Source organism: Protomyctophum bolini, assembly GCF_963924005.1.
Source record: "Protomyctophum bolini genome assembly, chromosome: 23".
Taxonomy (NCBI): Eukaryota; Metazoa; Chordata; class Actinopteri; order Myctophiformes; family Myctophidae; genus Protomyctophum; species Protomyctophum bolini.
The window spans coordinates 17,995,753-18,065,338 of NC_137884.1; the positions used below are offsets into that span (position 1 = coordinate 17,995,753).

At 43.0% G+C, this 69,586-nt stretch overlaps 3 protein-coding genes across 4 annotated transcripts; 2 read left to right on the top strand and 1 right to left on the bottom strand.

Annotated features, from left to right (window-relative positions):
- The first annotated feature begins 23,566 nt into the window (after positions 1-23,566).
- On the top strand, positions 23,567-36,043 carry mest (mesoderm specific transcript). 2 transcript variants are annotated; one of them, XM_080757210.1, is made up of 13 exons: positions 23,567-23,710; positions 24,053-24,208; positions 24,903-24,982; positions 26,152-26,229; positions 26,998-27,134; positions 27,419-27,477; positions 27,760-27,800; positions 27,913-27,983; positions 28,850-28,951; positions 29,056-29,132; positions 30,203-30,266; positions 30,517-30,666; positions 35,839-36,043. In XM_080757210.1, the coding sequence occupies exons 2-12, from the start codon at positions 24,055-24,057 to the stop codon at positions 30,632-30,634; spliced, it is 981 nt and encodes a 326-aa protein (XP_080613336.1). In that variant the 5' UTR covers positions 23,567-23,710; positions 24,053-24,054; the 3' UTR covers positions 30,635-30,666; positions 35,839-36,043. The 2 variants fall into 2 exon arrangements, with proteins under 2 accessions (XP_080613336.1, XP_080613335.1); XM_080757209.1 differs by lacking the exon at positions 35,839-36,043 and having other exon boundaries at positions 30,517-32,365.
- A 4,464-nt stretch (positions 36,044-40,507) lies between these two features.
- On the bottom strand, positions 40,508-49,310 carry LOC308310688 (crystal protein; the record flags this gene model as incomplete). The annotated part of the gene is made up of 8 exons (XM_080757068.1): positions 40,508-40,960; positions 41,574-41,746; positions 42,239-42,379; positions 43,154-43,272; positions 43,709-43,836; positions 45,216-45,349; positions 46,545-46,746; positions 48,789-49,310. The coding sequence occupies 8 exons, from the start codon at positions 49,308-49,310 to the stop codon at positions 40,508-40,510; spliced, it is 1,872 nt and encodes a 623-aa protein (XP_080613194.1).
- Positions 49,311-54,565: 5,255 nt separating this feature from the next.
- On the top strand, positions 54,566-67,044 carry LOC308310689 (uncharacterized protein; the record flags this gene model as incomplete). Its single annotated transcript, XM_080757069.1, has 12 exons — positions 54,566-54,644; positions 55,310-55,603; positions 56,286-56,579; positions 57,982-58,242; positions 58,849-59,175; positions 59,855-59,979; positions 60,492-60,669; positions 62,153-62,337; positions 63,256-63,401; positions 64,288-64,542; positions 66,170-66,312; positions 66,986-67,044. 12 exons carry the CDS (start codon positions 54,566-54,568, stop codon positions 67,042-67,044), a joined length of 2,346 nt encoding a protein of 781 aa, XP_080613195.1.
- Between the last annotated feature and the right edge of the window lie 2,542 nt (positions 67,045-69,586).

The window sequence follows — 69,586 nt, forward strand, 5'->3', positions numbered from 1 at the left end:
CAGGAGACAACTCAGTAAGAGTTACTTGGTGTGTATATTGGACTGAAGGTTGGTGTGATATCAGCTTCTTATAGAATAAAGGTTACAGTTGAGTCGAATATGTTATTATAGGGTCCGATTTGTGGGGTGGGAAAAAGGGGATACATTTTATTAACCACTTAAAGCTGCTATAAGCAATATGTCAACATTTTAATTACATTTATTTTATTTTTTATTTTATTCAGACAGCCAGCCATGAGTAAAACTCTCCCCCCAAAAATGTAGTCTCTGTGACACATCTAATGTTCGTATAAGCTTTGTCATTGGTCGAAATTTTATATTGTAAAATAAGTTAATTTAACTCTGAGAGTGTACAAATGGAACCAAATGAACCCTAACAGGTCCATTTGGTTACACACTATCATTTAGCTGGGGACCCCCTGGAACTCCCTCAAGGACCCCACTTTGGGAACCACTGCCCAAAGTTAAGGATGTCGATGTCGGTCAGTTCTTGTTTATCCGAATGAGAGAGTGACGTTTATCGGAGGTTTCACAGCTTCATATTTACAGTAGCCTAAGGGATTTATTTTCTGCTAAATCATGTCTAACAGGTCCTGCTAACAAAATATTATAGCTTTAACCTCTCTTCATTATTTAGGTTGTGTTTTAAAATGCATACTGTACATTAATTATTCAGGTTGCCTACTGAAACGAAACAATAACTGAATGTGAAGCTTAAAGGACAACTTTAGTTTATTTCAACTAAGGTTTTTTGCCCTTTTTAAAATCCCTAAAACGAAAGAAAGCAGCAAATGAAAAAGAATTAAGACTCATCTTTTACTTTCTCTTATAACAACCTAAAACATGAACCTTGGTTGAAAAAAACTAAAGTTGTCCTTTAAATGTATTGATCTAGATTAGACTGTATATCTGACAAAGGGGTTGATAGAGTGGTTTACAGACGGACACGCTCTCTCTGCCCCCCCCTGGGAGAACAGGCCAGTGCTGTTGCAGAACGGACACAAGGTCAATGCTGTAATATCTGTTGACAGACTGCGGCGCTCCCATGAAGGCTTTCATTTCAACCCTCTAGAAAAGCTTTAGAGTTCTGTGTGAGACTGACATTATTATTCCATATAAAGGCGAAATGGCCTCATAAAAGCTACTTTCAGGCCTCATAAAAGCACTGGCCTGTGGGGCTGTACGTGCGTGATGAGCTCCACACTTATCCCATTCTGGACGGATTTACCCTCTTTGGTGTTTTTAAGCATCGTCGTTAGCATTCTGCTATTGAAAAATAGCAGGCTCATAGCGCTGCACCGAGTGCCGCGGTACGAGTTCTTTTTGAGAAACCTTGAAAATGCGGCGCAAATCTTTGAATATATATTCTTTCAGAGCGAGAACAAGTTTAACTCAAATCTTTGCTTCTGGGGGGGGGGGGGGGTCAACATATTTTCAGTCGGCGGGGCCAAATACAGATAATTCTGGTTGTCCTCTACATGACAAAGGTTGAGCACCACTGACATATAGAAACAGAGGTTTTTTCATAAAAGTGTTTTAGAATGGGCCTCAGGTCTAAATGGATTAAACTCAAGCAGTTGCATAATGCACCTTGAACTCTTCCCATTGCCATCAAAGCGGCTCAGGATGCTCGGGATAATGATCTGATTAATATTCCTACGGCTTTTCCACTGCCCCCCCCCCCCCCCCCCCCCCCACACACACACACACACACACATTCAGTGTGTGTGGTGTGACCGCGCGGCCCTCAGCTCTTGCACTGTGGTTTAATTAGCCGCTAATGACGGTTGAAGGAACATCTCCGATCTCTCAGGCGCCTCAGGCTGCGGCCCTGCCTTATTTCTTTCTTTTTTTTCTTTTAAAAATGTTTTATCCCACAATTTTGCAACCCCTTTTTTTCACCCAGTGTCAATTATCTAATGTAGTCCTGGGTGCTACTCTTCCTCTGCCAACCTTGGGGGTGGGGGGGCAGCAGACTGACCTCATGCTTCCTTCTATTCATGAGGAGTCCAAGCTGCTTATTTTCACCTGACAGGGGAGAGTTTCCTCCGGCCGGACGTAGCGCGTGGAAGGAACACGTTATTCCGACCAGTTCCTTTCCCCTCCATCAGGCTGGCCAGGGGGGAGGTAGTTTAGAGACCAGGATTACTGGATGTACTGCATGGAGATAAAGATTAATGGGGATACATCGTTCCAACTCTACGAGATCAGCATCCTCACCAGAATAGTGCTAGTATAGGGGGGGGAACCCCAGAATGTTGACAGCTTTGGGCAGCATATATGGGGCCCAAAACATATATGGGCAGCAGGTAGCAGGAGACATCAACAGATGTATAACGTCTTGGAAAGACAAGCATTAGATAGATGGAGAATACTGTACTGTATGTCCCGCCTTACATTGGGAAAGATCAGTGGTAGCCTACTAAAATTAAAGCTTAAATTACACACAGGTTTCAAATGTATAAATTAAAAATCACACCTGTGTGAACCAAGTGGTGCAATTCCCCCCCCCCCCCCCCCCCCCTCTCTCTCTCTCTCTCTCTCTCTCTCATTAGAGACACAGCACTACCCCTCTCTCTGTTTCTGGCGCCCCCTTCTGGTATAAATAAGTAACTACTCAGGCTCACGGACACAGGTACACACACAGGTATGTACACGGACAAAGCTGGATGTAGAAGTGGTTGCACCACTTAAAAAAATGTGGGAAATACTCCATACTCTACTAACTCCAGTAAAGTAAAAGTACCTCAAAATGGTATTTAAGTAAATAAATGTACTTTCCACCACTGGGTATAAGACCATGTCTGACTGGCACAGATTGAAGATGTGTGGACTCTAGCCAGTACCTCAAGGCACTCATCATCTGTTAACCCATTTAGACCTCACACAGATTGAAGATGTGTGGACTCTAGCCAGTACCTCAAGTCACTCATCATCTGTTAACCCATTTAGACCTCACACAGATTGAAGATGTGTGGACTCTAGCCAGTACCTCAAGTCACTCATCATCTGTTAACCCATTTAGACCTCACACAGATTGAAGATGTGTGGACTCTAGCCAGTACCTCAAGTCACTCATCATCTGTTAACCCATTTAGACCTCACACAGATTGAAGATGTGTGGACTCTAGCCAGTACCTCAAGTCACTCATCTGTTAACCCATTTAGACCTCACACAGATTGAAGATGTGTGGACTCTAGCCAGTACCTCAAGTCACTCATCTGTTAACCCATTTAGACCTCACACTAGATTCTACAAAAAGGCTTCTAAATCCTAACAGTTTTCTGAGAAACCTATACTGCGTGTTTCTATGTCAGTGGTGCTCAACCTTTTTCATGTCAAGGACATTTAGGAATGATCTGTATTTGGCCGCGGACCCCCATCTGAAAACATGTTGTTCCAGGGACCCGCAAGAAGCACAGATTTGAGTTCAAAACGTTCGCTCTGAAATAATATATATTCAAAGATCTGTGCCAAAACATTTTCACGAATTCTCAAAAATAGCAGATCTACAAGCTCGATCTACTATCTAAAGTGTAACATAATGCTTCAAACACCAAGAGGGGTTCCCGTTCAGAATGTGTTAAGCTGATAGAAAGATGTGCTTGCCTTGCCAGGCCTCTCCTAGTTGTCACCGTGGGACAGGGATGTATACAGATTGAATAGCATGCCCTTCAGGGCTGCATGCCTCTGGAGAGAATAGAGGAGAAGACATGGCTTTGTTCAGGGAGCGGAGCAAAGGAGGAACATTTCTTGCAGACATAATCACAAATTTGCAGATAATAAATACCTACAGAAAAGTGTACAAAAGTGCATATTAGGCAAAGTGCATATCGTTGCTGTCGGGAGGAAACCTCATAACTCCATTTTTGAGGTTTTTGGCAAAAATCATTGCTATTGCACCCAGGCAGTGTCAGTAGACACTGGCACACAGTGGCAGCACCCAGGCAGTGTCGGCAGACACTGGCACACAGTGGCAGCACCCAGGCAGTGTCAGTAGACACTGGCACACAGTGGCAGCACCCAGGGAGTGTCAGTAGACACTGGCACACAGTGGCAGCACCCAGGCAGTGTCAGTAGACACTGGCACACAGTGGCAGCACCCAGGCAGTGTCGGTAGACACTGGAACACAGTGGCAGCACCCAGGCAGTGTCAGTAGACACTGGCACACAGTGGCAGCACCCAGGCAGTGTCCGTAGACACTGGAACACAGTGGCAGCACCCAGGCAGTGTCGGCAGATACTGGCACACAGTGGCAGCACCCAGGCAGTGTCAGTAGACACTGGCACACAGTGGCAGCACCCAGGGAGTGTCAGTAGACACTGGCACACAGTGGCAGCACCCAGGCAGTGTCAGTAGACACTGGCACACAGTGGCAGCACCCAGGCAGTGTCGGCAGACACTGGCACACAGTGGCAGCACCCAGGCAGTGTCAGTAGACACTGGCACACAGTGGCAGCACCCAGGGAGTGTCAGTAGACACTGGCACACAGTGGCAGCACCCAGGCAGTGTCAGTAGACACTGGCACACAGTGGCAGCACCCAGGCAGTGTCGGTAGACACTGGAACACAGTGGCAGCACCCAGGCAGTGTCCGTAGACACTGGCACACAGTGGCAGCACCCAGGCAGTGTCAGTAGACACTGGCACACAGTGGCAGCACCCAGGCAGTGTCCGTAGACACTGGCACACAGTGGCAGCACCCAGGCAGTGTCAGTAGACACTGGCACACAGTGGCAGCACCCAGTGATATTTGAATTAAGTGAAATCACTAAATATACCTTTACCTGTCAAAAACATAATTGGAAGAGTTTTGGGTCTTGTTTGTCCTTTGCAAACACGGTAGCCGCGTAGCTCTGTCTGGCTGCACTGAAGATGTGGTTTCTATAAATGTGTGACTATATGTCTCACAGCCTCTCCCCCTCTGTGATTCAACATGCTAAAATGAACTGGTGGACAGTGACGATACATTGAGTATGTACTTTATTTTGGGGAGTTTTGGGGATATTTGTACGTTGCTGGTTATTTGTTTTTGCTTTTTGGAAGCTGACTTTCACTCCACATACTGTACATTTCAAAACAAATATTGCACTTTGACTTTTCACTCCACTACATTTCAAAACTAATATTGTACTTTTGACTCCACTACATTTCAAAACTAATATTATACTTTTGACTCCACTACATTTCAAAACAAATATTGCACTTTGACTTTTCACTCCACTACATTTCAAAATTAATATTGTACTTTTCACTCCACTACATTTCAAAATTAATATTGTACTTTTGACTCCACTACATTTCAAAATTAATATTGTACTTTTGACTCCACTACATTTCTAGGAAGGGACTCCTTCCTAACTAGTGAAAATTGCCAATCTACAAGTTCACAACACATGCTATTATTTTCACTATTTTGTATTCACATATTTAATGTTTGAAATGTATTACATTTTTTTAGGGAAATGTCTACATTTCAGTACAGAAATGCATTGATAATAAAAATAAATTTATTTATTTTTTAATTGGTACTTTGCACAAAACATATATGCACTTTTGAATAGTATTCAAAAGTATTTTTTTTTAAGTTAGTAGGCCTACTTCAGTAGGCTAGTAGCCTACTTTAACTAGGAGTAATATTTGGACCTGGAGTATCTATAATTTGCCTCAAGTAGCTACTGGTGGGGATGAGTGATTTTCCCACTCCTTTGTCCAACGTTGATGTGTGCACAAGGCTGCATTTCCCCCTGCAGTTCTAGTTCAACATTACAGCTTCTCCTGAGATTTATAAGGAAAACTGCCAGACCCACAGGAACGCACCCAGGGTGCCGGCCCGCGTCCGAAACGGTTGAGAAATGACAGAGTTACAGTGTGGCGGTCCCTCTACTGTACCCTCTAGTGTACTGTACTGTACTGGCACATCCGAAATCATCATATATACAGTTATGTGTGTTTGTGTGTGTGTCACAGGTGGTGAAAACCAACCATGCTCTTTTCGTGCTCATACCTACCCAGACACCTACCCAGCCAGCCACCCACCCAACCACACACAGCTCCGTAAGGGAGTGGTTGCACCACTCAAAAACTAGACTAAAATGTTAGGAAGGGACTAGTGGACAAGAGATCCAGTACGAGTCATTTTACAATTAGTTGCATGCTGAAAATAGCCGATCTACAAGCCCACAACACGTCGCACTGAGACACGTTGTGAGCTTGTAGATCGGCTATTTTCAGCAAGTGCAAAAACCAGTCATTACGATTTTGTTCGACTAAATCAACTGTAGATTTAGTCGACTAAAATCTTATGATATTTATTCGACTAAAACTAGACTAACACTAAAACATTCCAGGTAACTAAAATGTGTCTAAAACTAAATGAAAACTATTCAAGAGACTAAAACTAAAATCTAAATTTGCTTCCAAAAACACTGGTTGTGGTGTAGAGTGCTAATAAAGGCTGATTTCACACTTTTAATTGCCTCTAGAACTAAATGCCTTGAGGACCAATCGTATCTTTCGAGCTACAAGGAAGGCAAAGAGTGACCTTAACGAATAGCAAAAATAGTTTCATTTAAAAAAAAGACTATAATTCCAGGAAAGAATGAGCAGGGAGTTTTTTGGTACATGATTTGATTAGATTTTTGTGTTTATTTAAGTGTCATGCTTCCGAAGAAGCCCAGCCCATATGGACTTGAAGGACACTTTAAGTATAATTGGTATCCACAGGTCGCAGACACATCATGGCTGTATACAATTCTCTGTGGAATTTAAAATAGGCACTTAATAAAGACTGTGACTCGTGATAAGAAGTAAAATAACTCATGCGCAGGTGGGAGCGTGAAGCCAGTGCAGCTGCCTAGCTGGAACATCGCTCAGTAATGTGGATGTATTTACAATGCAGGCAGATTGAACAGCCACCCATAACATAATATAAAAACATTAGGCTGTGCTGCTACCGTATGTTCAGAGTGCAATATCTCGCTTGTCTTGAAACAGGAGCTCGTACTGCAATTATATAATCCCACAGCAGTGATTGCGCTTGGCAATATTCAGAAGACAATTTCAGCTGGAGGAGCTGTAACATATACTGTAGGCCGGTGTTTCCCAAACGTTTTCATGTCAAGGACCCCCAAATTGACACTAATTAGCCCCACGGACCCCCGTTTGAAAAGATATGCCAGCATCCCCCATAAGAGAAGATTTTTACGGCTCTAGCAGTGATTCTCAACCCGTTTAGTTTCAAGGACCCCCCAGTTTGACATGCATATTAGTCTACAGAGCTGGCATTTCTATCTCTGGGACCCCAATGTGTATATTGCAAAATCAAAGTTAATTTAACTCTGAGAGTGTACAAATGGAACCAAATGGACCCTAACGGGCAGAGTTACAGACCCATAAGGGTCAAAATAAGAAAAGGGCTGCACACTCGTAGCCACGACGCTATACATTTATTATACAGAAACCAACGTTTCGACCGGTGAGGTCTTCTTCAGGGAATGCATCCATTTGGTTCCTAATGACCATTTAGCTGCGGACCCCCCTAGAACTCTCTCTAGGACTCCTAGGGGTCCCCGGACCCCACTTTGGGAACCACTGCCCTACATAGCTGCAGCATCTTCTCTCTTGCCTATTATACAGTATTATACTGCCTATTATACTCAGATGAAAAGCCTGTTGTAAACAACAGCACTCCTCCCACCCTGTCTGCAGCAATCTGGCTTTAACTGACCGCCAGACTGGGCACTGTGAGGACCGTCATCTGATTTTTAATTGCATCTGCAGTGGCTATAATCAGGTCTTATTGGTGTGTGCCCAATGCAACATCAACACACAGACGCTTTAGATTCGAATCTCGTCCGTGAGTGACAACCAGACATCGATTCAACCCCCCACCCCACCCCACCCACACACACACAAATTATACAGGGAATTGATCCTGTGCCTCTCCGTCCCCATCAAAAGCAGAGGCGATACCCCGCTGTGATGTGAAAGTCGGCCTCCTGGTGGCGCTATAACAGGCCGTTCTGGAAAAGTTGGGGCAGGGGTTCATCGTTGGCATCCAGGGAGCGTGCGTGCAAAATGTTGCATCGACCGGGTTAACGGTGCCGGAGATTAGCTGTACACAGACGGACGGAGTGCAAAACATACTCTCTCCCCATGCCTTCGGCCTGGTGGAGACAATAACAGACAAACAGGACATGTTATCAGTTGTCACGCTAATGAGCCTGTAGGATTTGGGGGAAGGGAAGGGTCCCCCTAGCTCTCCGAGTCAGGCCGTGGGCTCAACCCTGTGATTAAGTGCCATTGATTAGTTGGCCAGCCGCCTCAGTCTGACAACTCACTTGCAGTGCATGCGCTTTGATAGTGGATGACAATGTCTGCAGAAATAATGAGGTTGACCCGGTTCTTCCTTTCGTCAGCAGCACCATCTCCCAATCAATGAGTTGGTAAACACACAGTAAAGAGAGTGTGTGCGTGCGTGCATGCGCGCGTGCGCGTTGCCTCTCGAGAAGAATAACGTGGCCTATATATCTCCAACAGAAAATAGTGCAGATGTTATTTTTTTCAACAAAGGATGCGGGAGAGAGAGGGATTGTTTTAATTATTTCACATTTGCTTTTCTCAATGTAAACATACATTCTCTTATGCCAATAAACCCCCTCTAGACAGAGAGATGCTAAATGAGAAGGCAGTAAAGGACACTTCAGATGATCTGTGAAGAAACTTTGCTGAACTTCTGTCATCTCTGTGTCCTGTATCCAAATCTCACGTCATTGTCAATATATATACCCTGTAATACCAGCTAATATTGGGGAAACGAAAACCATATCGCAAGCGGAAATGCTCTTTACATCATAGCAGTTTATTTCATATAGTTTCATTCCGTACTTCTAGTAATGACTATCTATGGTTTCAGCCAAACGGATTTGCATTTGAAGGCTTTTACAATTTGGGGATGGAAGTTAAATCTTCCGTTTGAAGTCTATGGGCTATACTTGGTATTGTTTTACCTTTACTTGAAAAAATATGCCAAGGAGGACCCCCCAATAAGAGAAGATTTTTACAGCTCTGGCAGTGATTTTTAACCATTTTCATGTCAAGGACCCCCAGTTTTGATTATGCAACAGGCTATGGACCCCCATTTAATGGCATTTCTATCTCTGAGACCCCAATTTATATTGTCCATTTGGTCCATTTGGTTCCAAACTATCAGGGTTACTATCAGGATTCTCCTTTCTTACGTCCATTACCTGGAAAACACGTCTGTCTTTTCAGCATTATGCAAGGACACACACACACACACACACACACACACACACACACACACACACACACACACACACACACACACACACACACACACACACTGAGGACCTTCACATCCTCTCCTATACTCCCACTAGATCCCCTCGGGGTGACCAGTGTTGTTTTTGGCAGCAAATTTAGATTTTAGTTTTAGTCATATAGTCTTTGGAATAGTTTTCATTTAGTCTTAGTCACATTTTAGTCACCTGGAATGTTTTAGTGTTAGTCTAGTTTTAGTCGACTACATCTACGGTTGAGTTAGTCGACTAAAATGTGTTTTGTCGGGCCTTGATGCTGTCGTAATGGCTCATTTTACACTTGTTGCTGCGACGCGTTGTGAGCTTGTGGATCGGCTATTTTCAGATCTCTTGTCCACTAATCCTCTTCCTAGCATTTTAGTCTATAGTTTTTATTTGTTGACGAAATTGTCAATACCTTTAGTCTTGGTTTTAGTCATCATAGCTTAGGTTTCATTTAGTTTCCATTTAGTTTTCGTCAGTGGAAAAAAGGTAGTCGACGAACATTTTTCGTCTTAGTATTAGTCGACGAAATCAACACTGGGGGGTGACTGAGGCACAATCCTTGGCTCTGTAATCCGACCGTCTGACCCTCCGTCTGTTCCCCCTGAGAGCTGGCCTTTGTGAAGGAAGGCCGGGCCACCGCAGGCCGCTCGCTCCTCCAGACTGACGACCACGCTGTGAACTGTGAATGAATACTAAAGACGTCTGCGACTGTCACCTCCTGCCCCTGCCGCAGCTCCCCGAGGCTCTCACCTTGCACTCTGCATTCTAAATACTCTGCCAGAGTCTGTGCCAATGCTGGCTCTATAACCCTGCTTATCGAAGCATTGGAAATGAGCCTATCTACACACACACACACACACACACACACACACACACACACACACACACACACACACACTTTCTCTAAATGATTGTTAATTTGCTAATCAAATAGTCAATTATCTTTTTTTTTTTAATGAAATAATTTAGCACAGGCCGGAGCTAATCTCGCAAACCCAAGTGGACTGATCAGCGGCTCTCTTGTGCACACTGCCATTAGAATGCACAGAAAGTACCTTTTTGGGTTCATGTGGGGCTGAAATGTGAGCATGCTGAAACCTTCAGATTTGGAGTCGTTCTGTGTCATACATTGGCCCCTTTTCCACCGGTTGGTTCCCAATGGGAACCGGTTCAGTTCTTTTTGGTTCTTAGTCCATGAGCCAGAGCTCCAAAATTGGAACTATTGGAATTATGAATTGAGTGTGCAAAACCATACCTATATTAGATTGTTATCACCTTCCCCAATTGATTACAGTACAGTACACTAACTAGTATTATTGTTTGTCCTTGTCTCCTTAGTGGCAGCATAATCTATATAATCTATAGGTGCAGTTTATGTAAAAACAATTGTATGACGAATAGCAAGATCCACAAGCTCAAAACGATGTAATGCGTTGCTAGCTTGTAGATCTGCCATTTTTGAAGGAAAGAAAAAAGTAAGACATTGAAAGTAAGGTTTTCTTTCAATGAGGGATTTTATTTTTTTATCAACACAGTATTGATTGTTCTTTTAGAATGTACTTTGATAATGGTGAAAGGTCCAGTTGTGCTGTAGTACTGACTATTAATTTAAAAAAAAAAATCTGCAATTGGAACAACTACGAGACAACCTTGCAAACACATTAGTGTGTGCTGCATAGTGTATTTGTTCAAGCGGTTTGCTAGTGTTAGAAACTACAAATCCTAACAGCTAGAATGATAGAATTTGTATTCTATAAAAGTGAATAAATTCTTGAAATCTGAACACTTGTACACAGGGAAGTAAATAAAGTGATTGACTAGTCTGGTCTGCTTTGGGGGCTTTATTTGACACCAACCAACAGTTCAAATACACCTATCTTAAACATATGTAACAGCATGCAATAATATATATAAAATGCAGCAGCAAAAATATTATATATATATAGAAGTAAAATGCAAATTGAGAACACAAGAAAAATACGTAAGATAAATAGACTCTTTAAAACCTTTCCGTGTAATTAACCACTTGAACACTATGAACTAACCTTCCCCAGGGCTCTATAGCCGATTTACGAGCTCAGCAAAACGTTGTTGATCGGTTATTTTTGGCGAACATTCCCCCCAGAATAGGGCCGTTGAGCTTCATGCGGTTAAATCAACTAAAGTTATGAAACATAAGAAATAAAGAAACATATCACAAATTCACAATACACAGAGGATCAGTCTTTGCGCCTCCTCCTCAGCATCAGGAGGATGTCGGCTATTTCCTGGATGGTTTCCACCTCCCCTAAGAGCACGCCATCTCCTCCCGCAGACCCTTCCCCACTTTCCCCGGCCTCTCCTCCAGCCAGATGAGGAGCCCTTTCCCCGGCCTCTCCTCCAGCCAGATGAGGAGCCCTTTCCCCGGCCTCTCCTCCAGCCAGATGAGGAGCCCTTTCCCCAGCCTCTCCTCCAGCCAGATGAGGAGCCCTTTCCCCGGCCTCTCCTCCAGCCAGATGAGGAGCCCTTTCCCCGGCCTCTCCTCCAGCCAGATGAGGAGCCCTTTCCCCGGCCTCTCCTCCAGCCAGATGAGGAGCCCTTTCCCCGGCCTCTCCTCCAGCCAGATGAGGAGCCCTTTCCCCGGCCTTTCCTCCAGCCAGATGAGGAGCCCTTTCCCCGGCCTCTCCTCCAGCCAGATGAGGAGCCCTTTCCCCGGCCTCTCCTCCAGCCAGATGAGGAGCATTGTCGCCGAGGTCTTCCCGTATCACCCTTTCATCTGAGGCCCCCGTTTCTGAAAAGAATAGAACAGTCACGGAAAGCATCCGTGTAATTTTAGATTTGAGCTATAACAACATATAGGGTTTTTCAGGAAAACTCTTAGCATTTAGAGCATTATTTAGTTTAGAACAGTGGCTAGCCGATCTACATCGACAGCTTGTAGATTGACTATTTTAGTTTTCAAAATAGTTGAAGTTGAAGTTGGGGTAAGATCTTGAGATAGTTTGCTCTGATTTCTCACCACTACCAAAACACGCAGCTATTTCAAAGTAAATGTCTTTTACCTAGATAGAGAAAGGGAGTTGTCTGTCTTTCTGGAGGTATTGTTTGCTTGTTTTGGAGCAGTTTTTTAAATCCGTTTAGTGACAGCAATGTAGCCATGGATTCCCTGCTCGGCTTCTGCTGGGATGCCAACGCTTCTCTTCCAGAGCCGTCTGTGGATGCTGCCTGGGTCTTTCCCTGCAATTAGAGTCGCTCATTTTAATACATATAGGTTTCACTGTTAATCAAAGTTCGTTAACGATTAGAAAATACACTGTTTAAGACACTGCACTGGTCTCTCGTGTGACCCATTCAAGTATCAGTGCAGCATATTTAGTTTTTATATAAGAAAGGGGGCTATTTTTTACATGCACACGTGTAGTATAAACGACATGAAAAACTAAAATACATCGCATGGATGCACCTGGGACGTATATCCATTCCTCAGTGATGTATCCTAAGGTCATCAGGGTTTCGGGTCTCGCAACATCATACCCCTCACTCAGGTGACCCAGCCGGGGGTGATCAAGTCCCGACTTACGGCCCAGTAGCTACCCTCGATCAGTCCCATTAGGGAAAGATAGGGCCACACAATCCGATGCTCCGGAACTACTCTGCCGGAACTGGGAATGAGAGGAACTGGTCCCAGGTGCCGTCTACATTCCGGCTGTCACCCGTCTCTCTGGTGGTCACCAGACTATTCCTGGTTGTCATGTAGTATATACTGTACATACCATGACTATTGTCTCTGTCGGGTGGAAACCTCACATGTCCAAATAAAATAAATAGCAAAAGTAGAAGATATACAAGCACAAAACACGTCGCTTGGCGCTACAGTACATTTCGAGCTTGTGGATCTGCTACTTTTGATGCTTTTTCTGTGACACTGTAGGGCGTTAATTTCAACAAAAAGCGAAAACAAAAAAAAAGGGTGGAATATGGAGATAAGAGGCTTCTGCCCGACAGCAACGATAATATAAGATAACCACTTACGGTCCTATTTTTGAACAATAGCAGCCAGACACAGCCGATATAATTTTGATACTGAAGGCTATTTTCCGCTATTGGTGAACATTGTGTGTTTTGCTTACGCTCAACAAGGGAGGGTGAAAGTCTTGTGGTGGCGAGTTGCACTGGGTGGAGGCTTCAGAGCCTTGTGGTGGCGAGCTGCACTGGGTGGAGGCTTCAGAGCCTTGTGGTGGCGAGGGCGAGCTGCACTGGGTGGAGGCGTCAGAGGTCTGCCGTACCGCACCGTCCATCGTCTGAGTTCCGGCGTCTCTGGTTTCACTTGTGGTCAATCAAATCACAGTGCAAATGTCCTTAGTTTTAGTCTTTTAGTCTTCGATATTTCAGTCTAATATTTTCACACATTTTGAAAAAAAAATTAAAATGGAAAATCGCATATGCACAATCATGATGCGTTGTGAGTTTGTAGCTCTGCTATTTTCACAATGTTTCGGTACTTATTGAATCTCACCCCCCTGACAAATACGCACATTTACAATAAATAAAATCTAAATCTAACATCAAAACATTATACAAAAAACTCAACCTTTTGACAAAATAAAATCTCATCTAAACTAGAAACCCATTTTCACACGATGTAAAAAAGAAAAACGAATGAAAACTCAAAACTATGATAATAACCTTGACCTGTACTGAGCCTGGCTGCTCACTGGCGCTCTGTCAAAGCCCAGCTCGCTGCCTTCAGCTCTCTGAGTGACTGGTTGAGGAGTGGTCCACACGCCTTGCTCTGCATAACAGGAGTCCGAATCAGACTGTCCGCCTTCGTCCTAACAGAGGCAAGAGAGTGTCGTGTAATTTGGAACCACAATACATTAATATAGCATAAATGTTTTAACTCAACTAAACGTGTAAACCTGAGTCTCTTGTCTCCCCTGGGTGAGAGACTACAGGACATACCTGAAAGTTTATTTGATACAATGTAATATTAAGACCTTTTTAAAATAATAAGTTTAAGACTAACAATTTTTAAGGGCCCACAGACACCCTGTACAATGGGAATACAAATATTTTCAATATCTTGTTTCCATTTCCATGGAAACAAGACTTTCCATTTCATTCACTCATATCAAATTAGATGACAATGCATCAGTTATGCCCTGGCATTTGGTGAAAGGTTAATCTAATTATCAAAGTAATTACGCCTGCTGAATGCAGAGCGATGAGACACAATCTTGCCATATAATAGATCAGATTGCTTTTTTATTGCACTATTACGGTAGTTGAACCTGCAGATGAAGGCTGTAGAACCCTGGTTTTCTGCGGGGACCCCCAGGGGTCCTTCAGGGGGTCCCCAGCAAAATGATTTATGCACAATCATCGCATCACAATCATCTTAACCATTAAAAACGTTAAAACGTTATTTTTATTTACGCTAAAGACGAGAGGCTGGTCTGCATTCATGCGAGTGGCGGAAGTCGAGAGTAACATAGCTCTAAATGCAACGCATTAGAGCTATGGACCAGAGCTAGGTTTACCTGTACACAGGCTATTTTCGGTGTGACACCTGCGTACAAATATATAAATCCAGCTTTATAGATCATTAACGTTAAATATTACGAAAGAAAATAGAAAAGACTTTTGTGGGGAGATGGGGTGGGCAGGCTGGTCCTTGAGGATTGTTAAAAAGCAAGGCTTTTGCACACCTACGGCGACAGGTGCGTAGGAGAGGTTACGGTGCCCAACAATGAAAAAGGAACAAACACCCGCACACTGTCTTCGAATGTAGTGAACCAACGGCAACGTTTCGGCCTATGCAGCCTTCATCAGGATACCTTTATGATAAAGATAAAGATGTTTGTTCCTTTTTCCTTGAGGATTGTTAAAATATCGTTGTCAGGCAGAAACCTTTTACTGTATGTCCATAAAACTTCAACTTGTTACGTTTTGTCGTAAATTAATCAAATCAAATCATATAAGAGTGTCACGCAAAAGTTGTGAAAATATCATATCTACAAACTTACAACGTGACGATATTTTCACTATTTTCAGTTTTTTACAAGCTGGTTTCTACCTGACTAGAGCTAAAGAAAAAGGTTGAGAACCACTGACTTACTTCATCTGAATCTGAACTTAAATAACCTTCTGCACTTGGAGAGTAACTTGGCAATGTTGCACAACACTCCAACTGCCCGGTGCATGCTGCGGGACAACCAAAACAAAAATAAACGTACATTAGCTATTTTCACTATTTCCATGTTGTGCAATTAAATATATACATTATATATAAACACACTTTTCTATTTTGTGATTAATCGGAAAAAGTATTAGAGGAAATAATGGATAGTCTAGTTGGATACTTACAAGGGCTGACGTTGATGCAGCTGGAGCACTGTCAGTGAAACATATCGGACATGTTAATGTTCTGTGTGCTCTCAAACAAGCCAAAAATGTGTGGTCGATATTTCTATTTAAATGAGCTATTTTTTGTTTTTGGAATGTTTTGCCTATGGTGACATACCCAGAATAGGGACGCCATGCAGGTTGAAAGTGAAAACAAAAACACAAAACAACTTGAGTAGAAGATCTACAGATCAATGTTGTTACGATGTGTTGTGAGCATGTAGATTGGCTGTTTTTGCTCTAATGACAATGTCATATAGTATAATTATTTTTATATATTATAAAGAAAGTATAAAAATAGGCATTCATTTGTGAAAAAAACTAAATAAAGGATGAAATATGTAGAAAAGTAACGATATCCATATTATACCTGTGTGAAGGAATTGCGTTCAGGGTCAACGTATGGTGAAACCGTAGCAGCTCTGATAGGACAGAAACTAAATGTCAATCACCCAAATTGACCAATCCAAAAGTGACATTCCCATAACATATTATCGTCCGTCGCGGTCGGGTGGAAACCATGTCCAAAACATTACTTTTCAGAAAATGGGGAAAAAATAACCTGATCTGACGGATCCAATATAGTTAATATTTAGTCACAAGCTCTTATTTATAAAACCCACTTAACCACTTTGCCTTGGCTTTAGAACGGAAAAAGAAATCACAAATAGCCCAAAACATCTCAAACCCTCACCCTAAACCTAACCTTAACCCATGTCTAACCACTGACTAGTCTAAACTAAGTATGCACCCCCATTGCCGATCTACGAGCTCCTTTTGTGTGACACTATGTTCATTTACGAAAAAAACCCATAAAAAGTTTAAACATGGAGAAGATACAAGGTTTCTGCCCGATAGCAACGATATTTAATTATTGTGATTGAGAAATTCATACTCTGTACTTGACGATGTGCCTGGGCTTTCCTGTGTGAGATACATCTTTGCTTTCTCTGTTTCAAACGGACCTGTTGAGATGAACGTTCATCAGAGTCAAGAGGACGGCACCCTGCTCATTGGACAGAATTTAGAGCCAGAACCGATGCTAGATGTTTGGGTCAGATGCAAATTATGGGCGAGAGAGAGAGAGAAGAAGTGAAACATTGTCAACAGTTGTCAAGCTCCACTACCAAACTCCTTGTTGCTGAAACACGGGAAAAGTCCCTCTTCAAACTGCTCCTCCGCATTTGACTGGTTAAGAGTGAAGGCTAGCACAGGCTCTTTGTCCTCGGATTGGTTAAGAGTGAAGGCTAGCACAGGCTCTTTGTCCCCGGATTGGTTGAGAGAGAAGCCGACTGCATCTCTGACTTCTGTGCTGCTGGAATGACAGAGACATATACTGGAGTTTAACTAGTTAATGAAAAATCACACCCGTGTGAAGTGAGGGGCGCTAATATATTAAAGTCTAACTCATGTTGCTATGATTAGGTGATGTAATGATGATGTAAAACAAATGGTTTTGAGCAGTGGGGAGGGAATGGGTCTTCTCTTAATTGTAGTGAGAATTAGAAGGTTAACAATTTCTGCTCCATTTCACGATATTTCCCCCTATATGTAGGCATGAAACAATGTAGTCTTTCTTTATGTGCACATGTAAAACATGTCACTGCACATCACGGACAAAGTCATAGACGTTTGAAAAAATTGCTTTAAATGGCCAATAATGTCTGAACTTCCATCCAATAGACTCTACCAATAGACTACACTCTGTTGAACAGAGATTCAATGTAAACTCAAACAAATCCATCACAGAGGGATTTTTTTTTTCATATAGTCTACCTCAGACACATCCCTGCGACATACTAGCGTATTCATTATTTAGTTTCAAACATTAACTTTCCTGCAGGAATTTACAGGTTATTTTAAGTTAGTAAACCAATATAACCAACCATTGTTTAGTTGAACAAGTGAACATTAGCACCCTCTGGTGGATAGAAATTACATATTGCCCCTTCATAGCTGCAATGCTTAAAAGACAACTTTGTTTTTTTTATCTATTAGAGAAAGTAAAAAATGAGTGTTAATTCTTTTCATTTGCTGCTTTCTTTCATTTTAGTCATTTCTGACAGGGGGGCGGGGGGATTCGAAGTGGCTAAATATGTATTTTTGAACCTTGGTTGAAAAATATCAGACAAAATATTCAGACAAAATTAAAGAATAAATTACGTTAATGAGTAAAAGTTAATGAGTAAAAGATAAAGGGAGATGGCGTGTAAATTATAAAAACTAAGTAACTAACAAACAAAAAAACAAACAAGTAAATGAATCATTCCCAAATTATAAATGGAACTCTCACTGGTGTTCTGAACTTCCAAACAGGACTCCAGCTACAGTTGGGGTGTCAGCCTGGAACTGGGGTGTGTTGGATCCTCCTGGCCAGGAACGGATAGAGTCATTCATACCTCTCGGCTGGGAGAACGGTCTGAACTATTAAAACAAGCAAAAAAATATATATATTATAAGACTGTAAATTGTCGCTGTCAGGCAGAAACCTTGTTCTCCACATTTAATCTTTCTATGTTTATTATTGTTTAATATGATGAATGAAGAAGAATGAAGAATGAAGTGTGTGTGTGTGTGTGTGTGTGTGTGTGTGTCTGTGTGTGTATGTGTGTGTGTGTGTGCGCTTATTAATACCATTTGGGAGCTCACACACACATGGACCATTGATATGCACGATTGCACAAGTTGCGTCGGCAGCTTTTGTAGGTAAAAGGTGCTAATGGGGCAGCCAATATCTATTGTTGTCGGAGGAGCAGATTTATTTTCTCACCTCCGCTTCGTGCTCTTTCAGCAGCCCTGCCTAGCCTGGGCAATTGGGCATCATTGAATGGGCTGGCCAACAGTGTAGCGTGCACAACGTACGTATCAGAAATTACATTAGAACTTTAGTTAAACTTTCAGAGTGACGCATTACTTTACCTGGGTTAGTGTACATCATGTTGTACTAATGATGACATTATAATCCCTTGGTGTTTCATTAGCGCGACGTGACGGAAATCGCTATCTGTGACGCTATTAAGTTTCATGCATGGGTAAATGGTGCATTTATATAGCGCCTTTATCCAAGGCGCTTTACATAGATTGTGCATCAATTCACCCAATTCACCCATTCACACATACACATTCATACACCAATGGCGGCGGAAACCATGCAAGGCACTAGCCAGCACATCAGGAGCAATTTGGGGTTCAGTGTCTTGCTCAAGGACACTAACTCTGGGGGAGCCCGGGTTCGAACAGGCAACCTTGCAGTTACCATCCAGCCACTCTACCCCTGAGCCACCGCCGCCCCTGGGTGGTGTGGTGGTGGGCGAGCATGGTGTCTGGTAGCCTAGAGACGAGCCAGCCAATGAGGACTAGGTTGCGCAAAGCCTTAAAGCCAAAAAGAATCCCAAGACTGAAAATGATTTTTTGCAAATCTACACTGATGCCATTAAATGACCCCTATGAAATCCTCAGGACTGAAATCAGTCCCGAGGACTGAGAACTTTAAGCCCTGCGGCAAAGGTCCTCATAGGGTCGTCATAGCCATACCGAGAGGACATTGACCAGCTGTGCTTCACAGCAGCTGGTAAAAAAGAGATGTACCTGGTGGTTATGCGCCGGTCCTGGGGTTTCCCAGGGTGGAGGGGAGCAGTGTGTCTGGGTTTGGCTTCTCTGCTGATTCTGCTCCGGTCCTGGGGTTTCCCAGGGTGGAGGGGAGCAGTGTGTCTGGGTTTGGCTCCAGGGTGGAGGGGAGCAGTGTGTCTGGGTTTGGCTCCAGGGTGGAGGGGAGCAGTGTGTCTGGGTTTGGCTCCAGGGTGGAGGGGAGCAGTGTGTCTGGGTTTGGCTTCTCTGCTGGAGTTGTGACTGCAACAGAAACGGTCCTGAGAAGAAGAACAATCCTCAATTCACCTTCATTTATTATGTCAAGTATTAGCTCTTTTCGACTATGAGGGATAACCTTCTAGAACCCGTGAAGTTCCTCTTCGTTTTTAATCTAGGCCTACTATGTTTTCCATTATAACCAGAACCACCCGTGAAGGGGGAGGTACATAATTTAAAAGAACTCAACTCAGCAAAACAGTGCCTTGAGCTTGTAGATTTTTCCCTATTTTAGAAACATTATGAAAGTGTAAATTTTGAGTACTTAGTAGTTAATACTACCTCCTGAACAGGACCCAAATTGGTTTCTGAGAACCTGAAACCGGATCATAGTGTGTGCCTGTGGACACAGACTGGCTGTATGCATACAACATTTGTTGCTGATACTACTGTAGGTCCAGTGGTTTGTGAGATTACACACACGAACCCTGGCACACGGCATAAACATGATACCATATACTGTAAAATATGAATGCTGCTGATGCAGTTGTTATAGTTAAGGGCTCGATGGGTGGGTGGATTATGCCCGAATATGGACATCAGCGCACATCATGGTTGTGAATTTATTTTTATTTGTATGTATTTTGGGGATATGAAACTTGCCAGTGCCAGTTGTAACTCTGTGAATATGCTTTTTTTTAATATACCATGATGTTTTGTTTATAACAAACAAAAAATCCTGACCTTCGTGAATTTTAACTAGCGACTGAAACTGAAATTTAAGACAAAAAGTTGAACCGGGAAAGAAAGAAAAATGCAAACCTTGATGTTGTTGTTGACCTGATGAGCCTGAACCTGAGGAGCAGGGACTGAGTTTGTCAGTTCGGTGTGGCCGGTAGTCAGACATGCTGTTGTCTGAAAAGCCTGACTCCTGCACAGGCGACAGCTGGGGGACAAAAAGAACACAGTACATTTAACTCTGAAAGTGAACAAAATGGAATCAAACAAAATCGAACAAAATACTTTTTTTTGTCACTCTTGGACAAAATTATTTGTTGCATAATTTCAGGCATTGTAAAGTATAAAACCTCTTGTAACAAAAACACACAGTATAAAATGGTTATTAACTAACCTGTTGGTACTGCTGTGGAACGCAGTGATTTCTCTGTCTCTTCTGAAAGCTGGTTACACGTCATTAAAATACAATACAATACGACATTACTGAAGCTAGCATAAAATACTAGAAAATAACTTTTTACAATGAACAAGCAGGTTTTGGTGAGCAACGACACCACCGTACAATGATATGTGAATGGAGCATAACTACCTGTAAAGAGGCTGACTCTCAACCAGGTTTAGCTGTGATGGAGGACCGGGGCTCATGGGAAGCTCCAATGGCTCATTTCTTGTGAACTGGAAGACTTTAGACTTACTAAGAGCAGTTGTCAATTTAGGAGGATCTGAAGATTCTGAAATAATCCAATGTTTATTATTTGCATGAGGACATTAAGTGTGTGTGTGTGTGTGTGTGTGTGTGTGTGTGTGTGTGTGTGTGTGTGTGTGTGTGTGTGTATATATATACTGTATATACATACACCTGTATAATATATATCACACCGTTTTGTAGTTTCTTGGATGAGATCTGGTTGACCATAAACAGTGTGACCAGGTCCATGCTGCAAGGAGGTGTAGCTTCTTTGGGGGTGTCCGGGGTGGACAGTGGAAGACCCAAACTCTGCATCTTCTGTTGCATTCTCTGCTTCTGAAAGAACTCCTGAACAGAATCACAACCAGAACACAGTAAAATCCTCAGTGTTACTTAATTATTTCTTGGTCTAGGCTCATTGGGGAAGATGCGTTTCATAAATAATGAACCAGAAAATAACTTCTCAAACCATACTCCTGCATGAACCAGAGACGCAACCAGTCCAGAACATAATCAAATCCAGAGTGTAAAGGTAATTGAACCAGCCATGCTGTATTTGAATGTTTAAATAAGTAATGACAAATATTGTAGTACTAGTCTACCATTGAATTATTCACGTTTCACCTTTTGCTTCTTGATGTCATTTCTCATCATATAACGCTTCCTGTGGACAGACACAACATTAATATTAACATATTAAAACACTATATTTGTTAATTAGCATAACAGTGTTTTGTTTTGTCTGCTTACCCGGAACCACCAACTGGTGGTACAGGTGACAGCTGGGGGACAAAAAGAACACAGTACATTTAAAGTACATTGAAAGTGAACAAAATGGAATCGAACTAAATACTTTTTTTTGTCTCTCTTGGGCAAAATTATTTGTTGCATAACTTCAGGCATTGTAAAGTAACAAAAACACACAGTATAAAATTGTTAAACTAACCTGTTGGTACTGCTGTGGAACGCAGTGATTTCTCTGTCTCTTCTGGAAGCTGGTTACACGTCATTAGAATACAATACAATACGACATTACTGAAGCTAGCATAAAATACTAGAAAATAAGTTTTTACAATGCACAAGCACGTTTTGGTGAGCAACGACACCACCGTACAATGATATGTGAATGGAGCATAACTACCTGTAAAGAGGCTGACTCTCAACCAGGTTTAGCTGTGATGGAGGACCGGGGCTCATGGGAAGCTCCAATGGCTCATTTCTTGTGAACTGGAGGACTTTAGACTTACTAAGAGCAGTTGTCGATTTAGGAGGATCTGAAGATTCTGAAATAATCCAATGTTTATTATTTGCACGAGGACATTAAGTGTGTGTGTGTGTGTGTGTGTGTGTGTGTGTGTGTGTGTGTGTGTGTGTGTATACTGTATATACATACACCTGTATATAATATACATCACACCTTTTTGTAGTTTCTTGGATGAGATCTGGTTGACCATAAACAGTGTGACCAGGTCCATGCTGCAAGGAGGTGTAGCTTCTTTGGGGGTGTCCGGGGTTGACAGTGGAAGACCCAAACTCTGCATCTTCTGTTGCATTCTCTGCTTCTGAAAGAACTCCTGAGCAGAATCACAACCAGAACACAGTAAAATTCTCAGTGTTACTTATTTATTTGTTTCTTGGTCCAGGCTCATGGGGGAAGATGCGTTTCATAAATAATGAACCAGAAAATAACTTCTCAAACCATACTACCAGCTAGACGAAACCAGTCCAGAACATAATCAAATCCAGAGTGTAAAGGTAATTGAACCAGCCATGCTCTATTTGAATGTTTAAATAAGTAATGACAAATATTGTAGTACTAGTACTAGTCTACTATTGAATTATTCACGTTTCACCTTTTGCTTCTTGATGTCATTTTTCACAATATAGCGCTTCCTGTGGACAGACACAACATTAATATTAACATATTAAAACACTATATTTGTTAATTAGCATAACAGTGTTTTGTCTGCTTACCTGGAACCACCAACCCAGTTCATTTTTCACTGTAGAAACGAAATGCACATATAATACTCATAAAACCACATTGATAATACACAAAGTTAAGTGTGTGTGTGTGTGTGTGTGTGTGTGTGTGTGACTGTGTGTGTGTGTGTGGTGTTGAGCTAGCACTGCAGCAATTATAGCCTCGCTTGAGTTGCAGCCGCGTAGCCTAGATGGAATTCTAATATTCTGCCTGTACAGACCATATAAGGTACACAGACCTTACCTTAGGCTTACAGTATAGTCTAAGGAGGTACAGAACCACAGACTGATCAACTCGCTTTTCCGTTTTCTGATCCGGTCTAGAGCGGATATATAATAATATATATAGCCAACCCAACCGCGGAAACCATGGCGGAAACGGGCGTCGTGCACCGTCAAAACGATTCCCCTCGTTTAAAACGTGTGTTTACTAGTTTTGTGCAAATCGTTTAGTTTCTTGTGCTATAAGAATCGTGTGGTGTATATATATATATATCCACATTGACCTTTTAATTCTAACTGTTGGCGAGACTAAACTAATTGATAATTTATTGACGACAATGCGAATCCGGAATCTTTTATTTTTGTTTCCTAAACCGGATCACACTGACGGCTCAGTTTGAGGTCTGGGACTGTCCTCCTCAATGTTGCTGGTTGAACGGTTGAACCCTAGGTGTTGCAGTGATAAGAATATCCACTTGAGGTTTTAATATTTACCACTAATAGTTTATGGTTAAAAGTCCTGAAATGCAGTGTAATGACGCGCATTGGCACAATAATTCAGTAAGTATTACCGACCGGAATCTGATGGTTATCAACGTTTTGTGTCGTGTGATCTTGTGTTATCACAACTGTTATCAGAGGTGTGTATATGTACAGCATTTAAACGGGTCAATAGTCCTGTCTGTCTGGCTGAATTGCTTCATGTGCCATATAATTATATAATCCTACTACACCCCGAGAGTTAATCTATGTAACCAAATGGACCTTAAGCCTTCAGGCTTCCATTTGGTGTATTCGTATTTCGTACACTTACAAGTTGATTGAAGTGTTGATAACACACACAAGTACTATTACAAGACGTACAGTCAGTCAGCCGACATGCATGCATTATTTTTCTTGCAGAGATGAGAGAATGGTGGATTCACGTGGGTCTGATCTTCATCCCTCTGCTAGCAGTGTATCTCCACATCCCTCCTCCCCAGTTGTCACCTGCTCTGCAGAAATGGCACAATGCTGGCGATACCTTCAACTTCAGAGGCAATAACATATTCTACAGAGGTAGCCTACAGACAAATTATTATTATGGGGGAATGGTGAGGGCTCCTCACTAGCTGGTTCAATAGGATGACAGTGGCAACATATAAATGTGTGTGTGGGGAGGAATCAATTGGCATAACAACACAAATTGGGGAGAAAAGTAAATTGGCATAACAACAAGAAATTGGGGAGAAAAGTTAAAAAAAAAAAAAAATCTTAAATGGTAAAACATTGGGGATAAAACATTTGTATATCTGATATATGAAAAGAAGAAGAAGAAAGGGCGCATCAGCAGATAGTATGTCACCAAATGAAATAAGGTCAAATAATTGATGACGTCTGTCGTAAACGGGACGTATTTGTAAAATCAGTCCATCGATCATTCCGGGCTCCTTTGCCCGGAGAGAAAGACGTCCGTGTGCATCTCCTGAAAAAGTGGAGATAATTGACTAAATTCACGTTTTTTGCCAGAACTTTGACATGGATATGAAACTAGAGGACCATATTTCACTCCACGTCTTTGGAATTATTTAATGGGCGAGTACAAACGGAGCATTTATCACATTTAATGCCGCGCATGATGCGCCCGACCAGAAATGAAGCAGGGTGTTCTATGGCTCCTGTATGTGGAATACTGTCTTGCTTAAAGGCTTGCCTTTGAGCTACTATATATTACTTCATATTATTATTATTATTTTCTTAATTCTTTTGACAGATTCGTATGGTGCTTTAGGAAATGTAGACATCATCATTCTCCTCCATGGATTCCCTACCTCCAGTTATGACTGGTACAAGGTAACTCACACAATCATTTATGTCAATATATTAGAATAGGGTTTTGGACCTCCCCCTGGCCAGCCGGGGCGCCTGATGGAGGGGAAAGGAACTGGTCTCCCCTGGTCTCCCCCCCCCCCCCCAAGGTTGGCAGAGGAAGTGTAGCGCACAGGATTACATTAGCTAATTGACACTGGGTGAAAAAATGGGTTACAAAATTGTGGGATAAAAAAAAAAAAAGAATCGGGTTTTGTTCAAAGTTATTGTTAATCTAATGAATGTTTATCATAAAGTGTGACATCACCTAGTGTCCAAATCTACAGCTTGCCTTAAAGACATGCTGTGCAACTTTTATTTTACAAAATAAAATGTAAAATAATTTGTACATTGGCTACTGTATGTTTACTAATTTTGTGCGACACTGTAGTATGAAGTAGGGCAGTGGTTCTCAATCTTGTTGTGCTTCAGTACCCCCTTTTCTTGACCACATAGAGAGAACTATATCTAGCATATCGCTGCTGTCCGGCAGAGACATCATGACTTCATATTTTAACTTTTTAGTTTTTGTAAATTAATGCCCTACTTTGCCATACTACAGTGATATAGCAGATATACAAGCTCAAGAGCTTGGTATATGCTATGTTTTGCTATATATTACAAGGTGTGACCATATATGGAGGCGTGATGTCACAGTGATGTTATGAGGCGTGACCATATATGGAGGTGTGATGTCACGAGGCGTGACCATATATGGAGAAGCGGGGTGACTAACTGACGGACGGGAGATTCAGGTTTTCATAGAAAATGCGATCTACGGTCACAATTATTTTTAATATTTTTATTTATGCTTTTCTGCCTTTTATTGATGAGAGACATGCAGCAAAGGTAGTCATGAACGGGACTCGAACATGCGACCCGCTGTCAGGCCATATCTGCTATTTTTGTATAACTCACCTATTGAAGAATAACATTACAAATAAGAAAAGGAGTGAAGACTTTAACTTAGTCCTGAGTGTCCAGCTTCTCAATTTTGCTCTTTCTCTCACGTACCCTCTGTACAGTAGTACCTCTGCGTACCCCCATTTGAGAACCACTGAAGTAGGGCATACATTTACAAACATAAATAGAAATAAATAAAATACAAGGTTTTTGCCCGACAGCAACGATACCTGTATGACCTTTTCTTCCAGATCTGGGAGCCACTAACTCATCGCTTCCATAGAGTCATCGCTCTGGACTTCCTGGGCTTTGGCTTCAGTGACAAACCAGTACGTAAAGAACTGAACCACAGAGAATGGCCTCTAGTATCATTGTGTCACAAATTAAAGAACACCCTTATACGGCATAGAACTTAGAAGAAGCTCAAGCTCCCCATTATGTATATTTTTTTATTTAACATTTTTCTGCATGTCTCTGCTAAGTTAGTGCTAACCTCCCCAAGTGAGTTGGTACCAGGTGCCTGTCCCCTTGTCATGACTGTATATGTTCTGGTGTACATACAGTACCTCCATACAGTAACACTGTTTTGTTTATTCAAGATTCAGGGTATACAGTAAATCAAATGACAGTATATGTGACACACCCATATGAAACATATAAAAGATAACAAAATGTTGTGAGTCCATACACAAAATATTGTGGTAGCATAAAAAAAAAAAAAAAAAAAGAAGTTGCATAGTCCTATGCTAACATGGAAGCGACACTAATACAAACCACATAACCTGAATCAAGTTTTGAAACAAAAACAAGACAAACGTACGACAAGACAAGACAAGACAAGACAACATGGCATGGTCATTGGTCACCCAAAACATAATAGACGTGGTAGTGCATCCACACATGGCTCCTAATAATAAATATACTGAACAACCCAGCTGCGTCGGGAATCTACAGTAGCATGCTCAGATCCAGGATTAAACTCATTCAATCTGGAATTGCTTGGAACTGCAAGTTATTTACTAGTGCGAGGAAGGGGCCATATACAGTACCTCTTAACTCAACTTGCGTCTGTCGTCCACCTCCCCTTTCGATCCCAGAGACCACACAAGTATTCTATCTTTGAGCAGGCCTCCTTGGTGGAGGCTCTGGTCAGCCATCTTGGACTGACAGACCAGCGGGTCAACCTTCTGTCCCACGACTATGGAGACACTGTCGCCCTGGAGCTGCTCTACAGGCAGGTTGCGTGCGTATTACTATTAACCCATTTAGACCTGGTGTAACCTATACGTTGTTATGCCTTTCATACCGAGAGACACCTCTGTGTCTCATATTGAGACACCTCTGTGTCTCATAGAGAGACACCTCTGTGTCTCATATAGAGACACCTCTGTGTCTCGTATAGCAACTTCATTTATTTGAACGTTTTCAGAAATGTTTAGGTTGGGTTTTAGAAGGCGTTTTAACTGAGTGCCACTATATTTGCTAACACTCTACACTATATGTCACACTCTCAATTAGGAGTGACCAGAACAGGACAGGCCACCTGACGATCAACAGCCTCTGTCTGTCCAATGGAGGTACAGAACAATTTATTATTTGTCAGAATTCAGTAGAAAGATGAAAGCCAATGATGATGTTTCCCAAGCAGTCACATTTGTATGGGTCACGACTCGGGTGAAAGTCCCATTGATTCTTCATATCCATGAGAACACAGTTCTTATTATGATTTATGACACAATAATAAAATATTTGCTGGGCATCTCCCTAGTCCCTACAGCAGTGGTTTCAACCTTTTTCATATCAAGAAAAATATGTTTTCTTATATATATATTTATTCCCCCCCCCCCCCCCCCCACTAGGAATATTCCCAGAAACACATTATCCAAGGCTGCTGCAGACAGTGAGTTGTACTTTTCTTATTTACATCTGTTTGTTTGAATTAAATTAATTCAGTGGGTGGGTAGCTGTTTTCTTCTTCTTCAAATGGAGCATATTATATCTGTCACCTACAGCTACTCAAGGACTACACATATCTGTCTCCACTTCTGACTCGACTCACCACCTATCGTCTCTTCACAAAGGGGTGAGCAGTCCTGAAACACAGACACACATACACGCACGCACACACGCATGCGCGCAATAATATAAGCGGTTACAGCACATAACTACCATAGCTAAGTCAGTTATAAATTGTCATTATTATAAGTTGTCATGCACAATTATGAACATTTATAACAAGTTTTATGAAGCCTTATAAGTGCATTATTATGCATTATAAATATGCTACGATAGGCGGTAACGTGAGGCTAGTGCCAGTGAAATGCGCGACATAAACAAAGAAAAGAGCCCTCATCGGGCCGACCCGGAAGTGATTGCCCTCCGTTGTGGCTCCAGGCTCGCTCACGGCCATGATCTGCCGCCCGGACTATTTTTTTTTTATAGCGTGACCTGGAATTAATGTTTTATCAAGCTCTAAACATGGTCCTTCATCTCAAACTGAGCCCTAAAATGCTTTAGATCGCGTACGTGCGCGTGCATGAGGAGATTTTGGATATTCGATGACTACACACCATGGGATCTACCGGAGGCTAACGATGGCTGCTAAAATCGGTAAATAAAATACTATTAATTCTGGATTAAATGACATTAATCAAACCCGAGAGATCTCGTTTTGGCAAAGGCGGTTGCAAGCACAAGATCGCGAGACTTTGCGTGTGTGGCAAATAGTGTAAAATGTTACCTGGTAGTAATGTGCTGTTCCACTGAGCTTATAATGCATTATGACCAGCGCTTACAGTACTTCATAAACCTTGTTAAGTTCTTATGCACAATTTATAAACATTTATAAGAAGCCTTAATGTGTGCATTATAATGCATTGTGCCGTGGTGGTCAGTGCTCTCATATGTATTTTTCTCATATACTGTAACACTGGTTTGTTTTGTTGGTAGAATTGGGGACGTGTTCGGTCCGTACACTCAGCCTACAGACGCAGAGTTCTGGGACATGTGGACCGGTCTGCGCTTCAATGACGGGAACCTGGTTCTGGACAGGTAGGCCGTAGCATGTGTGCTGCTCTTTTGTGTTTTAGTGGAATAGATACTTTATACATTCTATGTTTTACTCCTCACTCACTCTGTCTGTCTGTCTCTCACAGTATTTTGCAGTTTATTAACCAGAGGTCAAAACACAGAGATCGGTGGGTGGGTGCTCTCACGTCCAGCTTCGTCCCATGTGAGTAACCCCCAAGTACAACCCATTCAGGCCTGACGTTGAAATTTAAAAAATGACTTTTTAAAATGTATTTTTTTCTGAAAAACCTCATGTTTTTATATCAGGGGGTCAAATATCACAATATTTTCGATTTTGTGACGACACTATCGTATTAGTACGACAACATAAATGTTCTTTTAAAATGTTCAAAGATTTACCAAAAATAATTTCCAAAATGATGTGATTAACCAAGAAAAGACAACACTTTATTTCACAATATAACATATGAAATCCCATAATATATCTACTGTAGCTTCATATCACTATATCAATTATGAATATTCATAATGAGATATTACCCAGCAGACTTGTTTGGTGAATGATCGAAACACTGACACACAATCAAAATTGATCTGAATCTACTGGACATCACGTTAATATATACAGAACATTAAGCTTCTTTAGTGTGGATGATTCACATCGTTATTGGTATAGTTATCTTCCGTACCAAATATTTCCTTGTGGACATACAGTACAACTGCTGGCACTACAACTGACTGGCGCTGAGGCTAAGCTGCTTAGACTGTGAGGCTAATTCCTGTAGGGCGGCGGTGGCTCAGTGGTAGAGTGGCTGGATGGTAACCGCAAGGTTGCCAGTTCGAACCCGGGCTCCCCCAGAGTTAGTCTTGAAGTCAGACGAAATGAAAGACTGGCTAATTTATCGAGGCTAGTGTTGAAGTGTCCTTGAGCAAGGCACTGAACCCCTAATTGCTCCTGATGTGTTGGTTGGTGCGTTGCATGGTTTCCGCTGCCATCAGTGTATGAATGGGTGAATGTCATGTACAATCTATGTAAAGCGCCCATAAAGGCGCTATATAAATGTACCATTTAGTCAATCTGTAGCTCCGTAAGTAACCACCGAAGTCCTATTTCGAAAACAGCGAGAATAGTCCATCTAAAAGCACTCGGCGTGTGTGGTGCGTTGAGTGCTTGTAGATTGACTATTTTTTGCCATTTAAAAAGTTTTCTACACGAAAATGCCTTTTTTTATACACTACAGTATTTCTTATTTCATCCTGGGCTTCCTTCAGTGCACATGATCTATGGACCACTGGATCCAGTCAACCCTCATCCCCAGTTCATCAGCCTTTACAAGTGAGTGATATTATTACCTAGAATAGTAAATTGTGTATAAATTCTCTCAGTCACACTCATCAGTAGAACCAGACAAACCGATGCCAGATTATTGAGTCCAAAATAAAAATATATCCATAACAATTTATGACCAGAGGGGGAATATCAAAAACAGAGGCATGGACCCCCGCCCCAGAAAATTGACCCTCATTCCTCAGTTCCAGATATTGAAACAGAATTGAACACTCTCTCTCTCTCTCTTGTTGTGAAGGCGGCTCGTCCAGAGATCAACAGTCAGCATCCTGGACGAACACATCAGTCACTATCCACAGCTGGAGGACTCCACCGGCTTCATCAATGCATATTTCAACTTCATCAACTCCTTCTGAAGAACCAACTCCTGACACACAGACACCCTAAAGTATGTGGATTTCTACCACCTTTACAATCTCCACGCCTCCCAAGGTTGATCTCCTTAAAATGTTTTAACTTGTTTTTGTAAGATGCTCTGGACATTGTCAATTTTAACTGTAAATCTAGCTGAGTAGCCATCAGCTGGGTGAAGCTGAAAATGAATTTCCCCCGCAGGTTAACAAAGGTTTCCCCTAATAGCATTCTGACTGTAAGTTCTGCCATATTCATTAGAATATAGATGTACCTGGCGCTCGGGTGACGCAGTGGTAGAGGCCTACTTACCACCAATCCTCCGTTGCATCAGACCTTTTTGAGTGTCTATGCAAACACAATTGGTCTGTGTTCACCAAGCCCCCCCCGTAAGGCTATCCAACGTTGAAGATGCCACTACCTACTGGCGAAATGTGGAATTGCAGCACTTTAATGGAGGTGGACGGACGTTCATGACGTCACATGCGTAAGCCCCGGACCTCAAAATTGAGGTCCGGAGGCTAGGCTAGGCTAAACTTCCGCTCGCTCGAGCCATTGAGTTATAATTATACTTCCGGCAAGTCTTCCGGGTGCTTCAAAACGCCACTGAGCAATTTCCACTGAAATTAATAGCTTGGGGGCGGGGCTAGCACACCGGTTCGGTCTCTATCCTTTATAGCTCTATGGTGTTCACTCACTGTATCACTGTGTGTATTCCAATGGGCTCCTGTCAGCAGGGAGTGAACATAATAACTAAGGTAGTATTTTGTTGCGGAAATGCTTAATAACATGGAGCATCACATAAATGATTACGGGTCCATTTGGTTTCAGCAATTTATAGTAAGCAGTTAGTTATAGAGTTATATGAGTCCTTGAAATACAAATGTATGAACCTTATGAGAACCACTGGTCTAATCCATCCCTTGCAGTCTGCACAGCAATTGTCTCCACATCACCCAGTAAGAACATATGCTCACAAACCTTCCACTTCCATCTGAGACAAACTTCTCTGTGGGTTTCAGGAAACTGAAATTGTTGTGACTTCAGGGATGAGCAGCAATTCGCATTTTTTTTGTACAACACCGTTGTAAAATGAGGTATAAAACAACGCTTAATTGGCTAACCATACTAATGGATTAATTTAGTATTATTAAAAACAAATGAAATGTATATCCCAGAACATTTGCCTTGCGATTATTGAATTAATGGAGAAGAAAACGTGGTGGAATGTGACATGATCTCTCATTATCTCTCACATGTGTTGTTCAGTGGTTACTCAAGTACTGTACTAAAGTTTATTTTTTACTCCACTACAGTTATTTGAAAACTTTAGTTACTATTTACTTTGCAGATTTACCATACTTTCACAATTAAGCTCCACTTTACACTTTGGACTATTCAAAAACAGACGATCTGTTGCCAATACTTTTGTACTTGTACTGATAATCCAGACCTTTGAGTTGTAGCAGAGTACTTCTACATAGAGGTATTGCTACTTTTCCTATGTAACTTTCCCATTCTACCCCGGATTTGAAACTATAGGTCTCAAGTACATATTCTTTTCAAACAGGATAGTGTCAAAAGTCGTCTCCGACCTAGACACAAGATCTAAATGCCTCAATAGAAGAGCAGGAAAACGGATTGGACAAAATACACATTTGTACAAAAATGTCAGAGTACTTTTTCCACCCCTGCACATGTGAAATTGTCCACTCTTGTGTGTTTAATAAAAGGAACGGAAGTTTCAGCTGAAATTGGTGAAGTGAATGATTGTTTCATTTTATTGTAAATATTCTCCTATTTCAATATAGTTACTTACTGCAGAAATGTAGAACATGATGATAATATTGAAAACATTATTTAGAATACGGTAATGTCTTTCAAATATATATGTCTGTTTTGCAGGTGGTGGAATGTAAATGAGAAAAGATGCGTTTAGTACAATGAGATTATTCAATGTCATTTAGTGTGGACGCTTTTCCGTCACTTTTCCGTTGCGCTTTTTTGTCACGCTTTTTCACTTAGTTCAATTAACTGTTTTTGCAGCCCTATAGGTTAAACATCTATAACTCTTTGATAGTTGGATAGTATACCAACTATCCACTAGTATACCAGCCTTCTAAATCCTGACAGAAATACCGTACCTATGTTTCTGTGTCAGTGGTTCTCAAACTATTTCATGTCAAGGACCCCTAGAATTATCTGTAATTGGCCGTGACCCCATCTGAAAATATGTTGTTCCAGGGACCCCCCCAGAAGCAAAGATTTGAGTTAAAAACAATTGCTCTGAAAGAATATATATTCAAAGATTTGTGCCACATTTTCATGATTTTTCTAAAATAACAGACCAAGTGCTGCGCTATGAGCTTGTAGATCTGCTATTTTTCAACACCTAAAGCATAACATAATGCTTAAAACACCAAAAGGGGTTACCGCCCATTAATGTGCACTTACCATACAAATAGTGTGGACTAGTGGCCTGAGAACCTTCCGTTCTGCGGGGAAACTACAGCACTGCAGCTCTCTCTATGGGTGGAAGACGAGAGCTGCATTTCCAAGAAAGAGCATCATTTATTTTTGGAATATAGTGTTTTGGCAATATTATTATTATCCAAACGACAGGATAAAGAACGTGAAGGTATTAGCGAGCGGTTGAATGGTTGAACCCTGAGTCGAGAAATACCACAATTTAATGGAACATGATCCGCAGAAATGAAACAATGAATTAATGTGGTTCCTCTGGAGGGTGTTTTCACATAATGTATATAGCCTTTAACAAAAAAGAAAAGTAATTCACCCTTTTGGACTCTTTTATCCCCGGAAGTGAATTATGCAACATTATCTTTGTGCGTGTGTGCAGGGCCGGATTAACACCTCTGAGGGCCCCTGGGCACTGAAGCTCGAAGGGCCCCCCTTCACGCTCGCGCAACAATTTTGCTGTTTTGTGGCAGTTTTATGCCGTTACATTGGCCTATTTCCGGTCGCCTACCCCCCCCCCCCCCCCCCCCCCCCCCAGAGTGCAGTGTTTCGTGCAGGAAAAAGCTTTGGCATGGTGCTGGGCGCGGGGGGGCCTTCTGGCGCGCGGCCTAAGGCCGCGCGTCGAAAATTTTGATTAATGAATTCATGAATTTGATTAATTAATTAAATAAGATTAATAAATTAAGATTAATTCGTATTATTGCTCTTGTATTGCTATTGGAGACACTGGGGGGACACTGGGGGACACTGGGGAGGCACTGGGGAGGCACTGGGGAGACACTGGGGAGGCACTGGGGAGACACTGGGGAGACACTGGGGAGGCACTCAGGGGCACACTGGGGAGGCACTGGGAGACACTGGGGAGACACTGGGGAGGCACTGGGAGACACTGGGGAGGCACTCAGGGGCACACTGGGGAGGCACTGGGGAGGCACTGGGGAGACACTGGGGAGGCACTGGGGAGGCACTGGGCAGACACTGGGCAGACACTGGGCAGACACTGCAGGGCAGACACTGGGGTGGCACTGGGGAGGCACTGGGGAGGCACTGGGCAGACACTGGGCAGACACTGCAGGGCAGACACTGGGGAGGCACTGGGGAGGTACTAGACATTTCATATCACACACACGCCATGATTCACTAGCCCCCTTTGGCATGGCACGATTTATTTCAAGCATGGCGCAGCGCCATGCCAACAACATTGTGCAGGAAACCCTGGAGTGACAGCGAATCTAGCACATTGTTGCTGCTTTACACACAATTGCACTTTTCAGCTCCCCTTCTCACCAACAATAAAACACTCATCTTTTTAGACACCATTTATTTCATTCCGATTAGCAGGGAAATTTTCTGTGAAAAAAAAAAAAAAAAAAAAAAAAACGTTTCTTTTTTTTCTTTTTTTTTTGAGGGGCCCCTGTTGCCCAAGGGCCCCTGGGCACGTGCCCAAAGTGCCCATATGGTAGATCCGGCCCTGCGTGTGTGAATGAACACGTGTGAAGTCCCAGACCAGACCTCTCTGAAGTGAACCGTACTCAGACCAAATCTGTAGGTGGTTGGAGTACACGGTTCACTCCTAGTCACCGGTCTGCATTGTGATTCACAATGATCAAATAGTAATCTCAGCAAGGCAGATGGCTTCTTGGTTAGAGTGAGTGACAATGTTATCATCACACGGAAATATGAAATTACCTACCTAGGTTCCATCTTGGAGGCAATTCTTTCCAGTGATAAAAAAAAAGTCAACCAAAGAACAAGATTCCTATACAGGATCTCCTCACTGGTCAACAAAAACACCTTGAAGACTCTACAAGGTTTCTTCGACTATGCATGCACCATGCACCTCCTGGTACCACAGCACCTCTAAGGCCCTTAAATCAAGGCTCCAAACTTCTCAAAACAAACTGGTCAGGCTACTATTTGGCCTCACTCCCCGAACACCCACAACACCAGGGAGTTCAACAAACTATTTGCAACCCAGATTCGGCACAAACAAGGGACTAAATTCATTTCGCTCCTATGCCACCAAAATGTGGAACGCCCTACCAACAGTCATTAAGACATGCAAATCACTTGACTCCTTCAAAACTGCTCTCAAAGGGCTCCTACGGACAGCTGCAATTCGAAACTGGCCCCCGTAAAATCTGAATCCCCCCCCCACCCCTTTTCCCCCTCACTGTATATGTTTCTTTTCCCTTTTTACCTCCTCTATGATGATTTCCTGTTTTGACTATATAGTTGTGTATATTCGTACGTCTCTTAATGTTTTCATTAATTGAAAATGGTGGACCCTATAGAGCGTCGCAGTCCCGCCCCCCTACCAGGGCCCAGGAAATGATTCCCCGTTCATTTTCCTCATAGACATTTCAAAAAGTATTTAATGCACGTTAACCACGCTAAGCTTGGCATCCGTTGGGGAAATTTTTCAAAACCTCTATTGACTTTTCATTTTTTAAATTAATTAAACACGACACTAGCGAAAATAGCAGATGTGATGCACTGTAAGCTTGTAGATCCTCTATTTGTATTATTGTGTATACTATAAGGTTTAATTAAGTTGACACAAAAATGTCCCTTTTCCCTTTCTTTTTTATTTTAAGAAATGTACCCTGACGATGAGTATACCAGAATCAGTTCCCCGCTGATGGCACAGTGCCACCCCCTAGTGTTCACATTCAACCAAATTCAGTTATTTTATGAATATTATTTTCCCTAACTCTGAATTTCTTTGCAGATTAATCTGATTTCAGATCAACGCTGAGTGCATCTCAGTCCATGCCTGTCCATCTGCGTGTGACATCAATAAGTGAGATGTTTCTATATTCAACTACAGTACATTCAACTTTACCAAGACAAATTCCTCATTTGTGTAAAAACAAAAAAAAACGATTGTGATTGTGATAGTGATACTTACTATTACTTGTAATGTGTCCTGAATGTCTCACTAACATTGAACCATTTAAACTAGGGATGTGCCGATGAGACATTTTAATGAATTGCTGTTATGGCCGATAACTGATATTACCAATGTCGTTTATGATCTCATTCTGTATTGAAAAATTATAATAATTATTTCTATTCTCCAACGGTAAATTTGTTTTAAAATGGAATCAATCATACAATACTTCAGAAACCTACAGAGGTTACCCCCAGACGAGACACCATGAGGTGTTGGTTGCCCAGACCAGGCTGCTATCCTAAAAGGTAAATGGTGCATTTATATAGTGCCTTTATCCAAGGCTTTACATAGTGCATTACATTCACCCATTCACACATACTGTACATTCATACACCGATTGCAGCGGAAGCCATGCAAGGCACCAACCAGCACATCGGGAGCAATTTGGGGTTCAATGTCTCCTTCTGTAGGAGGTTGTCCTCTAGGGGGAAAAAAACTGAAAAATGTTTGTACCCCCTCTTTTTTCTTTTCTCCCTTATAGGCGAGATACTGTATTTTGAGACCAACTGCTGCTGGTATGTACAATAAAAAACGTATAATTCTTTTATAATTTTGTCTATTCTGAAAAGAAATCTATGTAACAGGGTATCTGCACTGCAGGCTTAAGCCCCATTCAGACCGAAGAAGCAGAAGCAGAAGCTAGCTTCTGCTTCTTCGTCCCATGTTATCTCTATGCAGAACAGCTTCTGCGTTTAAAAGCTGGAAGATTAGCTTTTTTTTGTTTTTGCTTTTTTTTTTTCTCACCGAACCTTAACTTTAAAGCAGCTTTTAAAAGCTGGAGCTTTAAAAATCTGCGTGTAGCCAATCAGAGCACAGCGTGGTTTGAGGAGGCGGAGTTGAGCTCATTTTACGAAACCAAAAAGCCTTGGAAAAGCTGTCCGAGCCAATTGTCCGCATTAAAAAATAAACTTTTTAAATATGGGCTGTATATGAAATATGAATGGATATTTGGCAAGACCATAGCATATTTTGTGATAGAAATTAAAGTTTATATGAGAAACAAGTTGTCGAAGCGGTGAAAACAGGTTGTGTTCCGTGTGCCGTCGCGAGTGTCACGTTTCTGGGGACAAGTCATCGTGCATTCACCCCCCCCTCCGGTTCTCATCGAAGCTATGGATGGACTACTGAACTGAACTCTCCAGAACGCTATCCGTCGCTGACGCTGATGGACTAAACAGTGCACACACACACGGTTGATAAATTAGCAGATATAGATAGATAGACAAACAACTAAACAATATATAGTTGTGTCGGAGTTTTCGCCAAAACCTTCCCCGAGAAGAGGGGACCTGAGCAGCCCGCTCTCAGCGCGTTTCTGTGCCGATCCTCGTGTGTCTCTCGGTAGTATGTTGAAGCTTTTGCGCCGTCAATCAATACCTTTAAAATAAATAATTAATAGCCTTTATATCAGTTGTATGTACCCCCCCCCCCCACACACACACACACACACACACACACACACACACACACAGTACAGTAGTCCCCAGTACTGGAACGCCGAGGAGAGCTGTGCTCGGAGACGATTTGCGGGACGTTTCATCGCACTAAAATTAATTGCCCTTGTCGCGGGACCTCGCCCTGAGCACAGGGCGTTGACCACTGGTGTACGCTCCTCGACACCCAGTCTCAACTTAGGGGGTCCTCCGCGGGCCGGGCCACAGGGTCCAGAAGTCGGTCCACTTTCGTGTGTGTGTGTGTGTGTGTCGCTGCATTGTATGTTGATTGTTGAAACGTGGGCACCGTGAATCATACCTTTAAAAAATAATTAATAGCCTTTATATCAGTTGTATGTACCCCCTCTATTTATGCAATATGTTGCCCATGTTTTGTGATTGGTTTGCTGCGTTCTGAATCGATAAACCAATCGCATATATTTATTTGAGGGAATCATTTCAGACAGCGCCGAGATAGGGGCTCTCTTCCACGGGAGACTTGGAACTGAATGTCCGGAAACCGCACGTAAACATAAGCTGTTTTAATTGCTTTTACGACGTGCTGGATATATACAATTGTATTTCTACGGTATGCTCTTTCTAAATCAACATTAACATTACATACAGAGCCGCCATTTAAAAAAAAACCCGGAGTGTTTCGCTCGTGGCCTAGGGGGGAGAGGAGAGCGGAGTGTGGGGGGGAGACATGAACACTGAAGACGGGGAGGATTGAGATCCGGTCCGTTCGGTTATTTACAAACAAGTTTACCAAGATTATATTATTTATTCATCCATGAATAGGTTATGATGTAACTAAATATATCATTATTTCTCCTCTACAGTCGCTATTTTACATTTTAGACTTTCAAATGCGCATCTGCTCAAACTGCCCGTCTCTCGTCTCAAAGCCAGACAGCCAGTCCAGGCAGCTTGAGTGACAGGTACCTTGTACACGCCCACTTTCTCAAAAAAAAGCTGCGTCTTTTAGAGTTCTGCTTCTGCTTTTTAAAGCAGCTTCTTCGGTCTGAATGGGGCTTAAGGCAAGTCAGATTGAACTTAAATACCTTTTTATATTTAATATTGTGAGCTTGTAGATCTGTTCAAGCTGTTACTTTGGGCTTGTTTATCTGTAAATACAGAACGATTAATCGGACAGATTAATTAATCAGTCTGATTGATTAATCGAACTGATGCCGATTAATCTAAAAACAACTAGAATCGGCCGATACCGATGCGTTTGCCGACTAATCTCCCATCACTGATTTAAACCCTATATACACTTTGTTGACTGGGGTCCCCCATGGCTTTAGATACTCTATGATTATTTACCTCTACACCAGTGGTTTTCAACCAGTGGTCCGGGGACCACCAGTGGGCCTTGAGGGGGTTCCAGGTGGACCCCAGCTAATTGACGGAGAGTTGTTAACCAAATAGGCCCTTATTATGATCTTTAACTCTTGAGAGCGTATTCTCTCTCCTAATGGTACCAACATCAATACAGAATGGAATTGTGGACAAGATCTTATCCAACGACAACAAAATATTCGCGAGTTTTGGGTCTGAGAGGCTAAATGTCATCAAAGGTTCCGTGGCTCAAATACCCAATAAATAATGGGCCTTCATATGAAAAGGGTTGAAAACCACTGCTTTACACCATCTCTTGATGGTCTTATGACATGCTTAGAATGTGCGACGTGTAGACAATGTGATGAATCAGAGGACATTTTATTACATGTAAGAAAATCTTTTTCAATGCAGCTTAGGTTAAAAGTACAAAACATATGAACTATGTCCTCATGGACTGTAAAGGTCAAATATTACATTCAACTGTTTTTGTGAATACATACGAGTGTGATAAACACAGGCTGGATAATGAAGCCTGAGTGATAACATCATTTACATCATTGCTGTCGAAAAACCGTAAAAATTGTGCTTTTATTGTCACTATACTTTTGTATGATGAACTATGGCATTACATTTTGAGAACAAACAACAATTATAGTGGATTTGATCCATTCAATTAAAAAAAAAGTGTGATCTTTAACACAAAATCTAAAAAGGATTTCACAGACGCAGTAACAGCAATGGTATGTTTATAATACTGTAGCGAGACAGAGGACTCTAGGCAAAGAAATATGACATAAGGATGATCACAAAACACTACTTGAAGTGAAACATTGAGCACATTAAATCGACAATGATGCCTTTTCAGATTGTCCTGTTTGACAGTGTTGGCTTCCATTCAATAAACGGTGTATTATGATTTAGTTTCCCTCTAAAATTATATTATGTCTATGTAAGAAACGACTGCCCTGCTTTCTTTTCTCATACTATGACGTTCAAGGTGGCTATTCTGAGTGGCCAAAGAGCATTGACCACGCCTCCAGGTCTTGAGTTAAGTAATAAGACCTGGTACTTAAGACACGCAAAATACAGCCCTCAATGTCTTGGATCAGTCTAAGAAATCTTTTACGAAAAGATTATATTACAAAACGCTCTTCCAGCCGTCTCCGCGTATCTATCTACGCGCTCACGTGCAGTAGAGCAGTTAGCTAGTACATGGCTTCCCAAAGCGAGGTCCGTGGACCCCTAGGGGTACTTGAGGGAGTTCCAGTGGGTACCTAGCTCAATTAGAGATAGTTAGGAACCAAATGGACCCTTATGGGTCTGTAACTCAGAGTGTACAAATGGAACCAAATGGACCCGTATTTGGTTCCATTTGTACACGCTCAGAGTTAAATTAACAGTGGTTTTACAATATCAATTGGGGTACCAGACATAGAAAGGCCATTAAATCGGGGGTCCGTAGCATAATGCGTGTGAAACTGGGGGTCCATGAAATTACCAGTATTATGTTTCGGAATCACTGCTAGAGCCGTAGAAATCCTCCCTTTTATCGAGGTCACTGGCATACTGTATGTTTTCAAATGGGGGGGGGGGGGGGGGGGGATGTCCGTGGCCTAATAAATGTTGATTTGGGGGTTCTTGACACAAAAAAAGTTTGGGAACTTTTAGTAGATGCCCAGCTTGTCCCAGAAGTCGCAGATATGGTCCCTGGTGCCCACTTGGGAGTGCGAGCGCACCGTCAGGTTCATGACCAACCAGCTGCTGGTGTCGGAGTAGCGCGGCCAGGCCGGAACGCGCTGCTGCCTGCAGAAGGCCGTCTGCTGGACGCGCGACGAGGGGTCGCCTGCGTGGGCGAACGCGCCCCAGAAGCACAGCATGCGGTTGGACAGCAGCTTCTCGGGCTGCGACAGCGAGAAGTTGGCCACGGAGGCGCTGTTGAACAGGAAGGGCAGCTCAGCGCCGTGGCAGGCGTGCTGGTAGCAGAAGGTGAGGCCCGACCAGACGCGGTGGTCCGACGCCACGTGGTCGAACACGTACATCCACACCGCGCTGCCGATGGCGTGGCCCGCGCGCGCCGCCTTGCGGGACGGACACAGGAAGACGTAGTCTGTGACGATCTGGGGGAAGAGTAGAGGGTTGTACATGGATGGCAGCAGACACTCAATTAGCAGGGTAATGAGTCCCCTCCGTCCCGGGATGCAGGGATGGTCTTTTAGATCAGTCCCAGGGACATTTTCAGTCCCACTTCATCCAGTCATATTTTGCCATTTTTACAAATTGCTCCCATTTGATTTTATATGGTTATTATGTGGTTATATGCATGTAGCAAACAGAAGAAGAAATTATTATTATAACTAAAGCTAGCATAATAAAACTAGAATAAAAAACAGTGCGGTAGTGGATGCAGAGGTCGTTGTTTTATTGCGTCCCTTGACTATAAACTGCGTTTTGGGATGCAAAATGCACCCTATTTAATCTCTGAATTAGTTTACCTGAGCCAGCATGTCCTTGCTGTCAGCATCTCACCTGAGCCAGCATGTCCCTGCGGTCAGCATCTCACCTGAGCCAGCATGTCCCTGCTGTCAGCATCTCACCTGAGCCAGCATGTCCCTGCTGTCAGCATCTCACCTGAGCCAGCATGTCCCTGCTGTCAGCATCTCACCTGAGCCAGCATGTCCCTGCTGTCAGCATCTCACCTGAGCCAGCATGTCCCTGCTGTCAGCATCTCACCTGAGCCAGCATGTCCCTGCGGTCAGCATCCACGTACATGGGCAGGTATTTGTGCAGGACGCGGAGGGCGTGTTGTTTGAAGATGGCCGTCGTGTACACAGTGCACTCCACTGCCGACACGGGTTTGGTGAAGACGCCGTATACAAAGATCACCCCTTCCTCCGAGGTTGTGCCTGAAAGCGATAAGAATTGTTAACCATGATAGATTAATCGAAAACACCCAACCTTTTTTCTGGTGACTGATCGTGTCCTTCCAATACGTATGGGGGCAATGCTTTTTCATTTACCGTTCTCGTAGCCTCGGAAACCCAGACGTTTTCATTTCCCTTGTAGGAAGGGGCGGGGCAGCTAAAATGAATATCAAATATCTAAATACTGAATCAAGCAACTTACAAACTGTCTGGGGTGTTCACATAAGCCTGAGTAGACGATACAATGACCAAAGGTTTTTTTTTTAAAGTGAAATGCTTTAAATGCTTAACCACTTGAACTCTACCGTCATTGAAAGTAAATGGCAGATCTACAAGCTCACAACGTGTCGCAACGAAACAAGCTTGGAAATCTTCGCCGACATTGGTGTATGTAGAGTGTGACACGTGCGTGTGTGTGTATGTCGCTCTGAATTAAGAGCGTGTAAATTGTGCGTGCGTGCGTGCGTGCCATACCGAGGAGTACAGACTTCTCTTTCTGCCAGTGGCCCTTTTGGAAGGCAGTGACAGCCTGCTCTTTAATCAGCTCTCCATCGATGTATGGCCCCCACGTCTCAAAGATCTCCAGGAACCGGAATGGGTTTATGATCTTGGAACCTGAGAGACAGGGGAGGAGGGGGGGGCGGGGGGAATGTGAGACGAGTCTTTGGAATCAGTTTATTACTTAGAACTGTATGTAATGTATAGAAATGTATAGACCAGTGGTTTTCAACCAGTGGCCCTTGAGGTGGTCCCCATGCGGCTAAATGTTGGAGAGTTGGTAACCAAATGGACCCTTATAGATCTTACGGGTTCCAGACCCACAGGAACGCACCGGGTGTGCCGGCCTGATTCTTTATTGGTTAATTTAAGTTTACAACCACCTTAAGAAAATTCAAAGATAATAAATACTTATTATTATTTTTGGCGACTGAAACAGTCATTCTACAGAAGTATAAATGAAGGCATAGCACTGCAGCTATCACTACTACATGACACTATGACACTATCACTACTACAGTAGGTAGGCAAGTCATGCCACCTTGTGTCAGAAAATCCCATATGATCCCTTTAGTTTCCAGTGGTTTTCAACCGGTGGTCCATGGACCACTGGCGGTCCGTGAAGGAATTGCATGTTGCAATGTTGTAATTTACTTGAAAAAGGAGTTTGAATCTCAAGAAGGGGAAGTGTACCCAGCCTGGTTCAGTCATCATTATTAGGAAATATTATATTGCATGTGTGTGTGCTCGACGCTCTTACAATCAGTTAATATAACTATAATTTAGCTGGGGACACCATGGAACTCCCTCAAGGACCCCTGGGGGTCCCCGGACCCCACTATAGTGTTTTAGGTTTCTATAGGCAGGGGGTGGTGTGGTGTGGTGTCTTACTTGACTTTATCTGGGCAGCGAGGACAGCCTGCGGACTCAGAGACAGCAGGCACACGATGTCACTCACGGTGCAGTTGGCCTGTTTGGCAAAACCCCTACCAAGCTTCAGGGCATCGTGCCTAATTAAGCACAAAGACACACAAACACACCGTATCTCTGGTCAGCTCCAAGTCTAACTAATCTGTAGTCTAAGCCTATAATATGAAGACTGAACACTGTTGCACGGCTTGAATACAAATATTATATGTGCATTTCTCAAATTTAGATGTTACCTTTTCAGCAATCCTAAAAAGGAGTTAATTTCTTCCCAATTCATGTCATATAATAATCGACGTCTCCAGACGTCCTGAGAATTAAGTGCAATTGAAAGAATGCTTTTTGAATGGGTTCAGGCTAATACGATAATAAACTCATACTGTACCTACAGTAACTACCTATACCAGCTACGATTAAGTAGAAAGGACAATATTAAGAAACATTCTAGGGGCCTTCACCGGTGCCCGACCTTGAGATTAAGAAACCCCTTAACCAGTTGATAAGAAGTGTGTTCCTCACCTGGTCTTGAGAGGAATGGAGAAAGGAAGGCTCTGGAAGATGGCTTGTTTAAACAGAGGTTTGCTGCTCTGGATCATTAAATGGAGGCTCACAGACTGGGCCCCGGCGCTTTCCCCAAATATCGTTACCTGGGAGAAAATATTATTATAAAATAAAAAAAACAAGGAACAATTTGTTTTCCAGACTTACATCCAATTCAATCTAGCCGAGCACATCAGCGCCGGAATAAAGATATAAGGGGTGCAGTACTTAGTTTAGACAGTATTTGATTTAGACTAGTCATTGGTTAGACCAGTCATTAGTTCTACAACTATCTTCTGATGGAAATAAATATCAAATGTGACACAATAGTCATTGTGTCTTTTGAAGGTAACGTGACGGTTACAGCTTCCTGTGTGCCATAGGATGCTTGTAAATTAGATACAGTGATATGGTATACGAAATTAGTTTTCTTCAACGGGTGGCTGGCATCTCCCTTAGAGATAGGGTGAGAAGTTCAGTCACACGAGAGAGACTCGGAGTAGAGTCGCTGCTTCTTCGAAAGGAGCCAGTTTAGGTGGTTCGGGCATCTGGTTAGGATGCCTCTCGGGCGTCTCCCTAGGGAGGTCGTCGAGGCACGTCCCACTGGGAGGAGACCCCGGGGCAGACCAAGGTGCAGTTGGAGGAAACTCACTGGCCTTGGAACGTCTCGGGATCCCCCCAGGAGGAAATCACTAATGTTGCTCTGGAGAGGGAAGTCTGGGAGCTCTCTGGTGGAGCTGTTGCCCCCACAACCCGACTATGGATAAGCAGTTGAAGATGGATGGATGATATGGAATACGTCTGGCTTTACGTCTGGCATAAAAAAAACAAAAATCTGCCGAAATTGCTGCTTTGCTATAGTGTCGATCTTCAGTCTTGTATTCTATACTATTGTAAACATCCCCACCTGCATAACTCATTGGTAATAAAGTAGACAGTACGCAAACAACACACTTGACTTGACCACATCCACATGACAGCCATTTTTCTCTCACGTCGTGGAGAAAAATGGCCTCATAGAGATTTCTAAAGTTGTATAATTAACAGCAGCACTGCATAAATACTGCCAGTGATTACAGTACCCCAGCATGCACGGTCAAGACCTGGACCAATTAGTGACATCTCGATTGTGGCCAGATCATGTCAAACCAAGACCAGTCAGATCTGGCCCAGAATATCACCTGATTTCAACCAACATAAATTCTGCCCATTAAGACGGATCGAGGCCAGGTCAATTTAAGTTCAGTCATATCATAAGATCTGGCCCAGAATAAACTATATTATTTCAACTGGTGAAGACGTCCTAGCTGGACGTAAAGATCATCCCCATATGGGCTGAGATCTGGCCTAGTCCTGAACGTCACCGGAGTCACTGGAGGACATCATCATAACGTTATCATGACGTCATTTGGCTTGCTGGGACATGTATTGCTGTAGCAAGAGGGAGAGTGTGTGTGTGTGTGTGCGTGCATGTGCGCGCGATTACCTTGCTGGGGTCACCTCCAAACATTGCAATGTTCCGTTGGACCCAAAGGAGAGCTGCTTGCTGGTCCAATATCCCATAATTCCCTGCAGCCGAGGTTTTGGGATCCTTTCCCGAGACGAGGAACCCAAATGCACCTTTAATCATAATGCATACGTGTCGTTTACATGATGAGTGAGTGAAGCATGAGGTGGACATTAGTCATGTTTACATGATGAGTGAGTGAAGCATGAGGTGGACATTAGTCATGTTTACATGATGAGTGAGTGAAGCATGAGGTGGACATTAGTCATGTTTACATGATGAGTGAGTGAAGCACGAGGTGGACATTAGTCATGTTTGAACGCGTGATATTATATTGTTAATGTATGTGTCTTTGTCTTTGTCCTTGTCGTGTCCTTTGGGAGCCAAATCACTTGCATGTGGTCGTTCCATCGCATGACATTGGGAACATGCATGCTCAGGTATTTGTCATAGTACAATGATCACATTCTAGCTGCAGCACATACTGTACATGAGCGTGCATGCACGCACGCACGCACACACACACACACACACACACACACACACACACACACACACACACACACACACACACACACTCTATTTCTGGAAGTCAGACTCTACAAAACAACAATTTAATAATTGTGTACTTGTGGAGACATTTGGCCTGCACAAGTATAGTAATGCCAGTAAACGCACGCACGCACACACAATATGATGACATTATACATCATGAGCATCACTGATGACTTCCACGAGACCCCTGTTAGGCGCTGGAGTCGCACACCCAGTCCTGTCCCACAGCGGCATAGCGAAGCCCCCCTTCTCCTCCTCCTCCTCCTTCTCCCCCTCCTCCTCCTCCTCTCCCCCTCCTCCTCCTCCTCCTCCTCCTCTCCCCCTCCTCCTCCCCCCCACTCATTACACTACAGCCCCAGCTGGCGAAACGACAGACACAATGACAGTCTTCTTAAACCCATTCGGGACGGAAACCCCTTTTGGTGTTTTAACCATTATGTTATACTTTAGCTATTGAAAAATAGCAGATCTACAAGCTCGTAGCAATCGTGAAAATGTGACGCAAATCTTTGAATATATATTCTTTCACAGCATAAGTTTTTAACTAAAACTTTGCTTCTGGGGCAGGGAGGGGTCCCTGGAACAACATATTTTCAGATGGGGGTCCGTGGCCAAATACAGATAATTCTGGGGGTCCTTGATATGACAAAGGTTGAGCACCGCTGACATAGAAACATGAGGTTTTTCAGAAAATATTTAGAAGCCTTTTAAAAAAGAAAATCGGCCTCAGGTCGAAATGGGTTATGTTCTCACCCAGACGATACTCCATGCTCACGATCAGGGTGTGGGTGAAGTTGCTGATGAAGCGCCCGTCGTACAGGGGCTTGGAGGCCGTGCCCACGATGAAGTCTCCTCCGTGGATCCACACCATCACGGGCAGCGGTCTCAGCAGCGGGGCGCTGAAGTTCACGTCCAGGGGCACGAAGATGTTGAGATACAGACAGTCCTCGCTCACCTTTTAGGGAACAACGACGACACACATGAGGCTGAGAGCGTGTCGTTTGTTTTTTCAACTCGGAACAAGGACTCCGGCGTAAATGAATGAAGGCCTGAGGACGATTCCACCAATGCCTTTTTAGTACTTAGTACTTCTCACGCTTTCTCGAGAAAAATGTTCAAAAATAAAATAGCAGATTTACAAGCGTGGCACAACGATGTTGTTGAAATGTCTTTATTGGGAATAGCCCCTTGAGATGAACCATCTCGTTTTCAAGGGGATCCAGAGATAAAATACATACCAAAATACAATACATACCAAAACACAAGAACACAGAATAGACAAACATAAACAGGACAAATCAGACAAAAAAAACAGGGAGGGGGAGCTTATCTGCTATTTTTGAATAGCCAATGCTAAAGAAAAAACACCCGTCTTCAAATGCAGTGAAAATGTTTAACAGGGAAACAGCAACGTTTCGGCCTATACGGCCTTCATCAGGCTATCTTTATGCATATTACATAAAGCCTGATGAAGGCAGTATAGAGCGTCGCAGTCCCGCCCCCTACCAGGGCCCAGGAAATGATTCCTGTTAATTTTACTCATAGACATTTCAAAAAGTATTTATTTAAAGACCTTTTAAGCCTCGTACAAAAGCCAACTCGAGTTATGAGAAATCATGACAACAAACACATTGTTTTGGGCCGAACAAATAATTAGAAAACGGCAGGTTACAAGACTTTTTTTTCTTGTTTTTCTTCTTTGTAATTATTTGTTTAGTCCAAAATATTGTGTTTATTGTGATTTGTCACAACTCGAGTTGGCTTTTTTAAAATGTCTTTAAATAAATACTTTTTGAAATGTCTATGGGAAAAATGCATTGGGAATTATTTCCTGGGCCTGGCGTCGTCATGAAAGGGGGCGGGACTGTGACGCTCTATGTTGCTGGGTGGCAGTGGCTCAGGGGTAGAGTGACCGGATGAAAACCTCAAGGTTCCCAGTTCGAACCCTGTGGGCTCCCCCAGAGTTAGGGTCGAAGTGTCCTTTAGCAAGACTCTGAACCCCAAATTGCTCCCGATGTGCAGGTTGGTGCCTCGCATGGTTTCCTCCGGCATCCATGTGTGAATGTATGTGTGAATGGGTGAATGTAATGCACAATCTATGTAAAGGTGTGTGAATGTGTGTGTGAATGGGTGAATGTACGTAATGCACAATCTATGTAAAGGTGTGCGAATGTATGTGTGTGTGTGTGAATGGGTGAATGTAATGCACAATCCTCTGCTATATAAATGCACTTGATTGTCACTCTCCTCTATGCACTGTCGCTGCTGTAGGTGTACAGAAGCCTTGCTTTCTATTGAATAGCCAATGCAAAACAATCTAAAATGACACAGATGCTTTCCTGGTTTAATAATGGGAATAAAAGTAGGCCTACAAGCATTTTTTTCTTTCTCTTTCTTGGTGTGTGTGTGTGTGTGCGCGCGTGCATATGTGTGTGTGTGTGTGTGTGTGTGTGTGTGTGTGTGTGTGTGTTGTCTCCAGGTAATGCTATCATAGCATAATAACCTAACGGTTAGGTTATTATGCTCATTGATTAGGTTAGGTCCTAACCTAATCAATGAGTCGGTCGGTGTGAGACTGAGCTCGCCACCATTGGTGTGTGAATGTGGGAAGTGAGGACGCTGGCGTCGACTGTTCGCCGCTTCACCTCCAAATGTATGAATGAATGAACCATTGTAAAGCACTTTGAGTATAGGCACAAATATGCAATTCATTATTAATCTTCATTTGTATATCACCTCTTTACATGCACTACACATAGGCTAAAGTAAACAACAGAGTTAATTGAACAAGCAATATCATAATGTGATTAAAATTGTTGTAACGAGCAAAGGAATAGCAGAAGTACAGAACACACTCTACCTGTATAGAATGCTTTAAAATAAAAAATATATAATAATAATAATAATAATAAGAGTAATAATAATAACATGAAGATATATATTGTATGACAGTGTCAGACTGTCAGTGACCATTCACGTGATCCTTCCCATCCTTACCTTCTGAGGGCACTCATCCGAGATGGGCCCACTGCATCCCTGCATGCACGCTGCTCTGGGGAAGGTGGCATCGTACACCCCGGGCCACGAGCTGAGCGGCCGGGGGGGTTTCCAGCGGTATGCTCCCACGGGAGGATCCGCGAAAGGTATCCCGTAGAATATATACGACTTCTCGTCAACTAGACCCCTCATCAAGCCGTCCTTGGTCATGACTATTGGAGCGGGATCGGCAGGCATCCGATTTGGGTCTGACCTCTCCCGGTTTTGATGCCGATAATGATCCTCAGTTGAAAAGTTGACCTCCGTTGGGTCATTGCCCTGTTCTTTGGAGAACTTCTCCTCCTCGAACGACATGATGTCCCGATCGATCACGATAGGCTCGCCTCTGGCGAGAAACCCGCCCGGGGAGATGATGCTCCTGAGGAGGCCGACAGGGTCGATCTCCTCCTCGTCATTTAATGTCACCTCTCCAAAAGCCATCATCGCCTGCATCATCAGGAGCAAACACAGACAACTCTCCATGTTCGATACTTGTAGTAGGTCTACTGTATGTCCTCGGGGGTAGTATTATATTATCCGACCATTCTTTTGACTAAAAATGTATATCCCAGCGGACAGCGGTCGAGAGAGAAATCTGCCGTCTATCTCTGAGCCTGAATCCAGCTCCTCTCTCCTCAGCCGTGGGACGTTACTTGTGACACCAATTTAGCCAAATTGGACGAAGACAAAACCGTCCAGTGTGCCATGTGATCTGCCTGCTGGCCTGAGACCCGTCCAGCGGCCGGCTGGGCCCTGTGGTGCGGGTCCCCCTAATGGAAGACAAACCGTCTGTCCTTTGCTTAATGAAATGATGAAGGTCTGTCTCTCTATACACATACTGTGGTCTGTGGCTGTGGGTCACGCACTGTTCCGTTCGCCCTGCCCAGAGCCACTACAGTGGACACCAAGGCCCAAAAAGGAAGTTTTGAGTTACTTGACGCCAGTGGTGTAAAGGAATATTAAACTAAGTACTTATACTTCAACCCATATACATTTCGGCCATTTGAAAATAGCCGATCTACAAGCTCACAATGCGTTGCAAGACTCGCAACATTGTGAGCTTGTAAGATCTGCTATTTTCAATAGATTTTGTACACATTTTGAACTTGTGAAATATGGCACATTCTGCACAATTATTTACTTTTAGTAGTGTCGTATCTGGAATCAATAATTCTACACTATATCATGCATGTTCGTGAACAAATGTTACTTAGGTCTGAAGTAAATCAATCATGGCTGGAGTCTGCCTGTCTGCAGGTTTGAAAGAAAGCACGCATAGTCAAGTACTTGGCCTGGCCAGGTGTGATAGTAAACTTAGCATTCTATTGTATCCAGGAGAGACCTTTTGCTTACCAAGTGGCAATATGTTGATATATACCGGTATGTAAAGTTTCAGTCTCCACCTCCGTATATCTGTGTCTATGTAAAAACTGTATATATATCCTGTAAAATGCAAGGTTTAGGAAGTCTTAACTGGCCGCGCAGCGGTTCAGTGGGAGAGCCCTGAGCTGCTCCAGGCTCAGGGTCTAGGCGAAGCTCTGTCTTGGATCTCGGTGGTCTCGGTTGCAATAAAATGGTCAACTCTATACACTTCAGTTCATCTCTCTCTGCCTGTTTTGATTCAACTGACCGTCCGATGTTTTTGCCTACAACTACAAGCCTGCAAGCCGCCGTGTGCTCTGCCGTTTCTGTCTCAAATAGATTAGAATTCTAGTTCGTGTAGAGGGGAGAATGTACACGACAGATGGAGCCTGAATATCACAATGTGCCATTGTGGTGGGGTATTCCCATTGCAGGCACTACACACCTAGTGGACCCAGTGGGTTGATTCTGTCTATTTTTCGGCGAAAACGGCGTTGAGTTTTGGATTTTTTTCGGCGAACAATCCGGTCCGCGGCGGGACAAAGCAATCTTCTCTTCGACGATTGGAGTGGAGGACGGCACATATGCGGTGCACAGCGCGTCGACGGGCGACCTCTCTTCAAATCTCGGCGGGGAGAAGCGGCGGTCACAGGCGGGTACATGGGCCTACTACAAGCAGCGACCGAGCGGCGATCGGATGCACTCATCACGGCGTGCGACGGGAGGACGGGACGGTGCTATCACCGTCATTCATTCTACATTCTTCAGACGGAGCAGATCTACAAGCTCACGGCGTTTCGATCGGCCTGTAGCTACACAGACGTTCTTTCTTTCCAGTCATTGTGAGATATTTCATATTCATAATGTCTGGAAGGGGGGAATTAATATGTGTTGGACAGAAAGGACAATGGACACAGAGCGGCGGTGCACGAGAAAAACATTTTCTTCATACATGCAGTTCCTCAGTTTTGACCGAGTGGCTGTTCAGGTACGTCATATGAGAGGAGGGAGAATTATGTTTAAGAGAATATTTAAAATACAGTTATGTACAGTCCTGTGTCTAAATGTGGGTCTAAAGTAGCCGATGGTGAAAATTCATTGGTAAAAGAGTAGCATTGATACCTAGTATCGCTTCATTTTGGAGCAGTGTCTGGTGTAAAGGTAGATTGACTAATTTCTTAAATGAATAATGGATATTAGACAAGGGGGGAGACGATGGGAAAAGAGCGACACTAAAAGTTTATTAATAACGGATGGAGATATTCAACAGTCTTTATTCTGTATTCAAAAAGTGTGTGTCTAATGTAAGTGTATTCAGCATATAAATATAGGCATGTGTTGATGAGTGTTTTGTCGAAGTTTAAATTAGTTAAAAAGTTGATTCAAGAAATAGAGCCTATATTGTCTCGGAAATGAGGAAATATGTCTAGCTTTATTGAAACAATGTATGTGGCTGTGTCAGGCGAACGGGATGCTTATCATGCTCCTCCCATACGCATCAGTGGTAATTCGTCTTGCAATTAATAGAGCTATAGTTATTCTTTTCTCGTATGAAATTTAGTTTGCAAATAATAGTCAACTAAAAGGCAGTTAGTTGCCACGACGTGCGAGATTTTGTTGTTAATATCGAGAAAACTTTGGCCTTTAAACGTAAGAAAAAGTAACAGTAGTAGCTTAGATGGTCATTAGGTCTCGCCTAACCAGGGCTTGTTATTGTAGTGAGTCGCCGCGTGCTGTTATTAAGATCGAACCTTGGGAGGATATAGTTTTTAAAAATATAAATGAATTATCAAGCTGTCTGTAAAAGGGTGTTTAAGACAAGGATTTGTGTTGTGTTTTAATGTCAGTTAATTGTGCTCCAATTTTTGCATTATTTGAAGATTACCTATTTGTCAGAAAAGTGGTTTATCTTAAATGTAAAAGTGCAATGTCAATAATCAATCATATATGGATGCTGGAATTATTTTTGGGAACTTTTAATAAGTGTCACTGTCTGTCGTTGTTTCTTTTCTATGTTTAGTATGTCATATGATGGGGTCAAGGGGGGTGTAAGAGAATTATTGTTCCACAATTTTGTATTCAGCAGACGGTGAGTCTGCTGAAAGGGGGGAAATGTCGTATCTGGAATCAATAATTCTACACTATATCATGCATGTTCGTGAACAAATGTTACTTAGGTCTGAAGTAAATCAATCATGGCTGGAGTCTGCCTGTCTGCAGGTTTGAAAGAAAGCACGCATAGTCAAGTACTTGGCCTGGCCAGGTGTGATAGTAAACTTAGCATTCTATTGTATCCAGGAGAGACCTTTTGCTTACCAAGTGGCAATATGTTGATATATACCGGTATGTAAAGTTTCAGTCTCCACCTCCGTATATCTGTGTCTATGTAAAAACTGTATATATATCCTGTAAAATGCAAGGTTTAGGAAGTCTTAACTGGCCGCGCAGCGGTTCAGTGGGAGAGCCCTGAGCTGCTCCAGGCTCAGGGTCTAGGCGAAGCTCTGTCTTGGATCTCGGTGGTCTCGGTTGCAATAAAATGGTCAACTCTATACACTTCAGTTCATCTCTCTCTGCCTGTTTTGATTCAACTGACCGTCCGATGTTTTTGCCTACAACTACAAGCCTGCAAGCCGCCGTGTGCTCTGCCGTTTCTGTCTCAAATAGATTAGAATTCTAGTTCGTGTAGAGGGGAGAATGTACACGACAGTAGCCTACTTCAAATACATTTTGATGCCGACAGTACATTTTCAATTCCGTACTTTTACTTAACGAAGTAGTTCTAAATTGCAGTATTGGTATTAAAACAATTGAGTAGCCTACTTTTTCCACCACTGCTTGACGCTAATCGGATATTTACGCACAGGACGCACCGCGCGACGCACTGCACACCTGTAGCCCCGCATAATATATGTTCCCTCAGCTGAGTGCTGAGGGAACATACTGAGGCTATGCACACCTGCAGCTCATCAGTCCATCATTACTTCCGTTCGGGCGAGACGGCGACGAGTCGACTGGAGTGTAGCTTTAAAATTTTAAGAAAATGTGGGTCAAAATACTTCACATTGTGTCGCAAATTATAGCCCATTTCAACAGTGTTAATTGTAGCTAAACTTTTGTTTTGCTTCATTTGTTTTCAGGGACTATTTTGCGTCTTCATTCATGTTCATACTCTTGTCCTGCATCATATCTGTTGGTGAGTAAGAATAACCCCTATTAAAACGCCAATCTTTTTCATTCGTCATATCATTGATGTGCTACTTTTAAACGTTTTGATTCTGGAGTAATACAAATGTATACTTTCACAACAAACAGGTAGTTGCGACAATTTATTTTACTCCGTGTGTTGGATGTTCAGAGGGACAAACAGTACTTTCCATAGGTAGGCACCTCCTTAAATCCAACCACTTTTTGAACACGTGTGGCTATGTCTATAGCCTGTACTGTTTTAATGTCTGCTTTTTCCAGGTCAGATGGACAGCTATTGTTGAACGACATTGCTCTGCAATCCATTTCAAAAGAGGGTATATTTACCTCTGTGACGGTGTCCCCAAATGTCACCAACTCGCTTACCCTCAAATATCCACAAGTATATAACCTTACATGGACATTTGAAATCAAAAGTGAGTTATGTTTTTGTCTCTGTACATTTATATTCAGAATTTCAGCCTGATTATCTGATCGTCTTTATTTATACCAAATATTTACCAACTCAATCTCTCACATAAAGGTACACAGTCTGTTGCCGTCACTGCTAGTACACGACCCGAAATTACTCCAAATGCCACCACCCAGGTATGTTCTTCAACCAAGGTTAATGTTTTAGGTTGTTATTAGAGAAAGTCAAAGATGAGTGTTATTTGTTTTTCATTTGCTGCTTTCTTTCGTTTTAGGGATTTTAGCTGTTTTTGACAGGGGGGTGGGGGCATTCGAACATGGGGCTAAATATGTATTTTCTTTCCACAATTTTATAGCGATTTTTTATTATTTACTATAGTCCTACTAGACTCCAGGAAATTAAATCTGTCCACAAAAGATCACAGGAACTGTTGAGCCATACAACACTGTATGGCATCCCCCTATAGTACCCCCCCTTCACATTCAGTAGATCCGATCCTGTGATCTTTTGTGGCCAGATGTAAGTTCCTGGTTAGGACTATAGAGAAAAAAAGGCTATAAAATGGTGTAAAAAAAATATACATATTTAGCCCCATGTTCAAATGAAAGAAAGCTACAAATGAAAAACAATTAACACTTCTCTTTTACTTTCTCTAATAACAACCTAAAACATGAACCTTCGTTCATGTTGTCCTAAAGTTGTCCTTTAATACCCCCAACATTAGCTCTTTGTTAAAGATTGTCCAATCTCACAGGAAGCCATGGCCACCAACGAGGTGTTTGCCTGTGAAGATGGCACGCTATTCTTTCATCAGGACGAAAATCTGATCCTTGCCATTGGTATGTGTGTGACTGAAATGACATGCAATGTGAAGATCGGAAGAAACAACAGTATGAATTAAAGTTGGACTTGGAATTGAGTTTGTAACGGTTCCCTGACCAAAATGCTCAGTTTTTATTTATATATATTATTAATTAATTATATTTATTCTATGACACATTTGAACTTGTGAGTCCTATATAATCTATTTTTGGCCAACCAAAAGACATCATCCCTGTCTCTCTCCCGGTCTCTTTTTTTATAAAAAAAAAAAAAAAGAAATCCCACGATTTTGCAACCCATTTTTTCACCCAGTGTCAATTATCTAATGTAATCCTGGGCGCTACACTTCCTCTGTCAGCCTGGGGGGGCATTGGAATGACCTCATGCTTCCTTCTGTGCACGAGGAGTCCAAGCTGGCTCTTTTCACCTAACGGGAGAGTTTCCCTGGCCGGACATAGTGCGTGGAAGGAACACGTTATTCCGACCAGTTCCTTTCCCCTCCATCAGGCCAGGGGGAGGTAGTTTAGAGACCATCATTACTGCATGTTTTTTGTGAGGGTACCTGCACCCTAGGGGACACAGGGAGAAAATGTGAGGGTACCTACCCTATAGGGGACACGGGGAGAACATGCAAACTCCACACAGTCTCTTTTTTTTTTTCTGACGTTGCCATTTTTCCTAGGATACACATTACATCATCCTGTCACACTGAAGTTCAAGAGTCCCTCTGTGTTGTACATGTCCTGGGAGGAGAACGACCAGCCGTCCGACGCCGCGGACACCAACGGTAGCGCCGCTGGCACCCACGCCGTGACCCTCTACCACCCCGAGGGGAGTTCCTATACCAGCCTTAGTGACAACGCCGACGTCTCTGAAAATTACTATCATTTCACAGCCCTGGAGTCGTGCAAGTCCTACCTGGCCTGTGTGGAGAAGGCCGGCACTCATTTTTTTACATGCGTGTCCTCCGTCACAGGTATGGATGGAGGGGATGATCCTGACTAATTACTGTATATATACAGTACTGTATGACCAGTGTTGTTTTTTTTTGTCTACTAAAACCAGTGGTGAGCTGGCGGTAGGGCTGTCCAGGGCGCTGCCCCGGTAGTTCAGACACTGCACGCACCGTCGCACGCCCCCCCCCCCCCCCACATGCAATTCAAAAGAGCTTTATGCACACGCGCAACGTCATTAAAATACAGCCCTACTAGTTAAAAAATCCACAGCACACCACTGACTGTCTAAAACTAAGATGAAAAATGTTCGTCGGCTACCTTTTTTCACTGACAAACTAAATGAAAACTAAGCTATGATTAAAACTAAGACTGAATGTATTGACAATTTTGTCAATGGATCAAAACTAGACTAAAATGATATTTAGTCGACTAAAACTAGACTAACACTAAAACATTCCAGGTGACTAAAATGTGACTAAAACTAAATGAAATCTATTCAAGAGACTACGACTAAAATCTAAATTTGCTGCCCTAATCAACACTGGTACAGTATGGGACCTGTGTTCACTGGCAGTGGTAAATGACTGACTGCTTTGTAGACGTTTCTACAGCTGTGTACTGTCAATGGGTCAGTCTCACGGTGTATCTCGAGAAATAATGTTTGCCTTATTTCTGAGTTGCGTTTGTTTGTTCCTCCCTCAGTACCAGACAGCCCAAGAAACTTCCATATGAAAGCCTGGAACGACAGCAGCATAACGGTGGCCTGGGAGTTCCCCGAGGACAGCACGTTCTCCCTCTTCCTCGTCACCGCCTTCTTCCTCGACACCGCGGACCTCGTGGTGTCGAAGCAAGCCCTCTTGCACCGTGGGAGCAGTTTGGTCTTCACCTTGTCTGGCCTCGACCCGTGCAGCAGAGTCAAGTTTGGCCTGCAGTCCGTGTGCCAAGTAGGGGCGGACTCCAGCTACAGTGAGATGGTCCTGATGGATGGGAACTCAGGTGAGCTTCACCGAAAGAGTGAAGAAATAATATTCAAACTGTAGGCTACTGCAGATTCTGAATAGAGCTTTTATTAGTCCCTTCATGCAGGCATGTTGCAAAAGAACCCAAATGCTCTCACAATGTAGACTGCAGTGAAAAATAAGTAATGTGTTAACATGCATTCCATAAAACCTTACAATTTAGGCATTTAGCAGACGCTCTTAATCCAGAGCGATTTACATTAAGCAAGAACAAAAACCATGGCAATACACCGTTTTCCTCCCAGTGTGGAGGAGGAAGAAGGCTTGTGTACTGTGACCTGTCCTTTACATAAACTTATCGTTTTCTTTGTGTATTTAATTGTGCAAGTGATTCCAGTGGCGTAAGTTCATGGTGAAAGCACACAGTGAGATGCATGCAAATAGCCTACAAATAGCAAATAGCAAATAGCCTATATCGCGGGACGGAGGGGTGTGTCTTAGCATGTAGATCGGCTACTTTCACAACACTTAAACTCACTGCCAGACCTGGGAGGAGGAGGGTTAGACTAGTTAATAGAAAATTGGATTGCCTCTTTTTGCAGTTTGGGAATCTCTGAGTGGCGTAATTTACGCCGAGCCGCTGTGAATGGCAGTGGCTCGGTGGGCGGCTAGTGGCTCGCCCAGGTGTGCCTCACAGGACGTTGAGTGAATCAAAACGAGCATTCTTAAAAATAATTGGATTTTCAGGTTAATGCTTGTCACATGAAGGCAACAGAATTGTGTTTGATTGAAGTTCGTTAATGTCTATTGCAGTCCCTCTTAAAGGAAATTTATAACACCAGACAAACTCGATAGAGCACCGAAGTCTGACGTCAATATCGGTAGAGGGCGCAAATCCACGGGTTCATGTACTTTTTATTTGCATTGTAATCCCCATAGGGGGATCTTAGATCGCCTCATATAAGAACTGTGTTTGAAAAATAAACAAATCATCCAGGCTGCTTCACTCATATGGATATTATGAAGAATCAACTGACTGAGAGAAAACGCTATCGTTTGTTACTGCTACTGAATTAGTTCAGTTTTCGCTAGAAACAGACAGTATCATCATATATGAGTGACTGACTGACTGACTGTCGCAAACGATACAGAGACACCTCCCTGACAATAACGCTGAGACAGCTTGTTTATTTTTGGACCACAATGCTTATAGTAGACGATATTAAGATCACCCCAAGTTATTCTCCATAGAGAAATTACTTCCGTGAACCAGGGGAATCGAGGGGATGAGCAAGTGACATCAGGACTTCGGCGCTCTATTCCTGCACTATAAAGATTCAGATTCAGTGACGATTACATACTTGTTTTATGCCGATTTTTAGATTAATCCGCTTCTGTCAGAAAACAAGTTTACATTTGATTCCATCTATGCCCATCAGAACACTTCCATATCGAGGACCTACGTGTGCCATCGTATGGTCCTGACAACTACACCTTATCCTGGAAGGCGAAGAGCACGGACTCCTCCAAATCCACCTCCTTCAGAGTTTACCACCAGGACGCTCCTCAGGGTTCCACACCGACCACCAACTTCACAGTGAAGGGTCTACAACCCTGCCAACGATACCTCGCGAGGGTGGAGGCCCTGTGTGGAGCAAACGACTCGCTTATGAGCGCCGAAACCGTGGCAGCCCATACAGGTATGGCACTGCATTAGAGCTAATGTGATTATCACCTGATTCATACTTGGTTGTGTGTGGGTGTTACACACTGAAAATGGCAACAGATACATACCACATCTTGAATCAGTTGTCATAATGTGTACTGTTTTGCACTGTACAATTTTCTATACATAATGTTTAAGGGTTTGGTGATTAACCCATTTAGGCCTGATGTCGAAATGTCAAGGACCCCAAAAATGATATGAAATTGGCCACCGACCCCCATCTGAAAATATGTTCTTCCCGAAACCCCTCGGAAGCAAAGATTTGAGTTTAAAACGTTCGCTATGAAGGAATATATATTCAAAGATTTGCGATACATTTTCACGATTTAAAAAAAATAGCAGATCTACAAGCTCGTAGCACGATAATGCTTAAAACACCAAAAGGGGTTCTCGTCCAGAATGGGTTAAAACCAGGAAAAGTTAACACCTATGCCGTATCACTATATTACGATATCCAAAATCCCAGACAATATCGAGTCTCGTAGCACAATATCGATATAATATGCACTGGTTCACAATTTGAAATGGTGTCTGACTGTCTGTAACTGTATTAATGTTCTCTTTTTGTGATTTCTCCCAGGACCTTATCGCGTGTTAAACCTCACTTACAGCACGGAGCACTCTACCGTCTGGTGGGATTCTCCGACCACAGACCCACCGTTGGAGCTGGGCTACTTGTATGAACTATCCTTTGACAACCACACCGCCATCAGCAGTGGGGTGGTCTCCGAGCCACCGGTGCATCTACCAGAGCTGGCAGATGGCGTGGCCTATAAGCTTAACGTGTGGGCGGAATGTGACGGGCTGGGCTGGCAGTCGGACCCGGCCCTGCTGTGTTTTGTCGCCGTGAACGTGCCCGACTATTCCGATCTCGACTACGAGGATCGCACGGGACTCGGAGGTCAAGGTCAGTCTAATGTTGTATGTCCTTTTGAGAAGGAAAATTACATTTCTGGAGATTTTTATATATATAGTGTATACTGTGTATATACTGTGTATATATATATATATATATATATATATATATATATTACACACACACACACACACACACACACACTCTTAAAGGAGAATTCCATGCTAGAAGGCTTTCTTACCTTTATTTGTAGTTGTTACGTCCACACCAAAGAGGTCCAGGTGTTATTTTATGCAAAAGTGCATTATTGGCTATTTCCCCTAATATAAGGCCTCAATGGGGGTTGGGTTTTCGTGCTAATTTGCTTATTTCCTTCGAAATAAGTGGTAAAGTGCGCCGCTTGGGATACTATTTACATTATGAAGGGAGGATATATACAATAAAATATAGATTTTTGAGCGATGAAAATAAGCAAATTAGCACAACACCCCATAGCCCCATTCAATGCACTTCAAGGCAATTCATTGAGGGCTTATATCAGGGTAAATACTAAATAGCCAATAATGCGCTTTTGCACAAAATAACACCTGGACCTCTTTGGGGGGACGTAACAACTACAAATAAAGGTAAGAAAGCCGTTTATTTCTAATACAAATGTGATGACGGGCAGTAGTCATGTCATTCATTTATAATATACCTAATTTAGTTCTCCATTTTATTGTTGCTGCAGAATTTCAGTTTGGCGACACATCTGGACAATTTCTACAGATGATTGTGCCGTGGTCACTGGCGCAGACTCTACGGGACACTTCGTCGGAGCCAAGAGCCGCAATGGAGAAGATCGTGGAAGAGAAAGTAAGACCAAAGCCAGGTTCCTTTTTTTTTAAACTGTTACATTTCAGGAAATTGAGAAAAAGGACCTTTATTCCAATGGAGCCAATGTAGTTATAATTCTGTCCCTTTGCTCTTAATACTTTTCACTGGTTTAAAGGCTTTTAAAAACCATTGACAGACATAAACCCGTTCAAACGGGTGTGCCCATTTTGGGCATGTCACTACTGTATAGAATAAGATCTTCTCACAAATAAAATACAGATAAAAGAAATGTTCAAAAGTAGAACATTTATTATCTCTGCTATGAGCTTGCAGATCGTATATTTGAGATCGGGGACCTGGGTTCAGAGGAGTGCACTTTTCTAGTTTGTTATATAATGGTGCATACTGGTATGTCTAGTGATTCGTGGTGTGATTTTAAGCGGCTGCTAACTTGACCAGGTCTCTTATAAAAGCAATATTTTTTTATTTTTTATCTCAATGCTTATTTTTTGTATAAAGTAGATCATTTTCATTTTCTTTGTGTCCTATAGCTTGATGGGCTGTTGGAAACACCACCGGCGCACATCATTGACTTTGTGTTCCATGGTGGAGAGACCCACATCATATTTACATCAGTTGGAGACTCAACCGTAGAAGATCAGCTGAACTACATTGAGTCTCTGCAACGGTCCGACATCACAGTCACAGAGGGGATTATATACTGGAATGGTAATGCTTAATTATTATTTTTTTCTCTACTGTACAGTACTTGAGTAGGCAATTTGTTTTATGGCCTACTTAAAAATAATAATAAAAGGATTCACTCCACTACAATTCAAAGACAAATATAAGAAATATTGTACTTTTTGACATCACTACATTTCCTCTGTGTAACGTATCGTCACCGTTGTTGAAAAGAAATGTTGGTCATAGTTTTAGTCGACGAAATGAACACTGATTGACTGATGCTATCATTAAAGTATTTATTTTATTTTCTCAGGTCCAGATGAGTGTGCTCTGTCCAGCTGCCCCACCAATTCTCTGTGCGTCAACACCCTGGGCTCCTACACGTGTGTGTGTCAAGATGGATACTATAATGTCGGGCCTGTCCTCCTTCCTCCAGTAGTCTTGGCTGAGAGTCCCGTTTGCAACGGTATAGTGGTGCATCAGGGGTTCCCAAACGTCTTCATGTCAAGGACCCCCAAATTGACACTAATTAGCCCACGGACCCCCCGTTTGAAAAGATATGCCAGGGACCCCCGTGAGAGAAGATTCGTAGGGTTCTAGCAGTGATTTTCAACCCGTTTAATTTCAAGGACCCCCCCCCAGTTTGACATGCATTAGTCTACGCCGCGGACCCCCATTTAATGGCATTTCTATCTCTGGGACCCCAATTTATATTGTAAAATCAATGCTAATTGATTAATAACTAACTCTGTGTACAAATGAGTGAGTTAGCGTTAGGGTTCCATCTGTACACTCTCAGAGTTGCAGACCCATAAGGGTCCATTTGGTTCCAACCGATCATTTAGCCCCTGGAACTCCCTCAACGACCCCTGGGGGTCCACGGAGCCCACTTTGGGAACCACTGCTCTACATTTTATGAAGTGTGTACTGAAGTGCTACATATCGCAACACAGCCCTGGGTAGGCAACCAGGCTAGAAGGTCCTGCCATTATAATGTAACCCACTTACTGAATGTCAAGACTCTAGGACTTAGGTTTTCTTCAGAATATGTCTAAACCTTATTTACTATGACTCTGGCATATTTGGGAGACCAACTAACTACTAGTGAATCAGAATCAGAATCAGAAGACTTTGTTTATTGCCATTACATGTAAACATGTTAGGAATTTGCTTTGGTGGACAGCAGAGTGCAGTTTACAACATTAGGACAAGTGCAAAACAGGACAAGACAGTGCAAAAACAAGTGGTTGTCAAATGTTTTATTTGCAAGGACCCCCTTAACTCTGAGAGTGTACAAATGGGTACATTTGAAATGAATGAACGAAATTAATTTTGACATATGTCCACTATAAGCCAGAATGGCAATGACCCCGACCGGTAGGCCATTAGTGACGATATAATTATGATTGTAGATTACATGAACAATGAGCTGTCGGAAAAAATAATTTGTTGAAACTCAAAAATAGGAATAGGAAATGGGAAATCTGCATCTTATTCTCATTCCTCGTTTTTTTTTTTTTTACAGAGCGGGGCCTTTTCAGCCAGCATCTGAACAAATTCCTGGCCAGTGGTATAGCAAAGCCCTACCTGATCAAGCAACTAGGAGGCAACGTCATGGCAGTGCTGAATGACGGCCGGTGCACTGTGAAAGAGACGGACACGTTCTTCTACTTCCGTATCCCACGTAATGAATGTGGCACCAAGAAGACGGTGAGTCCTAAATACTCTCAATGTGGCTTTAGAAATGTGCCAGACTCCTCCAGAGATGTAAATGAAATTTTGACCTTGTACTGTACAGTACTCTGTTCAGATTAAAGTAGCTAGCCTATAAGCCATAATGGGGTGCATACTTAGTTTAGACTAGTCATTGGTTAGACATGGGTTAAGGTTGGGTTTAGGTGTGCTGCCCCGTGGGAGGTTATAGGTTTAGGGTGAGGGTTTGAGATAGGTTGTAGTTGTAGGACTAATGACTGGTCTAACCAATGACTAGTCTAAACCAAAAACTGTCTAAACTAAGTACTGCACCCGCAATAATATGTCAAAATTTTTAATGACCTTTTTATTTTTTTATTTTTGGTATTCAGACAGCCAGAGCCAGCAATGGGTAAAACGCTCCCAAAGAAATTGTCTCCGACACATCTAGGGGCCACAATCTGCATTCAAAAATGTTCCTAGAAGCTTTGTCATTGGTCGGGAAAAAAAACCCGGTCGCAATGACCAATCAGGAAGTAGACACGGCAAATCGATCAATGACAAAGCTTCTAGGAAAATCTTTGAATGCAGATTACTGCTTTTTGGATTGCCTGCTAAAATATGTCTACATTGTATTGATTATTTTTCTACTTCAAATACCTGCTTAAGATTTAATGTTTATATTGCATTGTTTGCTCTCTTGTTTTTCTTTTAAATTGTACAGCACTTTGATTGACCTGGTCATGATAAATGTGCTATATAAAGTTGAGTTGAGATTACGGCCCCTAGATGTCTCACAGAGACAAAAACTATTTCTTTTGGGAGTGCTTTACCCATTGCTGGCTGTCCAAAAAATAAAGGCATTAAAATGTTGACATATTGCTTATAGCAGCTTTAAATAACCCAATGCGTGACAAGTTTTGTCTGTCTGTTTAGGTGAACAAAACGCACACCGAGTACAGGGTCACTTTGTCTGTGACCTTGAGCAAAGCGACAAGCATCGTCCGACGTGAACACAAGGTTGTGTGGAAGTTTGTCTATCCTCGCAAGGGAAAGGCCATGACCCACCTGCACCCAGACTGGTGATTGATTGATTCATTGAAATGTTTATTTTAATAAAGCATTTTTTGTGAGAAGAAGCATGGCTTATTGCTCCCACCCCCTTTCCATTAATACTTAATATCAAGTGCTAAGTAGTAAAGTGCTTTGGACAAAATCTGTTGACTCCATTGGACCCTCACACTGTCTGCTAAAGCAACTAACTCCACCACCACTCCCCCTCTCATGGAAGTAATTGACAATATATAGAGTTACTATAACACCAACTTTGATGAGGCTGTATTGCTTTGTTTTAAAAATATAAGTTTTTCTTAATTTCCTGAAAAAGGTTTCCTCCCGACAGCAGAGATAAAATGTATGCTTTTGATAAATGTTTGTGTGGTTTAAATTAGATTAACAGGTAACACAATTTTTGTCATTTCATGTCATTCGTTTTTTTTTGTTGATCACAGCAACTTATTCTGTATCCCTGCAATCTATCGCTGTAGATTGCATTGAAACAGAATTGCTCTCTTTCTGATTAGCAGTTTTATATACCGTGTTGAATATGACTGAATGAGCACACATCTTTTTCAGTTTTAAACTCGTTCTGAAGCCGCGTAGTTCGGAAATGATCTGCAAATGAGGCCATTGTGAGGTCTTCTGGGCGGGAACCCCTTTTGGTGTTTTAACTAAGCATTATGTTATACTTTAGCTATTGAAAAATAGCAAATCTACAAGCTCATAGCGCGTAGTGCCGCGCTACGAGCTTGTAGGTCTGCTATTTTTGAAAAATCGTGAAAATGTGGCACACATCTTTAAATATACATTCTTTCAGAAGACTTTTTTTCAGGCCTAAATGGGTTTAAACGTGGAATTCCTCTGAAGGTCTTGAAATTGATACTTAATCCCACCCGTCTGCCATTCTAGGTTAAACATCCATTCGGTAGTGGTGTTCAACGCGCAGGAGCTGCGCTTGTCCCTGGACCTGTACGCCGACGTGGACTACAGTATTCAGTATTTCAGTGACACAGAACTGGATAAGGAGGAAATACTGTTCTTCAAGTTGGCGGTAGACGTTATTGACACCTTTGCTTCGGATGTCACCGTGGAGGTGGTGTCATGTTGGACCACAGACAGCCCGAACTCCCAAGCCCCGGAACCAGGCATAATCGTCCTTCATGGGTAACGGTGGTGTTTTTGGCAGCAAATGTTTATTTTAGTTTTAGTCATAGTCTCTTGAATAGTTTTCATTTAGTTTTAGTCACATTTTAGTCACCTGGAATGTTTTAGTTGACTAAATATAAGATTTTGGTCGACTAAATCTACAGGTGATTTAGTCGACTAAAATGTATTTTGGCGGGCCTTGATGCCGTCGTAATGACTGTTTTTACACTTGCTGAAAATAGCAGATCTACAAGCTCAACGCGTCGCAGCGTGACACGTTGTAATGACTGTTTTTACACTTGCTGAAAATAGCAGATCTACAAGCTCAACGCGTCGCAGCGTGACACAGCTTGTAGATCTGCTATTTTCAGCATTCAACCAAGTGTAAAATGACTTGTACTTGATCTCTTGTCCAATAGTCCCCTCCTAGCGGGGGCACGGTGGCACAGTTGGTAGTGCTGTCGCCTCACAGCTAGAAGGTCCTGGGTTCGATTCACGCTCGGGGTGCTGTGGGTGCTGGCGGCGTGTTTCCTCCTCCGCGTCATCAGTGCCCATACCCGAAGGCGGGGTTGGCGAAAGGGCCTTTCTGTGTGGAGTTTGCATGTTCTCCCCGTGTCCCCTAGGGTAGGTACCCTCACAAAAGCATGCAGTAATCCTGGTCTCTAAACTGCCTCCCCCTGGCCAGCCGGGGCGCCTGATGGAGGGGAAAGGAACTGGTTGGAATAACGTGTTCCTTCCACGTCCAACCAGGGAAACTCCCCCCTGTCAGGTGTAAAGGAGCAACTTGGACACTCAAGCATGAAGGAAGCATGAGTTAAGTCCGTTGCTCTCCCCAGGTTGGCGGAGGGTGTGTAGAGCCCAGGATCACATTAGATGATTGACACAGGGGTGAAAAATGGGTTACAAAATCGTGGGATAAAAAAGATATTTACAAAAAAATAGTCCCCTCCTAACATTTATTTGTTGACAATTGTCAATATATTTAGTTTTAGTCATAGCTTAGTTTTCATTAAGTTTCCATTTAGTTTTCGTTAGTGGAAAAATGTTGTCGACGGAAACTACACTGATGGGTGAGGCGGTCATTTAGCACAGTGGTTCTCAACCTTTTGCATTGCAAGGACCACCATTGTGCTGAAGTTGAAACCACCAGCTTTTGTAGCTTTTGCAGCAGCTACAAACGTTCCTCATTGTATCTTCATGTTGCTGAATTCCAGTGGCGTGCACAGACACTAGGTGGTGCTAGAGCACCTGCCCTTTTCCCTCTGGACAGACTACAGTATGTAGATTGTAGAGTGTGGACCATGGTGACATTGATCAATTCTTGATTAAAAAAAAGCTTCTAATATATTATTTATGCCCCAAAATCTCACACTATTAAGGCAACCGGTCGGTTCCACTCGCTGCACAACAAGGTGCCTTTTTTTCACTTGAGCCCCTGCCCCTCTAAATGTCTGCAAGCCACTGCTGACTTCAATTGAAAAAGAATGGTAGCCTGTATCTTTGTAGCTGGTGTGAACGCATTAGGCCACAGACTCATTTGATATTTTATATATATTGTTGTTCAAAAGTAAATACTACATTTTGTGTACAATGAATTGGATTGGGAACCAATATCGACTGACTGCGCCTATGTGTCCCTATACAGATGCCCTATTGACAGCACTTTCCATTGGCTCAGTACAAATGGCCAGAACCAGTCCACCAATTTTTCCATGGAAATGTTCCGGATGGACGACAGTAAGGCCAAGGAGATTTACTTCCACTGCCTGGCCCGGATATGTGGACATGGTGAAGATTGCACCACGGTAAACCAAGTTTTTATCCCACGATTTTTGTAACCCATTTTTTTTTCACCCAGTGTCAATTATCTAATGTAATCCTGGGTGCTACACTTCCTCTGCCAACCCGGGGGGGGGGGGGGGGGGTGTTGGCAGAGGAGACTGACCTCATGCTTCCTTCTATACATGAGGAGTCCAAGCTGCTTCTTTTCACCTGACGGGGGAATTTCCCCGGCCGGTGCGTGGAAGGAACACGTTATTCCGACCAGTTCCTTTCCCCTCCATCAGGTAGTTTAGAGACCAGCAAACAAAATGTTTCAAAAAGTATTTATTTAAAGACCTTATAAGCGTCGTACAAAGCCAACTCTTGTCGTGACAAATCATGACAACAAACACAATATTTTGGACCAAACAAGAAGAAAAACAACAAAAGTGTTGTAACCTGCTGTTTTTTTCTACTTTCTAATTCTTTGTTTGGCCCAAAACGTGTTTATTGTCATGATTTGTCACGACAAGAGTTGGCTTTGTCCGCGGTGTAAACGTCTTTAAATAAATACTTTTTGTAAAGTCTAGACCCCAGGTGGAGAAATGCCTTATAGAATCTATGGTTGTTTGAGGATTGCTAACATGCTCATTTTTGTTTCCGTTCTCATAAATGGCTCCCTTTCTTGTCTGTCTTGTAGAACTGCAGCGCCGACAGCACCAGGAGAAGGAGGTCTCAGAGCGAGAGGGACGTCTATAGTGAACAAGAAACCATTGTGTCAGTGGGACCTCTGAGACTCGTGGGAAGACCACCTGTCCAGCCATCTAGCTGTGAGTCCATAACATTTGGGGCAATAGTTTCTCTCTTCCCGAAGGTGTCATGAAGAATAGAAAGAAAATGGCAGATCTACAAGCTCACAACGCTTTGCGATGTGGCACTTTATAGATGTGCCATATGTCACATGTTTTGTTTTCTTAAACACTAGCATGCTCTCTACGTCGTCCTCAGACGAGCCCTCCATCGTCGTCTCCAGTCATCTCGGTTCTCCATACATCTGGCCAGCTCCTTTGAGTTTTCCGCACCAGTATCTTTCTTTAGTACGTCCACGTAGGTAGGTGTGGGACGTCCTCTCGATCGATGCCCGTGTGTTGGTTCCCACAGTACAAGCTTTTTGGCCGGGAGTTCTTGATGTCGGTGGCAGTGGCCAGCTAGTCTCATCCTCCTTACTGCTATCTTCTCTGTTACACTTGGTAATGCCCCGTACAGACGCTTGTTGGTGATGTGCTCCTCCTGGTTGATGTTAAGTACCACACGTAACATTCTGGTGTAGCTCCCGTCCAGGGATTTCTGTAGGGCTTGTGTAAGTGTCCAGCATTCACAGCCGTAGAGGAGGACGGACTCCACGGTAGCAGAGAAGAAACTGATCTTGATGTGTCGGGGGAGGTTGGATTTCCACACACTGGTCATACTGTTAAGAGCTCGCCAGGCAAGTGCCTTCCTCACTTTAAGGTCCTTCTCTGTGGAGTCGACCCATGCGCCCAGGTATTTGAAGTCACTGACCTCCTTTAGAACAGTACCCTCTATTGTCGTTAGGGGCAGATGTTCTTGGTTATATATTATGACCTCAGTCTTCTTTGCATTTAGCCTGATGCCAACTTTGGCGCACTCCAACTCCACACTGGTCAGGAGAGCCTGTGCCTGCCTTACGTTGTCAGATAGCAGGCAGATGTCATCAGCTTAGTCCAGTCTTGTAGACCTTCTGGGTGAGATAGTGAAGCCGAGCTCTGGCTCCCTTCCATTAATAGCTTGTCTCAGGGCATAGTCCAACACTATTATAAAAAGGAAGGGGGCTAGGGTGTCTCCCTGCAGCACTCCGGTTTGGATGCTGAATTCCTCACTGTTACCATCCGGCGTTGTCACTCGGGCTCTCGTTCCCGTGTACATGGTATCAATGGCTCGGAGCAGGTTCGGAGGAACATTGTAGGCCTTGAGTATTCTCACCATCATTCCTCTATGGATTGAGTCAAAGGCCTTCTTGAAGTCAATGAAGCATAGCACTGCTGCTAGGTTGTTCCTCTTGACCTTCCTCTTGACTTCATCAAGATTGCAGTTCTTGACTACCTCAGGTGGAATGCCGTCAGGTCCAGCACTTTTCCCTTGCTTCAGAGAGGCTTTGACCTTGGCAAACTCTCCTGCCGTGAAAGGGCCGTCATTAATGCTGAGATCCTCTAGGACTACAGGCATTTCCCTCTCAGCACCTTCCACTGTCTGGTGTGTGCCGAGGAGGTTCCTGAAGTGAGTTAACCAGGTGGTCACTCTCTCTTCTGGGCTGTTTCCTGCCACCTGTCCCTCTTTCGGTCTTTTCCTTCCACACATCTCATTGATCACCTTCCATGACTCGCTGTACTGGAATACCCCATGAGCAGCTTCCAACATGCAGACTTTTTGCATCAGCTCCTCACCCTTGATGTTATCGTACTCTGCGAAGAGAAGACGCTTGGCCTCCTTCAGTGTCTCGCGTTCTGCGGACGGTTCTTGATCGCATGCTCGACGTGCTTCCTCTATTCTTTGACGTGCTGCGATGACATCTGGATGTTTCGATCTAGTGGGGCCTCTGGTCCTCTGCATCATCGGTACACACCTCGCTGTTGCAGCCTCGTGTGCTTCCATGAACTTCGTGTACCCTGTGCCCGGTTCCTCCCTCACATCCTGTATGTGAACGAGGTCCTTGAACTCCGCTGTGTATCTGGCCTGTAGTTCAGGGCTTGTGGAGAATGTCCTCCAGTCATGGCGTACCATGGGGCTCAGTTTTGGGGTCCTTAGACTCAACCTCACTCTCATGGATACCACCCGGTGGTCAGAACCCACAGAGTTGAAGGTGTTGTAGGGTTCCGCGTTCAAGGTGGAATTCCTCCATTTTCGTCTCACTAGTATGTAGTCTAGTTGACGTCTCATACCAGTAGGCCGGTCCTGGAAGGTCCATCTTTTGCCCATTCTTTTTCTGAACATTGTGTTTGCAGCCAGTAGTTCTTGCTCCAGGAGTAGTGTGGCAAGGTACGCTCCATTCCGGTTTGTGTCCTCATGGAAAGTGTAGCATGTGCTTAAATTCATATTTAGAAAAAGTTGCAGATGTCAAAAATGTCTGAGATGATAGAACGGTGATGGACGATGATGGTCATGGAAGGGGGATCTTCTGAAAGCTTCATGGGCAAAGATAATTAACTTCAAAACTAAAAAAAAAAAAAGTCTAAATGACCTGACATGCTGTGTCCCTTTTTTTTATTTCCCCAAAATAGGAATT

What these genes read in the sequence shown, in the direction of transcription:
- mest (XM_080757210.1), top strand. Translation starts at nt 24,055, where the DNA reads ATGAGAGAATGGTGGATTCACGTGGGTCTGATCTTCATCCCTCTGCTA. An exon ending in CCTCTGTCTGTCCAATGGAG is followed by an intron (nt 27,478 to 27,759) that starts GTACAGAACAAT and finishes CCCCCCCACTAG; the next exon opens with GAATATTCCCAGAAACACAT. An exon ending in CAGTTCATCAGCCTTTACAA is followed by an intron (nt 30,267 to 30,516) that starts GTGAGTGATATT and finishes CTTGTTGTGAAG; the next exon opens with GCGGCTCGTCCAGAGATCAA.